General features: G+C 36.9%; 2 protein-coding genes, 1 long non-coding RNA gene and 1 pseudogene across 3 annotated transcripts; 2 read left to right on the forward strand and 2 right to left on the reverse strand.

The window, feature by feature from the left end:
• Positions 1 to 4869: 4869 nt before the first annotated feature.
• On the reverse strand, positions 4870 to 7023 carry LOC145819497 (PKS-NRPS hybrid synthetase cheA-like). Its single transcript, XM_082913492.1, has 3 exons — positions 5900 to 7023; positions 5415 to 5820; positions 4870 to 5022 (listed from the first exon to the last, which is right to left on the reverse strand). Exons 1-3 carry the CDS (start codon positions 7021 to 7023, stop codon positions 4870 to 4872), a joined length of 1683 nt encoding a protein of 560 aa, XP_082769618.1.
• An 11220-nt stretch (positions 7024 to 18243) lies between these two features.
• Positions 18244 to 28781, reverse strand: LOC145819515 (uncharacterized). Its single transcript, XM_082913503.1, has 4 exons — positions 28066 to 28781; positions 27885 to 27967; positions 27761 to 27787; positions 18244 to 18882 (listed from the first exon to the last, which is right to left on the reverse strand). Exons 1-4 carry the CDS (start codon positions 28709 to 28711, stop codon positions 18244 to 18246), a joined length of 1395 nt encoding a protein of 464 aa, XP_082769629.1. The 5' UTR covers positions 28712 to 28781.
• Positions 28782 to 32523: 3742 nt separating this feature from the next.
• On the forward strand, positions 32524 to 47417 carry LOC145797106 (uncharacterized). Its single transcript, XR_014338188.1, has 4 exons — positions 32524 to 32750; positions 32950 to 33120; positions 34232 to 35305; positions 47132 to 47417. It is a non-coding gene; the product is annotated as an uncharacterized LOC145797106 (long non-coding RNA).
• A 2739-nt stretch (positions 47418 to 50156) lies between these two features.
• LOC114297264 (zinc finger A20 and AN1 domain-containing stress-associated protein 5 pseudogene) lies at positions 50157 to 50498 on the forward strand (annotated as a pseudogene).
• Positions 50499 to 72089: the final 21591 nt, after the last annotated feature.

Raw genomic sequence — 72089 nt, forward strand, 5'->3', positions numbered from 1 at the left:
CTGTACTGTACATATAATATAAAATTGTCCCTTTTCTGTTGTTGTAAGGCATTGCCATTGCCATTGGTTTTCCCTCTGTTTTGAAGTACTTTCATTTCATAATTTTTTTTATTTTTTTTTATTTTTTTTGTGTTACTTTTATTACTTAAATATTAACTAGTAGTGAGGTTAGGTTAGTTTTTGTTATACATTGTTTGTTGTAAATGACAAATCTGAAATTGTCAACAAAGAAAATGGCACTTGACTTTGTAATATTGTACTCTATTTGAGCCAAAAAAGTTATGGTCATTTTTATGTAATATTGTACCCTATAAATTCCAAGTTTATATTTGTTTGGTGGGTAAGAAGTAAGAAAATGAAAATTTAGACTTCTATTACATCTGAATTTTAATTCAAGGCAGCAACCAGCCAAATTATTTAATTCACATTTTTAGCTTTTTTTTCCATGTATTTTCATGCATCAACTTATAGCCACATAATCACACAACACTTGTACTAGTTGCCTTCCACATAAACTAACTCTAATTAGCACAATACACATCATAAACCTAACAAGAGGTAGGTGGGCTGTTTGAAAACAATGCTAATTTTGGCACATTATATCAACTTGGAGATGCATGTGATTATATTGCAACTATAGGCTTTGGGCCAATATTGAATTTTCTTTAAGTACTAATAATCAATCAGAAATGTCCTACGAAGCAAAACACACAGCTTTTGTTGTGTACTAAGCCTTTTGTGTTTTAATACCAAATTCCATTGTTTTGGGTCTCAAATTTTTGCACTTTTTTTGGAAAGCTTTGTTCTTGTCTATAATTTTATTTAGGATTTTTTTGTTTTTGATGGCCTTGCTCTTGGCATTCTTCTAATGCATTACAATTCTCAAATTTTGGTCTAACTCAAATATCTTATTTTTAGTGGTTTCTTTTTATCATTTATTCATTTTGTGTTTGGTAAGAAACTATCTTAGTTTGTTGTTTCCTATTTGAATTGGTCATGACACACCTATTTAAGATGATATTCAGTAACACATCTAATTGTACTTGGTGGACAGCTATGGTGGAAACTGCTCAAGATTGCCCAACAGCATCTAGGAGACGTAATGTTGTACTTTCTCAAAAAGTAGTTAAGAGACCTCGATGCACTCATAAGACTAAGGATCAAGGTAGTGGAGTTAATGAACATGACATGAATGACATAGGTGCTGCTCTAGCAAAAACGGTTGAGGTTGAAAACGATAGGGGCAATCAATTGAATGTGAGTGACATGGGTGATGATTTGGGTGATGAACAAATAGATATGGGTGATGAACCAACACACATAGGTGATGATCCGGGTGATGAACCAACAGACATGGGTGACTATGAAGACCAACCAGCAAATACAACTAAAAAAGTTAATGAAGATCTTACTGGACCTTTTCCTGGAGGGCCATATGATCCTTCAATTTGAAGAGTTTTCATTGTCACGTAGCAGCCAAAATTTGGCATAATGATGTAAGTCATTGTCTTACATTAATTTAATGTTTTAAATTTTGTTTCAACTTTACTAATTCTTTTTTTTTCTTTTTTCTTTTTTTTATTCTATGTTGCAGGAATGTGGAATACTCAAATGCTTAAATCATGGTTTTAAAGTTGGAGAATGATCATTCAACTTGGAAGATAATGAACAGTCCAAATTTTATGGTTTAATTATGGATTCGGTGTTGATTTCTTTAATGAGTTGCTCCTATAAATTTGTAAACAAAGTTGTAGTTTTGGCCTTTGTAGAAAGATGACAGCCAGAGATAAACACGTTTCATCTACCATTTGGTGAGATGTCACCAACCATAGATTTTGTTTGTGTAATTCTAGGGATTCCAGTGATTGGTTAATCAATCTCTTGCAAGAAGTTATCAGATGTTGATGCTGCAAATCTGCTAGTTGAGGCTTTGGGAGTAACAATAGATGAGGCAAATGCAGCATTGAAGGTAGCACGGGGCTACTCTATCAAGGTAGAATGGTTGAGACAACGGTTTGGGTCAGTGTTTGATGCGAACAATGATAATACCATTAAGTGTGTAACTAGGGCATATTTGTTATATTTGTTAGGTTGTACCTTATTTGCAGACAAAACAGGCACACGTGTTCCGGTAGTGTATTTGTCTATTCTTATGGATTTGTAATCAGTTGCTTCTTACGCTTGGGGTGCAGCCGCATTGGCTTTTTTATACCGGCAATTGGGTACTGCCACAAGGTATGCCGTAAAACAAATGGCGGGATACATGACATTGCTGGAAGCTTGGATTTACGAGCATTTTGTTGGTGCTAGACCCCGTCCCAATTTGGACTATAAAGAAGATCAGCCTCGTGTCTTTCATTGGATTTCTCGCACCCAATCTAGTTCGTCAACGTCTATTTTACAAAGGTTACGAGAGGACCTCGACGGATTAGAGGCCCATGACGTAAGTGTCAATCTTATGTCAATGTATGTACATATTACTTGCTATTATTCAATCTAATTCATAACTTAGATATAAAATTTTTACTATTGTAGGTTATTTGGGATCCATACCATGATAAGCGTATTGAGCATCCTTTTTCTGATGTTGCTTACTATAGTGGATGCTTAAAATGTATGCACATTGTTGAACCATACCATCCAAATAGGGTACTGAGACAGTTTGGTAGGGTGCAAATTATTCCCTCACCTCCGCGTGCTCCAGTTCGAGCCTCTAGAGGATCCACTGCAAAAAAGTACATCATTGCCTACAAATACTTGGATACAATTTGGGAGAGTTGGGAAAATCACTTGTTGTCTGAGATAGCTCGTAGTGTTCTAGTCTTGCATCTATGGGATTGTGTGCCAGGTTACTTGGACTGGTTTACTTCAATTTCACACATGCAAGTTCAAAACCCGACACATCGTTCTAAGTATAACCCACGCACTGAGACATCAGCTGATTATCGTCAACTTCAATTCGTATGTCAATTTTTACCATTTTCATTTTCATATATATTTTGTTTAAGGCAATTGTTAAGTTTTATTTTATTGTTTGCAACGCATTGACAGTGCCTTAAGCATTTCACGTTCAATGCTCAAAATTGGATACAATGAAGCAGCTCCCACTCGAGATATGTTACGCAATGCTATGAAGAAGATAACACAAGTCTTGGAGGGCCAACAGTACACTGAAGAACATACACCATTAGAGAACTTGGTGTACACTCGTCGCAGAAAGCATGGAGCAACGTCTTAGACTTTAGTATTTGTTAGGTTCAAATGTTTTAAATGTGTATTTTGAAATCTTAGTCTCAAACATATGTTAGACTTTTTGATGGTGTTAGACACAAGTATAACAAAGGTCAGATAACACTTTAGTATATGTTAGTTTGTCTGAGAAAAAATTTTGGCATATATTTTGATGGTGGTTTGTGTATGACACAAGTATGAGCTAGGCTTGTATATGACTTTACCATACCTTTTTGGGCACTCAATGAATTATTTTGATGGTTTAGAATTGGTCTGATGTTTTGAATTGGTTTGATGGTTTGGAATTAGTTTGATGGTTTAGAATTGGTTTGATGGTTTGGAATTAGTTTGATGGTTTGAATTGGTTTGATAGTCTGTTTGTTTGAAATATTGGTAAGTTTATTGCTTTATGGTCATCACTGAATAAGGACTAATGAATAAACATGAATTTTCTGTTCATCACTGATTAACCAAACAAATCCTTCTCATTCAGCAATGTAAAACCAAATCAAACTGACTCACTCAGCACTGTAATGTTGAACAGGTAGTCTTCGTTTAACACTGTAATGCCGAACATCTATGGTTTTTTTAGTGTTGTAGTGCCGAACATAAATGCTTGCTAGCCCTTTCACAGTTGCTGGCCTACTCATTTCAGCATTATTGAACTGAATAAAAACAATTTGTTCACCACTGTGTAGCTGAAAAAATGTATTTTGTTCAGAACTGTTTTGTTGAACAATAATGATCCTGTCAGCACTGTATGTCCGAACAAAATTTGTTTATCACTGTGTAACTTGAATCCATTCCAATTCACTGTTTTCATCAACTTCAATTCAGTATAACACAAAAAATAACATTCATTTCAATTCACTATTTACCATTCCAATTCATTAGAACAAAGAAAATAACATGAATTAAATCCATTCAAAATACATAACTTAAATCCATTCCAATTCACTCTTTTCCATTCTAAGTTAGTTTAACAAAGAAAATTACATAACTGAAATCCATTGTAATTATATTTCCTAGCTCACTCGTATGAAATTAGTCTTCATCCAGGTCTACTGTTTCGATTGTGGCTACGTCTAGACTGATGAGTGATTTGAAATGTTGCACTCTGGAATTGTATGCAACCTCCCAGCCTACTGCACAAGGGTCATGGTACCTCCACCAGTTAGTTGCTATGGGTGGAATAGGATAACCAGGCTCCAAAAATGAGCTACAATATATATATATATATTAGAATGTACAAAAATGTTGTCGTTATTAAGAAATTTGTCGTTTTAATGTACAAGAATGTACAAAAATATTAGAAACCAATACTTGAACAAAATGGTTCTTGTTGACAAGGCCAATACATATCTCCTTGCGAGAGGCAACAAACGTCGGTATTAACCTAAGATGGAGGAATGTCAAATATTGTTGCATAGACAAGTGGACCAAAATGACTTGGTAGAAAGACGATATAAGATGACTCATGTCAGGCATCGTCATCCACCGGTCCAACCCAGGGTTTGGCTCAAAATATGCCAAGATGTTGGTAAGGTCATCGATTCTCTCTTGTGACCCAAATAATTTCCTGTAGTGGTCACTATGAGCATGTAACTCTTTAAGTAAATATTTTCTCACTTGTAACCATCATTCTTCTCCAAAACCAATCAAACCAGCAATAGCTCGGAACCCACAATTGCCATCTGCTGCAACATCCTTAACGTATTTAATATATCGTCTCAATTCAGAAGGGAATGCCTCTAAAAAGCAATTTGGATTCAATGATCGAAGCCGGTGAACCTATCACAGGCCAATGCTAATGTTAGACAATAAAGTAGACAACATGACACAATTACATACCTCACTAGTAAACCATGTATCTTTTCTTTCTTCTTTGTTTTCACCTTTTTTGTTGTTACACACGCCTTGGCAATGACTCCGGGTGAATAACTATCTTGTGCTGAAGCAACTATTTCAAATGCAGATGGCTCACGACGAGTGGAGGTCTTAATCTTCAATTTTGGCCGACCCCGTGGATTAGACTTCACTTCCGGCTCAATCAAAAATGTACAATCAGGTTTGGTTGACTCCCTCAATTTTTGTAACAAAAACCTCTTCACATCTGGATCTACCTCCTCGAATCGTTTGGCAAACAATTCTAACTCAGGTGCGCAAGTCTATTCTTCACTTACAGTGTATGGGGTACTCAACATATCAAGCTTAGTCCAATATGAATAAACCGAAGTGAGGGGAATTGGCCGATTTTCCCTCATGTAATTTGCTATCTCATGTGCACATGGCAAACCATGAATACATCGAACAACACATCCACATGCAGTAATATCAATACCAACAGAAGATGCTCGTTTAGACTCTGCCAATATGATATCTAATGCAGTAATTGAGACATTTCCACGAAGCTCCTTAAATTGCGCAGGTTTGAAATCATGTTGTACAACTATCTTGCTTTTCTCAAATGATGATTTTATTTCACTATGTTGCAACTCAAGTAAATTGTGTATCCTTGTCCAATTCGACTCAAAATTTCCTTGACCTGATCCATGATATCTTTTAAGTTTTGCATATAAACTCTCAATCCTATACATGAAAATAAACTGTTATAAAAATAATGTTATCAAAAACCAAACAACTAATAAATTTAAATGTTCGTATTTACCTAGTTGTTGTACAATTTCCAAAGTACATAAATGTGTTAGTCCAAGCAGCCACAAATTTTGACTTGTATGTATCCAACCAAGATGAGGTAACATAATGAAGTGCATCTTGATGAGTATTGAACTCACTATATAACAAAGACAATCGTTGCATGTATACTTCTTCAGACGATGACATAACCAACATATTCCAACTCATTATAAACATTTCCCATTTATCCTTTGTCTCAAACATCTTTTTGTAATTAGCAAGCACATTTTTTCCAATATGCCATCTACACAACAAATTTGTAGTTGCAGGAAACACCGTACGTATGACATTCATAAGGGCCAATTCTCTATCTGTGACAATAACAGAAGGAAGAGTATTTTCATCTATGACACTACACAAAAGTGCCCATGTATAGTTATCCTCCTTCTCATACTGGAGGTATGCAAATGCAACTGAAAAGGTCATGTCTGTCGATGTCACACCTACAATCTCCAGAAGGGGTAACCGATATCGATTAGTCCTATAAGTACAATCCATCAACAATACTTTCGGAAATGCACGTAACAAATTCAAAGTAGTAGAATGTGCAAAGAACAAATCAGTCACTGTCCCAATATCTGCACAGCTCCGATGCCACTCAATGTACTTGTTCATCGCTAATTGACCTAATAGTTGTTGCATTTGAGATCTCCCAGCTTTCTTAGCAACTTTATACCTATGACGTGCGTTGTAAATTGTCTTCATTGTGGAAGCATTTGCATCATCACGTTGTTTCAATGTAACTAATATCTCACTCGGTCGTACCATACTCTTCGACATGTCTACCAAGAAAGAGGTTTCCTCATGTGACAACCTTCCAGCATAAGAATGACCCTTAAGATATTCTGCAGCAGGATGATTATGCACACCACAAACAACTATCAAGATCCAGTCGTCATTTGTGGCTAATCTTTTGCCCTTCAATAAAAAAGGGCATTCACATTTTTTTGTACCAGTCAATCTTGCTTTTATAGTCTTAGGCCTGCTGTTTTTTCGGGTGTTTCTATAAGATTCACTCCTCTCACAAGCTAAGTCTTGGCTTCTTACCTCGAATACCACCCCTATCTGATTTCTGCACAACAGTAACGAATCCATTTTTTCTTCCAACTTAACGTGCCCATCGAATTAACTCATCTCGACTCTTGAATATCTGAAATAAATAAATTAAACTAACTAATTATTTCACATAAAAAAGATACATTATCTGTAAAACAATCAAAGACTCATCTCATGAGTAACAAATTCATTACTATAATCCATTACAAGTTCTGAATCAACCTTACTGCCTCTAGTTGAAGCATCACCCTAAAAACACGTGTGAATGTAATTTCAAAATTGAAAAAATGATGTTCATTTTAACAGTACCTAAACTACTTGTTTTGTTTAGTTCAACAATGACGAAAATAAAGATGATATTCGGTTCAACAGTACTGACTATCTGCATTAATGTTCGGAACCTATGTATTGAACGAAAGGATTATGTTCAGTACTGTATTATCGAACATAATTCTAACAATCAGCAAACCAATACCGAATAGCTCGAACGAAACAAGAATGACCGAAAACGACTGAGAATGTTAATACAAGACAGATAAACTTACCAATGGAACGCCGATCTCACTAGAATTGTTGTCATCGTCCTCCATTGCTCTACACAGTGAAATAAGTGATAAAGTATACGTTATACTTGAAGCAAAACTTTCAAGTTCAATAGCGTTGATGATGGTGATGAACATGACACATTCAGGATTTAAGATAATTATGAAAAATAATAGATTTAGGGTTTATGTTGGTTGGTTATGAAAAGTAATATGTTTAGGGTTAACAAACATGGAATTCGTATAATTGGAGTTGGAGGTGAGGGTGGGGGTGGGGGTGGGTGTCCAATATTATAGAGTATTGGTTCTTATTGATAGGTGGATGTTCCATTTAATAATGTCATTTAATGTAATTTTACTTTAGGGTATAATTGTAATAAAAAATAATAATAAAATGGGGGGTCCAAAAAATTTTGACAGGTGCTAATAGCAGCACTCTTAATAAATGAGAAGGGTTAAGTATTACAATTTTTAGTTTGAATGGATGATGTGATATGAGACAATAGTTTAGAAGGACAAAATGTAATTTACACTAAATTTAAATACTAGAATCCAAAGAAACTTGTCAAAATAAACCGCATTTGAGTTGAAAGCTCCTAAACAACGTCATAACCAAATTAAAGCTCTTCAAAAAGTGTAAAAATGACAATTCTATGCCGAAAATAATAAAATTTGCCAACAATCGACTCAAATCAGTGCAAAGCCATTAGAAACTCACCCAACAAAATGATGTTTTTAACAACCCCCCCCCCCCCCTCTCTCACTACAAAAGCATGACTTCTATTCATCCTATGAAAAAAAAATTAAAACCCATAAAAGTTTTTCTAATTTACTCGCAATGACATGTCAAGTTTTGTATTCAATTGTAATTTGTTACAAACTTAATCATTTAGATGAATTTTGAATTTTAAATTATAATTTTTCTCTTATTAAATCATTTGAACTGCTCGTAAAAATCTATAAAAGTTTGTTCTACATATCACCAGATGCCCATCATACGTGCATTAGCTTCTCCATAAGCCTAGAAAACCCAATCAGTTAGTGAAGTTGTGGTAAAAGGGTTTCTGGTCGCAAGTAAATAATAATAGTAATTCAACTTTTGCAGTTTAGTTAGATTTTAAACATCAATGCACTGTTGTGTGTGCAATTAAAACGATGAGAAAAAAGGTTTGATTGAATGATTACTAAAGGAGGTAGGAAGAGGAAGATTGGTTGATTGCTTTAGGGCCCTCTAATTAGGTTTGTTTGTGATTGAGATGAGGAGGGCGGGAATGTTCTACTTCTCAGATTCAGGATTTTCAAGACCTGATTTCAGATTGTAACCTGATTGATTTGGGCTTTACGGGGCATGCTTTTACTTGGACTAACCAGCAGGGGGGTGAGGCCAATGTTAGAGAACGTTTGGATAGAGCCTTAGCCTCGGTTGACTGGCAGGAGCTTTTTCCGAATGCCCAAGTGCTTCATGAAATTTGTTTTGGTTCGGACCATTGTCCTTTGGTTATTAATTGTTGTGTTCCGCTAGCCCGGGTCCCCCGCCAATTCAAATTTGAGTCGCTTTGGACTACTAGCCCGGGTTGTGCGGAAATTATTCAATCAGAATGGGTCAGGAATCATGGCGGGTCTCACATGTTCCAACTTGTTCAAAAATTGAAGCATAGTAAAAGGCGTTTATGGGAATGGAGCTCCAAGGAATTCGGGAATGGCAAGCGGCATATGGCCTCCCTTCGGGGGCAAATCGCTCAGTTACAGAGTCAACCTTACTCTTCGGGCAACGAAGCGCATTATAAGCAGTTAGCCCATGCACTAGACGTGGCCATGCAGCGGGAGGAAATGTATCTACATCAGCGATCTCGGGTTCGTTGGCTCAATTATGGAGATCGAAATTCTGCTTTTTTTCATGCTACAATTAAGCAACGCCGCCAACGGAATCAGATTCTGCAACTGAAAAGTGAAGATGGTACCCTTCTTACTTCCGAATCCGATATTAACTCCCACTTGTTCTCCTATTTTTCGAACCTCTTTTCTGGTGGTGGACAGGGGGATATGACCATAGCTCTCGATGTGGTTTCTAATGTTATCACCCCCGAAATGAATGAGCGGCTCCTTATAGAAGTCATGGATGAGGAGGTTAAAATGGCGACCTTTCAACTTGGTTCACTGAAAGCTCCTGGACCGGATGGCTATCCAGGATTCTTTTACCATCAACATTGGGATATTGTGGGCCCATCGCTTTGTGCGGCGGTTAAAAATTTTTTTCGGGGGGGTTTTTTGCTGAAAGAGATGAATCATACTAATTTGGTTCTCATCCCTAAAGTGCCGGCGCCGGAATCATTATCCCAGTTTAGGCCAATCAGTCTTTGCAATTTTAACATCAAAGTGATCACCAAAATCCTTGCCAACCGGTTGAAAGGGGTTCTCAATGAAGTGGTCTCGCCCAATCAGTCGGCGTTTGTGGCAGGGCGAATGATTCAGGACAATATTCTTGTAGCTCATGAGGCCTTCCATGCTTTGAAAATTCGTAAGGGGAAGGTAGAGGATGCGGCGATTAAAGTGGATTTCCATAAAGCTTATGACCGAGTCGATTGGAATTTTCTTCGGGCCTTGCTTTGCAAGATGGGTTTTCACCCTCAATGGATTCAATGGGTGATGGAATGTGTCACCACCGTCTCTTTTTCGGTGATTGTAAATGGGGCCAATCGGACTAGTTTTACACCTATGCGGGGTCTTCGCCAAGGGGATCCTCTATCCCCATATTTGTTTATTCTCGTTATGGATGTTCTCTCGAAATTGATTGATCGTAGTGTTGCTGTTGGGCGTTTGTCCGGATTGAGAATTAAACGGGGCTGTCCTAAGTTGTCTCATTTGTTCTTTGCCGACGATGCGGTGCTCTTCGTCAAGGCCAAGCGCAGGGAGTGCTTAGAAATCTGTAATCTGTTACATATCTATGGCCAAGCAACGGGGCAGTCGGTTAATTTTGATAAATCGGGTGTGCTTTTCTCGGGTAATGTCTCTTGCTTGCGTCGGAGGGAGGTGTGTGGCTTTCTTGGTATCCCGCCGATGCAAGCCAATGCTAGATACTTGGGCCTCCCGTCGTGTTGGGGTCGTTCCAAAGCTGACGCCTACAGTTTCTTGTGTGAGAGGATGCTGTCCAAATTGCAAGGTTGGAAGGCCAAACTTCTCTCCCCCGCTGGCAGAGAAGTCCTCATTAAATCGGTTGCCCAAGCCCTACCCACATATGCCATGGCCTGCTTCCTGTTTCCCAACAAATTGTGTGATAAGTTGAGTTCCTACATTCGAAACTTCTGGTGGAAAGGTGATCCGGAGGGGCGCGGTATTCATTGGGCTAGCTGGAATAAACTCTGTTTGTCAAAACGTAATGGAGGCTTGGGCTTTCGGGATTTCCGGGCCTTTAACCGCGCTCTTCTGGCTCGTCAAGGCTGGCGATTAATCAAATACCCGACCTCCCTGTGTGCAAAAATTATTAAAGGAATTTACTATCCTAATTCTGACTTCAGTCATGCTACACGTGGGGTCCGCCCTTCTTGGGCTTGGCTCAGTTTACTTCAGGGGCGAAAAATTCTCAATGGTGGACTGCGGTGGCAAGTTCTGAATGGTAAGTCGATCAATTTCTGGGATGACCAGTGGATTCCCTCTACACCGGGCTTTCGCGTTCAATCTGCTAAGCCTCGAGGGGTGTTGGTACAACAAGTGCATGATGTCATGGATTCTTCCAGCAAGTCGTGGAATGAAAGGCAGCTTAGAAGCATAGTTTCTGAGGCTGATTGTGAAGCTATCCTCTCTATTCCTGTTTCTGTTACAGATAAAGATGATACCCTTCTTTGGCATTATGATTCCAAGGGTTGTTATACTGTGAAGTCAGGGTACCGCGAGGCCGTGAACCAAGCGCAATTGGCTTCCACTATTCCTTCAACTTCCATTGCGTGGTCTGAAAAAGATTGGTTGATTGTTTGGAATCTGAATTTACCTCCAAAACTAAAGCATTTCCTCTGGAAAATTTATCACAATGCGTTGGCTACTCATCAGAACCTTTCTTCCCGCCGGTGCGCCGTTTCGGCTTGCTGCCCAGTGTGCTTCTCAGCTTCGGAATCTATTGAGCATCTCTTATTTGACTGCGCCTGGTCTAGACGTGTTTGGTTTGGGTGCGATCTTGGCCTTAGATGTGATCAGCGGGAAAGCTTTACGGCTCGAGAATGGTTTGGGAATTGCATTGAGACTCTGGGTACGTCTGCATGGGGCAAGTCGGTGTTATGTTCTATGGTGTGGGTTGCTTGGACAATTTGGAAAGGAAGAAATGATCATTTGTTTAACCATCATCAGGTTGATCCACTAGGGGTGATTGCGAAAGCAAAGCGGGATGAGGCGGAATTTCTGGCCTCCTGTCTGGCGGCCACCCCTTCGCAGATTGGAGCATCAGCGATGACTAGCGGCTGCTCCTCCTGGTTTCCTCCTCCCCGCGGCTTATGGAAGTTTAACTGTGATGCTGCTGTGGACCTGAAGCATGGTAAGGGCACAATTGCTGTCCTTCTTCGCGACCATACTGGCCATCTGGTGGATGGCATGGTGAGGACGACCCGTTTGCAGTCTGTTGCCCAGGGGGAACTCTTAGCAATTCGGCAAGCTTGTCTCATGGCAGATGTCCTTGGTCTCACTGCAGCGGAAATCGAAAGTGATTGTAAATCCGTTATTCAGCTGTGTGTGTCTGAAGGGGTCCCTCCCTGGGAGCTACTTGCCTTAATTTGTGATGTGCAGTCGTTGGCCTTGCATAGGTCACTTGTATTTAGCTGGTGCCCTCGGCAAGCCAATAGGGCAGCCCACTGGGTCGCTTCGGCGTGTTTCCGAAACTCTTTACCCCTGCATTGGGTTACCCAACCACCTATGGGTCTTGTTAGGTGCTTATTTCCCACTTCTATCTAGTTTGGTGATGATTTTCACGATCAAAAAAAAAAAAAATCAAATTGCATGTGGGTGTAGACATGGCTTAACTTAAACATCACTCAAAGTGTAGCATGCAAACAAAAATGTCCTCATAATTATGTCTCTATTGAAATGATATGTCTAGTTTTCAAAGCCCCCCTTAACAATAATAAAGTTGGAACTCCCAATCTTGTTTCCCACGCGCATTCCACGTGTTAAATACATAAACCACTAATCTATTTATATTATTAAAGCATTAATAGTTAATATCTATGTGTTTGTGCAACTTTATTATTGTTGTTAATATAAGAAATAAAGGTTGCAATGCACACTTATCACTGTTACCTGAACATTCCAGCCCAGGGTTTTAACACAACCCCTACACACTCTTGATAATTTTCTTTTTTTCTTTTTTTTTTTTCTTGTTTTTTTGCTTTATATTTTAAAAAATGTTTGAGATCGTAATAAAACTCACCCAATTTCATCATAATGATATAGAATAATTGATGTAAACTTTTGATTCGTCACATACTCAATTTCACTACATACTCTTGATAATTTTCTTCTTTTTCCATTTTTTTTTTTTTTTTTTTTTTTTGTATTTTGAAAAATGTTTGAGGTCCTAAGAAAACTCACACAATTGCATCACATTGATATGGAATGATAGGTGTAAAATTTTAATTTGTCACATACTCAGTTATGTGGGGGCTCCATTTCCTTATAACATTATTAGAGGTATATTAGGGAATTTCAAATATGAATTTCTAGTATTCTTCTTCTTCTTCTTTTTTTTTGGGGGGGGGTGGGCTAGAGATTAATTATTTTTTATTCTTTAAAATATATGATTTATGTTATTTTAATCTCCAATATTAAATATATATGAAAATATTATAAATTTATTGATTTTAATATAAAGTGCTTTAAATACAGTGACAAAGTGTATCTTTTTTTATTTTTATTTTTTAGTATTTAATCTTCTTCTTGTGTTCCAAGGGTTCTTGTTAGCAGCACTTATATTACACTGTATCAATTTAGTCTATATTCTATAAAAAATATTTGGATTTGGTCTTCCAATTTGACTCTATCCGTAGATACCGTCAAATTCAAGAGTATGTGTATATACAATTAAGAAAATTATAATTTTGGTTCTCAAATTATGCCATATGTGTTAGTTTGGTCCATAATGTTTAAAGGATTTGATTTCTTTTAAATTGTCATCTCAACTTGAGAGAACGTTTGGACTTCATAGACCTATTTCAAGACAAATTTTGATAATCCAAACATTTCATTTTTTAAGACTCATTAAGAAGAATATTCATGCAAAAACTCAAGATGATTGGATATCGGGAATTATATATTTGAATCACATTAAATGGACGACAAATATAATTTTAAGAATAGCCATCCATTTTTTATAATACAAATTCGATTCAAACATATAGTTATCAATTTTCGATCATATTAATTTTTTGTATGAATATTTTACTCAATGAATCCTAAAAGGTATGTGATTCATATGACTGAAATTAGTCTCAAAATAGGCTTACGAAATCCAAACACTCTCTTAAGTTGAGGTGACCAACTTGAAAGATGACAAATTCAAGTTTAAATTATGCCAATTTAATTCTCATTATATAAAACTGTTCAATTTGATCCCCCAACATTATGTCTCTCTTTGTGTCTAAACTAGGTGTAAAGCATGGAAACCATAACAGGAGAATTTATCGTAATTATGCTAAAAATTTAAGAATTATTGAATTTTCTCTAATCCACACAGAAAGTCAGTGTAATTTAACTCCAAACGAAAAAAGGAAAAAAAGGTAGTAAAAACAAAGACTGTGCGATGATCTAAATAAGTATATTTTTTATCTTTTTACGAAAAGATGTGCAAAAAAATAGAGATATGATGTGATGAAAAAAAGATAAAAAGATAAGAAGATAAAAAGATAAATTATTTTTGAGTTGCCAAACAAAAAATAGTGTTTAGTTCATTATAATAGAATAGTTATTCTATTAAAATATTCATTCTTATATTTGGTTGATAAAAAATAAAATAAAAAATATGTTATATATACAGTTATCATACACCATTATAAAGAAATAATCATTCCGTAATAAAATTTAAAAAATTATCATTGCATTTGATTCTATCTCATTCCATGAAATCAAATAGAGCATAAATACGTAAAGCTTTGGTTCAAAGTTATATATCTAGTTGTCTAGAAGGGTCCCCTCTTGGTGGTTGCTTGCAGTAAAACAACTTGTACGAAATCAGAACCTAGTGGGTCTATTATTATTAAGATTATTGGTGGGATTTAGTAACAAGAATAACCCATCACTTAAAGGAAGTCTGAATTCACTCTCATTTTTATAGCTGATGGAAAAATGTGAAACTCATTTTCTCTTTTTCCACGTACGGTTTCACCTTTACTGATATTATATTTATATATAATTTTATTAATGTGTGCATTTATGACATATATTAAGAATTTTAAAAAGCATCTTTATCAAATTAGTTATTTTCATATTTTAGGCAAAATAGTGAGTAAATAACTAAATTTACCTCTATCAAACTAGTTGTCATGGTAGTGATTTTGATTTTGGTAGTTTTGTCTCAACAAGTGTAGCTAGTGGTTTCACCTAATCAAACATTCAAAAAATATTACTTTTAATATTTTGAAATTAATTGTGTTGAGTTTATAAAAAAAATTCTAAATTAATGAATAAGTAAATAATAAAAAAAAAACCTTCTAAGTCAAATTATAACAAAATTTTAATTAGTTTGATAAAGATACTCCTATACATCTTGAATGGAAGTCAGTGCTATAAAAGCGTACGATATTTTAAATTTGTTTAACATGACCTTTAGAGCACGATTAAGGTACTAAGGCCAAGTTTGAGAACTTGTAAAAAAGTTAAAAAGTCAAAAAGTTACTCAAAAAGTTAAAACGTTAACACTATTCACCAAAAGTCAACAATTACGGCTGCACAACTCTCAATTCAAATTTTTCTCTACAAATCAATTTTTACAATTTTTTATTACACATTTTTTCATAAAAAAGTCAAAAAATTAACCCAAACATCCATATTTTCAACTTCAATTTTTTAGTCTAAAAAGATAAAAAAGTACACTTATTTAAGACACCCCAAACAACCCCTAAATATATTGTTTGTGATGAAAGTTATGAATGATGAAATTATGACGTATACCTAAAAATATGTATAACTAAAGTTATACCTTTTGTAAAGTTTTATGTTTTTTGTGAAAAAAAAAAGCTTATATTTTTTGTAATAAAAATTATGCATTTTATGATAAAAAATTTGTTTTTTGCATAGGGTGCACGTAATAGCCTTTTCCTAAGAGTATCTATTTATACCTCTTTTGGATAGGGTTAAAAAAGCCAATTTATTAGTTTATTGACTTATTTAACTCACATCACCTCTCTACTTTTTGCTAAGGGTGTAACTTGGATGGGCTCAACACCAGCAACTCGAGGCCAGACTGAAACTTTTAGGGGAAATTACCAGGAAGTCTTGTTTGAAAAGCGTGTAGTCTATTTAGTCTCATAACTTTTTATTTATACCCAAAAGTCCTATAACGTTATTATTATTCTTCTTTGCCTCTCTTCTTCTTTGTCTCTTTTGCTATTTGCGTTTTCCAGCAATCGTTGACGGGTAACCATATCTTGCTTTTTCTCTTTCTCTTTCCGATAGATAGTCACCGGCGACCGACGACTACCATCGATTGGGATTCACTAGCAACCACCGACCGCCGACTACTTACTTCACGCTCACCAGCAATAAAGAAGATATGTTTCCGACGAAGAAGATGAGTAGATTTACATCAGATCTAATGTAGATCTACATTAGATCCGGCTAGATCTAAACAAAAAATGGTTGCCGGAGTACAATCCTCTCTCTATATTCACCTCTCTCATTCGATCTCTTATTTTTTCTACATTTTCTCTGTTATATACTTCTCTTTTTTCTGTTCTAATGGAGAAAATTTTTAAATTTTGAACAAGTTATTTTCGAGTTTTATTTACAGGCGGTGAAAACTGTAAAATTTTGTAATTTCAAATTTTTTTGGTGCTGTGTAGATATACATCAGATCTGAGTAGATCTACATCAGATCCGGCTAGATCTAAACAAAAAATAGTTGCTGGAGTACAATCCTCTCTCTATATTCACCTCTCTCATTCGATCTTTTTTTTTTTTTTTTTTTTTACATTTTCTTTGTTATACACTTCTCTTTTTTTGTTCTAATGGAGAAAATTTTTAAGTTCTGAACAAGTTATTTTTGAGTTTTAGTTACAGGCAGTGAAAACTGTAAAATTTTGCAGTTTCAAATTTTTTTGATGCTGAAATGAATCATGGTATAAAACTTTAAAATTTTACAGTTTCATAACATGTTTTTCAGTTTGATTAATAAGAATAAATACTTAATAGATTTTTGCTTTGAAACTGTAATATTTTACACACAGACGATAAACCGATTAATAGATTTGGAATAATAAAAATTAGTAATTAAAATACTTTTAATTTCAAATACAAAAATTAACTTACAATTACAATCGTTGCAAATGCAAGGATCTTTAACAGGTTACAAACAGAAGGGTTGATTCTCACTCAGAACTCTCAAGGTTGTTTGAAAACGAAGAATGCTTGAATGAATACATTTGATTACAATATATAGAAAATAAAACTAACTATGCAGCGTGCGAATTGGTTGGTTGGTGAAAGCAGCTGGCAGCATTGGAGACTGAGCAGGCTGTCGGTTGCTTTCGGCTGATTGATTGAACAGTTGAGCAGCTTTAACAAAAGTGATTAAGTGATCAGTAAAAGTGAACAGTAACTTTTACTATTCATTGCTTTCGGTGGAACATGTGATTAAAGGAATCAATATAAATACAAATTGGCAACTTTTCTCAAAAGAGTATTGATTGAAGCTAATTTGTATCTATATGGAATTCAATGTTGATTAAAATGCATATGGATCCTGAGTATCTTGGAACTCTGGTCCATATGGGTCTTGATTAGTTGATTCTTGTGAACTGTCTGAACTGTCTTCTGAACAGGTCTTTTGGGCTGGTGCAGGCGGATCATCATCAGACGGTTCATCTTTTAATTGGGCTTGTGCCTGATCCATGAGGAGACGGGCCATTTGCAACAGTTGATCACTGGCTGATCTAGGTTTAACCTTGGGCTTGGATGAAGCAGCCTTTGATTTGTCTGATTTGGGCTTTGATTGAGCCTTGGGCTGAGTCGGAATTGCAAGAGCTTGGACTTAGCCTTGGACTTTGATTTATCAGTTGAGGATGCAATCTTGGACTTGGATGATTTAGGTTTGGAACCACTAGATAAGGGGCTTCCAAGGTTGATTGGAGGAAGGCTGGGACTTCCTTGAGAAATGGCAGCGGTTGGGATCTGCTGGGCTTTAATCATTGCAGGAGTATGAGCACATTGATTAATTAGGAATTCAGCTTGGACAATTTCAACAATGCGGTGAGGAGTGAACTTATCCCACCATAACAGAATGTTGACGGATAATTATATCATCAGAAATTCTATAATGCCATTTGAATATCCATGGAATTTTGTATTTTGATATGAAAATGAGCAAGAGTGGAAATTTCCTTTGATGAGGGATAAATGGGAAAACAGTAGCAAAATAGTTAATTTGTTCGATTAGAATATCAGGAAAGATATCTGGAATGGCGCCATAATGAGTCCACCATCTCAGAAACCAAGAAGGTAATTCTGATTTGAACTTTTGATCAAATTAAATGAACCAGGAGTGACTGAAGGTTTTATTTTGGTACAAGAAGATCTTGAACCAAGCATCAATGTAATCATGGTAACTGTATGAAATAGAGTGACCAGGTAATTCTCGAAGCTGATAAGGAGGACCCCATTCAGCTAAGGAAACAATGTTGTGAATATAAATAGAATGATACAAAACTTTGCTACCAAAGGTTCGATCATAAATGGGTTTGATCAAAACGGATTGGTGATTAATAAGGATATCTTTATAGTAGGTGATTGATTTTTCTGGATGCATGGGAACAAAATGCCATCCAGGGCCAAAGAATGATTTAGCAAGATCAGAAACAGTGTGACTCTTGGGGTGACTAGACTCTTTGAAAAAGAGATTGGTGGTAGTTGATTTAACATAATCAGATCGAGCAGACCTGATTGGATTAGCAGGAAATGGAGTAATTGAAACTGCTTGGCTAGAAGAAGCAAAAGGATCAGTAACCAAAGCAGAAGAGTAATTAGGTCTAGGAATGTTACCAAGGACTTGGTAACGGTTAATCATTTCAATGGGATGATATGGGGTTACTAGCTCCAAAGAAGGAATGAAATGAGGTTTATCAGAAGATGGGACCAAAGCCTTAGAAGGAGGCCTTGGGTGAGAATCCTGTTTAATCAAGAAACAAGGATTAGCAATAAAGATTAACAACCACTAAGAATATCAAGATATTGTTGATGATAATCTAAGCAGTTATAATAATTGGCAAGTAAATTGCGATGAGCTTGAATTTGGTAGTAATTGATGTATTGAGCACGTTTAGTAGTTTTTCTGGCTGATTTGAGGCGAGCAATACGATAGGCTAATTGGGTAATCAGGGTTTGATAATGGGTAATTTGGGATTTATGGTAGGCAATAAAGGGTGTAGCATTCATTATCCCTAACCCCCCTGTAAAAATTCTCGGGTAAGAAAATCAGGAAGGGAATTTTGACAACCAGGTAAATATTCAATATCAAAATAAAAAATACTTAAAATAGATTGCCAACGAGCAAAAATTTGCTTACTAGCAAGATTTTTAACATCTTTTTCTAAAACATATTTAGCAGATTTGCAATCAACATGAAGTAAAAAATTTTGATTTAAAATATCATCTTGAAATTTACTAATACATAAAACAGTAGATAAAATTTCTTTTTTAATAGTACTATAGTTTAATTGTGCTTTATTCCAGACACCAGAGTGATAACAGACAATTTGTTCAGATGATTGAGAAGTGACTTTCTGAAGAAGAATGCCACCATAACCAATATCAGAAGCATCAGTTTGAATAATTTTGAAGGAATTTTCAGTAGGAATACCAAGACAAGGAAGAGACTTAACATATTGTTTGACTTGTTTAACAATAGCAGTATGAACAGAAGACCAAGGAGGAGGATTGTCCTTTAACCTATCAAACAAAGGTTGACAAGTTTTCCGAAGGTCCTTATAAAACTCAGCGATGTAATTAAGGGAACCTAAAAACCTTTGTAATTGGGTTTTATCAAGAATTTCATCAGGAAACTTAGACGCAAACTCAATAGAGCGACTAATGGGCAAAATGGTATTGTGGTGAATATCATAACCTAAAAATCTAACTTTAGTTTGAAACAATTTAATTTTAGGGGCAAAGATAACTAGACCATGACTTTTAATAGTGTAAAAGAATGCATTTAAATGTTTCCAATGTTCCTGAATTGAATTGGAGAAAATAAGTATGTCATCTATGGCTCCTAGTTTGAAATTCACTAGGAGCATTTTTTAATCCAAATGGCATTACATTCCATTCATAGTGACCAAACGGTGTAGTGAAAGCAGTTTTATATCTATCATTAGGATAGATTTGAATTTGCCAAAAATCACTTTTTAAATCAAATTTACTAAAAATAACAACTTGACTAAGTCTTTTAATCAAATCTTTTTTATTAGGAATAGGATATCGAATCCATTCAAGAACAGCATTTAATGGTTTATAATTGATGACTAATCGAGGAACACCTCGTTCTAATTCAGCATTTTTATTAACATAAAAAGCAGGACGACTAAGTCTTTTAATCAAATGTTTTTTATTAGGAATGGGATATCGAATCCATTCAAGAACAGCATTTAATGGTTTATAATTGATGACTAATCGAGGAACACCTCGTTCTAATTCAGTATTTTTATTAACATAAAAAGCAGGACAAGACCATGGTGATTTACTTGGACTAATGATTCTATCTTTTAATAGTTCATTAATTTCTTTTTTATACATTTCAAGTAATGCATTCATTTGAATAGGTCTGGATTTGGTAGGAATTTGTCTTTCATGAAAAATTTTAATATAAGGTAAAGTAACTACATGCTTTTTCCTATGCCAGAATGCAGTAGGTAAAGTAGAACAAACAGTTGATTCTAATTTTAATTTGAATTCATTAATTTGAGAAATAATAACTGGATCAGTTAATTGTTGATCAATTCTTTTATAATTGATTTCTTCTTTAAGAAAATTTAAATGTCTAGTTAATCTATTGATTGTGTGAGAAATTGAATAATCTTTTAATTGATTTAATTCTAACATTTCAGGAGGAGACAAAAATTTATATGTAACAGGTTGACCTAAAACATGAGTAGTTATCCCTTCACTAGATGTAGTAAATGGATATAGTAAATAAATAAACGGTGTACCTAAAATGATTTTATCAGTCATATTTTTAACTAAAACAAACGAGGTTCTGAAACAAATATTATTTTGACAAATATGAACTTTAGGTAATTTATATTTAATATGCATTTTACTACTATTAGCAGAGGTTAATTTCTCATGACATTTTTCATAATATTTAGTAGGGAGTAAACCTTCTTGAATACAATTTAAATAAGTACCAGTATCAATTAAAGCAATTAATTCAAACTCAAAATTATTGACAATTATTTTAATTTTGGAATACCATTTTTTAACATAAATTTTATTAATTAGGTTTAATCTTTTTTCTTCAAGATTGTGGGATTGGGGTGACCTATTATCAAATAATATTTTCTCAGGATTTGTGTGATGAGAATCATGTTCAGAATTATGGTCAGATTCATTAGGAGATTCATTAACATTTTCATGGAAATTATCTAGACTTTTATTAATTTTTAAGGTAATAATTTCATCTTCTAATGCTCTATCTTTATTCTGTAAATCTTTAATAGTTTGTTTAATCTGATTGATTTCATGTTCTAAATCTTGGAGAGTAATTTCTTTGTGTTTATTTTAAAATCTTTCTAAGGTTTTGGATAGACTAATGATTGGTTTATCAAACTTAGGTTTGAGATCACGATTGGTTAATAAGGATTTCAATTTTTCAGTATATTTCTTTTTTTAATGTTGAATCGTCTAATTGACTAATTAATTCAATAAGAGCAGATTCTTCTTGATTTTGTTTAGTACGAACATTGATTTGTTTAACTGGTTTACAACAAACATCATCACAGCCTAATTCAATATTAGTATCAGATTCCTTACTAGGTGAATGGTAATCAGAAGAAGTAGGATGATTATCAGAAGAGGAATTACTCATAGATTGGTTTAATTAAAAGATATCAAATAATTGGATTTTTGATTCATCATCAATTTAAAGTTGATTAACTTTATCTTTTAATTTTTGTTTTTTTTTTCAAGTATTAGAATAATAACCTTTTTGACTACAGTTATAACAAGTAATATCTTTATTAGATTTAGATTTTGGATGTGATTTAGATTTATAATATTTCTTTTTTGGTTTAGTGTAGAATTTATCATTTGATTTGGAAGGTGAATAATTCTTTTTGTATTTATTAGAATATTTAGAATGTGATTTATGTTTATGTTTGGAGTATTTATGTGATTTCCTACGGGAAGGTGTTATAGGAGGTAGACCATATTGTTCACAGAAATTTTCTAATTCATATTTAGCTCTATGTTTATCATTATTAGCTTTTTGACTAAGTTTAAGATCAATACACATTTTTAATCATTCTTTTTGAATAGTGCTAATTATATCACCATAAATTAAATTATCATATTCAATAACACCAGTAAGTTGACTAAGAACATCTCTAATTTTGTGAGCAAATAAACTAGGTAATCCATTAATGAATTTTTCTTTCCAAAAAGATTTAGTACAGTCTTCTCTTAGCATAACTCTAGAGGTAAATACATCTTTATACCATCTAAAATCACTTAAGGTTGGACATGTAAGATTATTAAGTTGATCATGTATACGAGAATAAATATTAGTAGGGGTTCCTATGAATTGTCTGACTATGGTATAGATTAAAGTATTAATACCATCAGGTTTGTAATAACCAATTGTTTCATCAAAGATTGGTAGATCATTTTCATCTTTTTGATTAGCATATAAAATGGATTCACGTTGATCTTCGGTAAGGTATTTTTCCCACCAAGATTTGAGCATACCAGTAAAACCAGAAGTAATTAGCAAAACAATTTCAGCTTGAGTATATTCAAGATAATTACTAAGATAACTATTGGTAACCATAGATAAATGATTTAATTTTTGAAGGATTTGATCTTCACTAAGACCATCAATATTCCATTCGTATAATTTTTTAGCAGAAACAGAAAATTGATTAGAAAGATTAGTTTCTGCATATTGGAGGTCAGGAGGAGTAGGTCGGGAATACTAATTTTTAGTAGTTTGAGGATTAACTTTAGGATAATGAATTTTATTAAGAGTAGAGGATTGGAATTACTGAGTTAATTGATTTATTTCATTGTCAGTAGTATCAGTTCCAGATTAAGTAGATATAATATCACTAGGTGGCTGATTTAATACAGTAAGACCTTTTTCATTAGAGGGTGAACCTTTTGCAGATGGATGTAGTTTAGTAAGTAATTGTTCGATAGCTTGGACAGTAGAATTATCATTGATAACTAAACTAGTTCTTTTGGATCTATTACTAGGAAGGTTAAGCAAAGGTTGATCTAAAGATTTTGTAGTAAGTGTAATATTAGAGGATCTAATTGAGTTTCAATTTTGTCTAATTGTGTACCAATTGTTTTTAAACATTGATTAGTGTAATTATTTTGTTCAATAACCTTTTTAATTTCAGGGTCAGTACCAGGCAACTTAAAAGGAGAGGCTGGGACATCAGTTCCTTGATGATCAATAATAATATTTACTAAAGGAGGATGACTAGAACTAACAGTAGTGTTAGAAAAAGTTTTCCATTTATGTTTTGTAATTGTATTAATCTTTTTGTAATAATTTTTATAGTATTCAAAGAAAGGTAATTCCATACTATATTCAATCATAAAATCATACCATTTTCTAGTTATTCGAGATTGTTGAGCAGAATCATATTTAGCACGATAAGCATGTCTTTGAGTTCTATTTTCTTTAGATCTAAATTCAATAAGAAGTTTATCAAGATCAGGAGTAAAAGATTTCTTGATTGTCATTAATTGAGGATTGATTGGAGGTATAACTTTGAAATCAGTTTGAGTAGGTGAATTTTGAGATTCATCATCATCTTTAGGTAAATGTACAGGATGTGAATAAACAGGTTTACTAAACTGGGAAGTTGTAGAATTTTCAATTCCTTTAAGTTTATTAGTGGAGGTTTGGCCAAGATTGAGTTGATTATTTTTTCGAAATAAAGGAGTATTAAATATTTCATCTTCATTTTCAACATCAGTGGGGACACTAGAGGTACTATGTCTAGATGATTGACTACGATTAAATTTAATACGAGCGGAACCATCAGTAAATTGGTGAATATCTTAGATATCTTGAATTGAAGATTGTTGTTGATTATGGTTGTAATTTTCATTAACAGTAATCCAATGATCAGGGAGATTAATGTGTTTCCATTCAATCATTTGAGGAGTATTAATATGAGAATCAGTACTACTACTTTGAATTAACAGAGTTTTATCTTTTGGACTTTTATGTAAAGCTTGAACATTTAAATTGGTTTTCATGCATTCGTAATGAACACGATAAATTAAAGCAATCTTATAAACTTTGTCTTTCATATTAGTAAATGAATCACTTAATTGAATATTCAGGGTTAATGCATCTAATATTTGTGGATCACGTAAACTAAATGTAAAATCAGGAAAACAATTAAAATGTACGGGACCTTTATGAAGACCAGTTTCCATCATACCCATCAAACTATCATTGTAATCTAGAAATCGAGCATCGCGTAAACATAATAAAACAGAAGTATTTTTACCTTGCATAGTTAATGGTTTGATTCCAACTTGTATTAAGCTGAGATGAATAAAATTGTGACCAGTTTTTAAATGTCTTTTAATGAGATTAGCATCAAATAATTGGCAGGTTTGCCTAGGTTTTTCTAGAGCATAAACTTGTTCTAAAGTTTTAACATGCAGATTAACATGAAATGTATTATGTATAAAAGTAGTTTTATAAATTTCTTTAACTGATAATTTTGGTATATTCCAACTTAAATCAATTTTATCAATCTGTATTTCTACATCTTCTTCATTGATTACTAATCCTTGATTAGATAAAGAAGGCAAAGTTATTGATGACCTAGAACTGACTGATGAGTTACTTCTAAATAATCGATTTATTTTTCTTTGTAATTAAACTGTTTTACAGGAATCTTAATACATTGTCTAAATTTATCATGTTTTCACATACTAAGCTTTCACACATACCCATTTTGGAAGACCCCTAAAATCCAGCACTGCCTAACCAAAGGACTTACCAAGGACAGGGACGAAGAGTGCGTGGCTAGTTACTAAGTGGAAAACACAGATAGAGTTAAGACAGATTAAGATGACTGACAACAGATTAATCAGAAAGAAAATAGAATTGATGAGAAGCAGCAAAGCAGTAATATTTTACAGTTTCAAAACTTACTTTCCAGTTTGATCAACATTGGAGATTATTTGCTTAAACCTTACAAAAATTGAAAAATAGCATATGTTTTTCCCATTGTTGCTTTTTTTTTTCGTTCCATTTTTTTTTCTTTTAGTTTATCAATATTTAGCACATTTTGCTATATTTTTTCACTCTAATTTCTCCATTTATTTTTTTTTTCCCGGCTATATTCTGGATATTCCAGTAAATCTCCAATGATGTTCTTAACGTTTTGAACATTCCGGCGACTTCCATTAACGTTCTTAACACTCCGGTGAACTTCCGGCGATACTCCGGCGACTTTCCGATGATGTTGAATATTCCGACGAGTCTCCGGTGACCGTTTGACGGAAGTTTGACGGTAGTAGAATGTAAAGGACTAATTGGTGTAAGTGTTTTGGTAACAATTAAAAAAATAAAAATATATAGGACTAATTGGTGTAAGTGTTTTGTTTGGAGATTAGATAGATCTTGAACTTTGTATATGGGACTTATTGGTAAGTTCTCCAACTTTTTAGAGTTTGGACAAGATATTTTTAAATTTAGTATGTGCTTAAGTAAAAATTCAGAAACTCGAATTAAATTTACTTGGGCTTTGGTAAAGATATCAAAGAACCCGAGCAACCCGAAACTCGAATTATACATATATAGATATATAAATATTAAGTATACATATAAAATATTAGCCATTACATGATTTAATATAATTTAGATTATTAACTCATATTAAATATATATTATATACACAAGTAACACAAAATTTTTTATTTTTTATTCTAACTCATTAATTGTAAAGACTACTATTGCGGCATCTCTCTTACATTATATAAATTATTTATTTTGATATTATTAATGATTTTCTTTAAAAAGTGTAAATAAAGTCTAATTTTAATATTTTAATAATTGCGTTGTAAAAAATAAATAAATAAATAAAAGTGAAATTCATTTACAATTCGAGCAATTCGGGTTTAACTCAGATCGGGCTTAGGCAGACAAGTTTGGGTTACAATTCGAGCTTGGGCAGACCTGAACAAGTCTCAACACAACTTAGACTGGGCTTGGACAACCTCCCAACCAGACCGAACCTGTCCGAATTGCACCCCTACTTTTTGCACGTCTTTTTGTTATAAGCAAAAAAGTCAATTTATTTAGCACTTCCTAAATAGTGGGATTCAATATATACAACACTGTTACACTACAACAATTTGCACTTTTGGCGACCAAATTTGCCAAATAAAATAAATTTAGTCACCAAAAGTATGCCCTTTGGCAACTAAAATTTGTATTGGTCGGCAATGGTTCATATTTTAGTTACTAAATTTTTTTAGTAGTTGTATATTACTTATTGGCGACTAAAAACACAATTAGTCGCTACAAAGTGACCCAATAGGTGACAAAAAAATAGTTAGTTGCTAAAAAGCACCCAATAGGCGACTAAAATATAGTTAGTCGCTAAAAAGTTGCCCAATAGGCGACAAAAAAACCAGTTGCTAAAAAATGATCCAATAGGCAACTAAAAGACACATTAGTTATTTTTTTGCCACAAAGATTTATTTAGTCGTTGTATACTACTTTTTGCCTACTAAAATAAATTTAGTCGGCAAACATCTCGCATAATATTTGCTATTAATCTTTGGAGACCAAAATTTAGTCAGTAAATATTTATTTTTGGTGACCAAAAAGTGTTTTAGTCGTGGAATTATAATTTTTGGCTACTAAAACAGTTTATTCACCAAGTAATTAGCATTGTTTTACTTTTATTTTTAGCTATAAAAAATTAAGCTCAGCAAAGGTTATTTTCAATTAGGAATGACAACGGGGCGGGGCGGGGCGGGGCCGGGGACCACACTCCCCGTCCTCGATCCCCGAAAGTGAGATATTCCCAGTCCCCGCCCCCGATCCCCGACGGGGACCCATAGCCCGCCCCCGTCCCCGCCCCCGATCGGGGATCGATCCCCGATCCCGAAAAATCCCCGGTGGTATTTTTTTTTTTTTTGATCTGTAAACAATCCTATTGAAATATATTTTCAAACATATTTGTAACTCCGTCCATCATATTTTCTGTAAACATATTTGAAACTCTGTCCAGCATATTTTCATATTTGTAAATCTGAAATATATTTTCAAACATATTTGTAACTCTTTAAACAATCCTATTCAAACATATTTGTGACATTTTCAAATTAAAAAAATCTATAAACATCTAATTCAAACTTATTTCAAATATGATATTTGTCAACATATTTTGTATCTGTAAAGAACAAAATAACATCTATGAATAACTCTGTCTAGAAAAATAGTCCTATTCAAATCAATATATACAAATCAATAAATCTGTCCAGCAGTTCTCAAAAAAAAAAAAAGAATCTGTCCAGCAGCATTCTAAACAAAGAATCTGTCCAGCAGCATTTAGCATAGCAGAGAGAAAAGCATCCTATTCAACAAAATAACACAAACAACAAAACAAATGTCTAGCAGCCCCACACAAGAAAATTCAACAAGTTGCAAAGAGAATAATTAGTCCCAAGCACAACCCGCAAGGGATAGGTTACCCAAAAATTGAAATTTAAAAAAAAAAAAATTCCCATTACAACATAAAAAATCAAATGAATTGTTTCTCCAATTCTCATACAAACCACACAACTACCTTCATCATCTCCTTCAACTTGAATTCCTGTTAAATAACAAAAGGAAAGAAACAAATAATTAATACTAATAATAAAATGTAAAAAAATGTTAACAATTTAAACAAAAAAGATGACAACTAACACAAAAGTGGCACATGACTCTTCCGAGACAATCTCATCATCATCATATATAGTTGCATAGCCCACCGATTCCAATGTTGAATTTCCTAAAAAGTAAAGAATATAAATTCAGTATTGAAATTATTCCATGGTAATATAAATAATAAAAGTGAAATAATAATATGTAGATTAGATGAAATAATACCTTTCATCTCCGCACCCCACAACCAACTTTGTGCACACATTAATGCTTCTAATGTGTTTGGATGAAGTCTACTACGATGTGGACTCACCAACCTTCCACTAGTACTAAATGCTGACTCAGAAGCAACAGTGGATACAGGAATAGCTAAAATGTCCCTAGCTATTGCCTGTAAGGTCGGATACTTTGGTCCATTAGCTTTCCACCAATTCAAAACATCAAAACCTGAAGTTCTTGGCAAAACATCATCTTCTAGATAATGGTCCAACTCTGATCTTACGTTCTTCATTTTTTTACTTTTCTTTCTACTAATAAACAAATCAAATTCTGAAAGGGTCTCTGTAACAATTTCTGGATGAGTAGAAGAGTCACCAACAACATCGGTCTCCATACCAATTCGGTGCTGATACTCTTGCAACAAATCATAACAAATCTGACGAACCCTATCAACTTCATCTTCAGCTTTGTCTCCATAAAGTTTTTCAAAATAAAACTCCAATACACTCATCTTATACATAGGATCAAGTACAACTGCAACTCCAATAACACCATGTATCACTAACCAATATTTATCAAATTTTTCCACCATTTTTGATGCCATTGTTCTAATCACTTCAATTTCACAAGAGAGCCATTGAGACAATGTCATCCTAATCTCACATAAAGCTGGGAAACAAACATTGGCTGTGGGATACTTTGTACCAGAAAACAACTCTGTGATAGAAAAAAAAATCTTAAACCTCCCACTAATCTTTCTAGCAAACTCCCACTCTTGCTCAGTTGGCACAATCTTATATTGGGGCTCTCTAATTTTCAACCTAGAAAAGACATCCTTATACAACAAGGCCGTCTGAAGCATCAAGTAGGTTGAATTCCACCTAGTAGCACAATCAAGTCCTAATTTTTTAGTATGTGGAATACGCAATTGGTTGACTGTTTCTTCAAATTTTTCTAGTCTTTTTGGTGTTGCTGTCCAATAAGCTACACTCTCTCGAATTTTCTCCACACCCACTCGTATGACATCCAATCCATCTTTCACTATCAAATTCAAAATATGCGCACAACAACGCATATGAAACAAAGTACCACCCAACAAAAGTGATGTATTACTTAACTTATCCATCGACATGGTAATCATGGCATCATTTGTGGAGCAATTATCAACAGTCACAGTAGAGATTTTTCTATCAATATTCCAGTCCATCATACACTCAAGCAAAGTGTCACAAAGAACTTCTTTTGTGTGTGGACATGGAACATAAATAAACCTAAAATATGATATTCATAAATAAGTATTAATAACATGCAAATTGAACTGAATAAGATAGAATTTTTAAATGATTTGTAAATTTACGAAAATATACCTCAAAATCCGACTTTGCAATGTCCATGAATCATCAATAAAGTGTGCGGTGACAGCCATAAATCCTTTCTTTTGATTGCTAGCAGTCCACATATCAGTTGTGATTGCCACCCTACTTTTATTATGCTCCACCAAACTCAATGTCTTCACCCTCTCATAATCATAAATCTTTAAAATATCACTCTTTATCGTATTTCGAGAAGGCACTTTAAACAATGGTTGAAGTGCTGCTGAATATCGTTTAACACCAACATGGTCTACGATAGAGAGTGGATATTCATGTAAGATTATGGCATGTGACAACTCTTTCCTAGCAAAATCTTGACCAAAAATATAAGAATTCATTTTTGGACTGTCTCTACTAAAATTGTTCGTTAACACTTTTTGCCTCATGTCCATCACTTTTTTCCTAGTACAACTCTTATGGTGATCATGCAAATGCCTAGTTCCATTTTTTGAATCACCTCCAAGATGCTTATTACAATAATTACATATTGCCTTCCATACCCCATTGACTTGTTGTTTTTTAAAATGTTCCCACACAACACTAGGTTTTCTTTTAGTTCCTCCACAAGTAGTATTAGACTCTTCTTCTAAATCAATAACATTTTGATTAGAGAGGGGAGACGGTGAGTTTGTAGCTGGCGATGAATGTCGTGACGCGTCACTCTCAAATGGTACTTGAGAGTTAACGGGAACTTGAGAATTAACGGGTACTTCAGAGTTAACTGGTGCTTGAGAGTTAACATCTGACATTTTTAACCTTTATAAAAATAATATGGATTGAATTAATGGAACTGAGAAACAAATTAACCAAACATCAATTTTCTTTATTAACTATACTGGAACTGTGATTCTAACTCCTATATACCAATGTATTTGGCAATTGAGATTTGAGATACTTACTCTCCATTCATACTTCTTTTTAGAACTTTAAATACATAATGCATTTTATTCCCAAGTTTTTCTCACTACAAGTTACAAATTTTCCTAAATTGCGTTGCCCTAGGCAGTATAGCATAACAAAGATAGCTATGCTATGTAATCTAGCCAAGGCAAAAAATGAAAGAGTTTCAAACTTCTAACAGTGAAATAACAAATTTAGAAAAGTAGAAATATCAAAGAAAACTCATACATAACAATATGAAAGAAAACTCATTACACCATCAGTCTAGTTTAAACTATTTTTCTGAAAATTGAATTTTTTATTTTATTTTAGTGATTTTTTTTTTAAATATTCAAACTCTACTTTAGCATTCAACTCAAAGAAATAAAAAAAAATTGACCAAATACAAAAGGTGTAAAGTGTAATGGTTGTCTTGATGTAAAGTGTAATGGCTGTCTTGATTTACACCCAATATTGAACATATTAATGTTTGCTTCCATTTTCAATCATGGCTGTCTTGATGTAGTGCTTCACAAAAAATTATTAAATATTCTTAAAACAAATGTGATAATAATATGAAATCATAACATATTTGAGAGAGTCATTTTTTATTATTATTATCTTTAATTAGTTAATAAAAGTGAGTTAATATGAAACGAAGTATAATTATGAACCAAAGTCAACCAACTTGATTCATTGGCAAATTAATATCACTCAAATAATTTTAAAACTGGCCTTCCTTTCATCTTAAAAATTGGTAAGATTATGTTAATGACTGCAGTGTGTGCTAAGGACATTTAATTACAAACTTTGTAATTTGTTATAAGAATTTGTACTATAAAATTATAATTATGTTTAACTCAATTATCTAATGTCATTAAAATTCTCACTAACAAAATACAAATTTGTGTTAAAAAATCAATTGTTAACTAAACAAATTAACTAAACATCAATCAACATCATCAACTTCACATAATTTTAACTACAAACAGATATCTGCACACAAATTACCAAATTAACAATTCAACTACAAACAGATATCTTCACACAGAATAACATCAATAAAGAGAACATAACATCATCAACATCATCATCTGCAATAATATATCATCAATAAAGAGAAAATAACATCAATCAATAAAGAGAAAATACCTGGATGAGCAAACCAAATGTCAGTAGTGAGCAAACCAACTGAACCTAATTTCTACACACAGAATAACATCATCATCTTCAATAATATATAAAATAAACAGATCTAAAATAAATACATTTTTTTATAAACAGATCTAAAAATAAACAGATCTAAAATAAAAATATATAAACAGATATATATATATATATAATAAATAAATTTAGAGAAAAAAAAAACAGAGTTTGAAGAAAACCCTAGATCGAAACCCTAGATCGAAATATATATATACACTCAGATCAAAACCCTTAATCGAAACCCTATATACACTCAGATGTATATATATATATATATATATAATATAGACATATATATAAACCCTAGATCGAAATCCCTAGAAAGAGAGAGAGAGAGATACCTAAACAGAGAGAGCACTGAGCAGCGACAGAGGAGAGGAGCGGCGATGACGAAGGATCCGCGGTGAGGGAGAGAGCAATAGCCCCGTCGTCGTGTGTGTGTGTGTGTGTGTGTGTGTGAGAGAGAGAGAGAGAGAGAGAGAGAGAGAGAGAGAGAGACGGGGAGGTAAAACGGTAAACGGCAGAGGTGAGGCGGTAAGGGAGGCTCGGTGGTGACGGAGGATCGCCATCAGCGAGGAGGAAGGCGCGGCGGTGACAGATGAAATGAAAGAGAGAGGGAGAGACCAGCGGCGAGTGTGAGAGAGAGGGAGGAGCGCCGTATGTGGGAGGTTGAATGTGTGTGTCTGTGTCAAACCTAAACAAAAACCAAGCATATATATATCCAGGGACAAAATCGTAATTTCAGCTCGGGGACTAAGCGGGGCGGGGCGGGGCGGGGCCGGGGCCGGGTCGGGTCCGGGTCTGAAACACCTATCCCCGTTCCCGGCCCGGATATCATCGGGGATGAATTTTTGAATACCATCCCCAGCCCGTAGGGGATATTTTTCGGTGAATAACCACTGAATTCGAGGTCGGGGGGTCGGGTCACCGTCGGGCCGATTTCAGATTGCCATCCCTATTTTCAATGATCAAAATGATTTAGTCAGCAATAAAACTAATTTTTTTTGGTGGGAACATTCCATTTTTCCGCCTCATTTTCGTTTATGTTTAATTTTTATTTATTTTTTATTTCTCAGTATGTATCGATACATACACCAAACGAAAAACCAATCAACACGTTAAAGTTTGCTCTCACTCTGGTTGAACTACCCATCGCTCTCTGTCAGTACACCGTCTCATCGCCACCGTCACTCACCGTCGCTCACCATCTCAAGCCCATTGATTTTGATTTAGGTCTCTCTCTCTCTCTCTCCCTTCCTCTATTTTTCCATTTCATTGTAACTCTAGGGGTTTTTTTTTGTTTTTTTGTTTTTGATGTTGTAGGAGTTTCATTTATGGAAAACGAGTAATTGGTTATGATTTTTGTTCTAAATTTAGGATTTTTTTTTTCTTTTTGTTTTGTTTTGTTTTTTTTTTTTTTTTGTTGATATAGAGGCTTGATCTCTCTTGCTAAATAATGAATATATGCATGGAGATTTGAAGTATTTTACCTTCAACTTAGAAACATAGTTCATCCCACAAACAACATTCAACCGATTGGTCTGTTCCCGAAACAACATTCAACTTGTAAATTGCTATCAATCTGGTTCAAGAAACAGACAAGGTATGCCCTTCTTCAACTTCCATACGCCATTAGTTGTGCAATCCAATTCCTAATTTCATTATCCTATGGTTGCTTGATTGAAAACTCTCTTGGCTCTTTGTGTTTGTGTTTCATTTGTCCTCATATTGAATTGGATTTGTGGTTGTTGATTTGTACTTTTCATACATTTGTTCTTTCCCATGAATTTGTTCTTCTTGTTAGATTTTTCGCCCTCCAACTGTTTGATGCAATGCCCGAATCAAAAATTTATCTGTCTCTGCTCATCTTCTTCTTCTACTTCTTATGTTGTATTCTGAAGTCACATATTGGTTTGGGTTTTAATATTTAATAAATTTATTTGTTATTCCTTTAGACCCAAGAAAAAATATCATGAAACAAGAGAAGAAAATTAAGAATCCAAAAACTGCTGACTTTTTAAGTTTTAAAGGTATTCCCTGAATGGTTCAGCCCAATCACTGTCTATTTTAAAAAATTGGGGTCAACAGTGGGTAGTTTCCTAAACGAGGTCAAAGTGGCCATGCCAGCAATGACTTTTAACCTCTCTCCATGTATGTGTATGTTGCATTTCCGAGAAAGTTATATTCAAAGGTGAACATGAGATGTTGTGAGGGCCAACTTATGTCACCATGATCATTTATATATACATGAATGCATGTATGTATAGTTGTAAGGAAAATTTATATGTCACGTGCACCCTCTTTCAAAGAAATAGTTTTGAAATATCAAAATATCATTTTTAATATTGTTGATATAGTGATTTAAACTAATCACCAAACAAATACATTTTTTGATGCGATATTGTTGATTTATGTTTGTTAAGTTGTTGAAAGACAGAATAATTCTTGTATGCTGTGATCTCTCATTTATTAAATGTTAATGCATTTAGCATTTCAAATAATTTTTCTTTATCAGTGTAAAAAATGTGTGACATTAATATTTTGATGCTTGACCTTAATAACAATACATGTTTGGGAAATGAAAGGTTAGTGTATATTCAATGAATAAAATTGTATGGGAAAATTACCACAGTGCTACATTCGAAAAATAATTACAAGTACATGAAAAAAATTATGATTTTAATAATTATTAATATTAACGGATTCTGGTGTAGGGAAAAGCTGCATTGTTCTTCACTTTGTTCGTGGTTAGTTTGATCCAACATAATGTAAGGATGCTTCATTGCATTGTTTGGTGACATCTCGTATTAGAAATCTGAATTGTTCTAAGTGCATATTTATCTATGTTCCTTTAACGCTTTCTATTCATTTCAAGAATGCTTTTTATCCTTTCTTAATTTACTTTATTTTTCTAAAGAATGTTTCACAAATCGTATATTCAGATATTTTGTGATTAACTATTGTTAGTGTCTTTGGAATTCAATTGATATCTATGGATTGTGTAATTAACTATTGTTAGTGTCTTTATTTTTCTATCATTTGGTTTGCTGCTATGGGTTCCCTTTTTCCTCATCTCCCTTGAGTTTCTTCATTTTCCTCCAATGGAAGACAAAAGTTTAAGCTCATATATACCCATACTCATCATTCCCCCTTGCTCCCTTATTAATTGTTTGATGTTTGAGGATCAAAGCAAAGGTTAAAAGCCCCCTCAAAACAGCCTTTGCTACTGCAAAATTCTGAGTTTAGGATCGTATTTTCGAAATACAAAAAGCAATATGTGGAAAATTTTCATTCTAGATTTTGCATTTATGTGGACACGAAACTTTTGTCTATACGTGAAAATTTTGAGTTTAGGAACATTTTCCCAAAACGCATGCCTTATTTAACGCTAGACTTGCGTCATTATTTTTTTCGTGAATTTCATTTTGCCAGAAGGAAAAACACGAGAAAGATATGATTAGATACAAGTCTTTGTTTAACTTTGTAAAAATCCTTTTCCATACTTGCATTTTATAGGTTCATCTTCTAAACAGGACAATTAGCCAACTTACAGGAATGGTTTGATTTTCTTTTATATACTCTTCTTATGTGCTTGATTTGGATCTTCTAACATGTTTTGTAATTATGTGGTTCATGGAAACTGAGTTGATGTTGAAGAGATCACTCCGCAATAATATAGAGACGTTTGAATTCCAGGCTGAGGTGTCTCGGTTTATGGACATCATTACCAACTCACTTTACAACAATAAAGATATCTTCTTTAGGGAGTTATCTCCAATGCTTCTGATGTAAGTATATTTTTGCTTGGAAATTTCCTTGGTTATTAAGTTTCTTGTGATTAGATGTTGTATTGGATTTAATTGTTATTCTATTCCAATTCAGGCACTGGATAAAAGTTGAGGTCTTGAAACCTACGAACACACACATAGAGACACAAGATAGTACTCTTATCTAAAAACAAGATTTAAAATATATATATAATTATATTCATAAAAACTTATTTTCCAAGTACAAGCATTTCATATGTTGTTTATCAAATTTAAGCACTTTTAAACTTAGTTTTCCTAACCTAGGTAGTTTTTAGAGTTTGTGTCAAAAGCACTGTATGGATGTGACAAGCAGCTTCCTCATGACAAATACGACCCGTGGCCACAGATGACATGTAATTAGCATGCTTAGTTTGAGAGTTAGAGCCAAAAATGTCTTAAACTTAGTGGAAAAAGAGCTTTCAGGGGACGAAAATGAAAAACAGCCCTGAAGCACTATATGGATGTCACGAGCAGCATCCCCGTCACAAATAGGACTTGTGGTCACAAACGACATGCACTTAGTACGCATAGCTTCAGAGTTAGAATCAAAAACGCCTTAAACTTAGTTGGAAAAGGGCTTTCAGGGGACGAAAATGCAAAACAACCCCCGAAGCATTGTATGGTTGTCACAGGAAGCATCCCCGCCAAAAGTAAGACCCGTGGCCATAGACATCATGGAATTTAGCACGCGTAGTTTGAGAGTTAGAGTCGAAAATGCCTTAAACTTAATTGAAAAAGGACTTTCAGGGGGCGAAAATGCAAACTAGCCCCTGAAGCACTGTATGGATGTAATAGGCAGCATCCTCATCACAAATAGGACTTGTGGCCATAGACAGCATGCACTTAGCATGCATAGTTTGAGAGTTAGAGCCGAAAACGGCTTAAACTTAGTCAAACAAGGGTTTTCGGGGGGCAAAAATGTACAACAGTCCCGAAGCACTATATGGATGTCACAGGCAGTATCCTCATCACAAATAGGACTTGTGGCCACAGACGACATTTAATTAGCACGCGTAGTTTGAGGGTTAGAGCTAAAATCGCCTTAAACATAGTCGAAAAAGGGCTTTTAGGGGTAAAATGCAAAACAACCCCTGAAGCACTGTATCGATGTCGCGGGCAACATCCTCATCACAAATACAACCTGGGGCCATAGACAGCATGTATTTAGCATGCATAGTTTAAGAGTTAGAGTCGAAAACGCCATAAACTTTGTCAAAAAAGGGCTTTCGAGGGGCAAAAATGCAAAACAGCGCCCCAAACCACTGTATGGATGTCATGATCAACATCCTCGTCACAAATACGACTTGTGGCCATAGATGGCATGTATTTAGCATGCATAATTTGAGAGTTAGAGCTGTAAACGCCATAAACTTAGTCAAAAAAGGGCTTTCGGGGGGGCGAAATTGCAAAACAGCCCCCAAAGCACTGTATGGATGTCATGGGCCGCATCCTCATCACAAATAGGACATGTGGCCACAAACGACATGTAATTAGCACTCTTAGTATAGCGATCCCGGGTTTACCCTTGTTATACCGTGATCCGGACATGTGTCCGTGGATGTTGGTAGTTGTTTATTATTTTGTTTACATCCTTTTACTTCGTATTTGAGTTATAGGATGTGTTGGGCGGATTTGTTTCAGGTTGGTTGAGTTTAGAAACCAAAACTAGTTGCCCAGATTTTTGGCCTGTACGCTCGAGCGGAGGTGTTGGCGCTCGAGCGGAGATTACACCCATTCAGTATTTTCCTGTGCAGCGTTGTACGCTCGAGCGTGGTATTGGCCGCTCGAGCGGGGTTGTCTGAGTGCCGCTCGAGCGTAGGGTTGGGAGCTCGAGCGGAGGTCTGGTTCTGCAAAAGTGCTGGGCGAGTGCATTCTGCGCTCGAGCGGGAGGTTGGCCGCTCGAGCGGAAGTCTGTGAGTGGCCGCTCGAGCGGGGTGTTTTACGCTCGAGCGGAGACCTGGGTTAAAGTCCCGAAATTGTGACTTTTCAAATCACTTTTTCACTTTCTCTTCTCTCTCTTACTTTTCCAAAATCACCATTGTTGAGCCTCTCACTCTAGACTCTACCTTCTCTCTAGGTATTGATCTAATAGGAGTGATTTACTCACCTTTGGCCTTTACAAAAAAGTTGTTGATCGTCGAGGGCTTCATTTTAATTTGAAAATCTCGGGTTTTGGAGCACGTTGGGTTTTGTCGTCTTCTCCTTTGGGACTCCGAATTTGAGGTAGGGATAACCTACTCCTCTCTATGGGTTTTGTCTTTAAATTTTGGTATTTTGAGATGTTGGGCTTGGTTTGGTAATTTTGTGAAAGTTTGGGGCTTTTGTGTAATTTTACAAAAGTTAGGGTTTTATTCATAATAAACCTAGATGCATGTTTGGCATAGAAAAATGGAATGATTGTTGAATCATTGATGAAAATGGGACCTAAGGGTTGAAATAGTAATTATGGAAAATGGCCTAATTACATTGTTTAATTAATTGGGATAATTAATTGGTGAGAAATGAGGAAATAGAATGTTGATTGAATATCCATTTGTGCATTTATTTTCTGTTTTAGAAATAACTGCTTTGGGCTATCGGTGGAGGATAGTCGAGATTGTTGTAGACAATGCATGATGATTAGGTAAACGGAAACTAATCAATGGAATGTGTCATGGAACTTGACGGTTGATAGAATACATTAATTGTGTGTATTGTGTGATTGTATATAGAACCAATGTGTTTATATACGTTATGTGTAGAGGAGGAGATAGGGGATGTACTCCGCGGTTTAGGGGAAGATAGGGGATGTACCTCTAAACCGGATAGGTATTGGGAGGAGATAGGGGATGAACTCCGTAGACACAGCTCATATGCTTGTCTAGAGAAGTGAAGATAGAGCTCATATGCTTATCTTTGTGAAGTGTGGATACAGCTTGTATGCTTATCTGAGGATATTGTTGTTATACATATCTGTTGTAGAGTGTGGATACAGCTTATATGCTTATCTGAGGATATTGTTGTTATACATATCTGTTGAGAATGTGGATATAGTTTTTATACATATCTGTGGAAATGATGATAGAGCTAGTATGCTTATCTGTTGTTAAAGGGAAAATGAAAAGTAATTGGGACTTGTAAGTCGTTGACATAAATATGTTATTTATGTGATTGTATCAGTGTTGACCAACTATCAATTGCTAATGTTTTAGTCAATGTCCATGGTTGGTTTAGTGCATTTCTACTGGGCTGTGGCTCACCCTATATGGGAATATCATTTTCAGGTACAGGAAGCATGCCACCTCCAAGGACATAGTTTGGGAGGCTAGAGGCGGACATAGTGTAGTTGTTTTACTTTTGATGTATTACATGTAACTTCAAGCCAAGGGCTTAATGTGTAACGAGTTAGTACTCTTTGTTGTAACCAAGTGTTAACTTGGAAAGTTGTAAGCCCGTAGGGCATTTTGTTTTGATGTTAACATGTAATACTTACGTAATGGAACTCAATAAAATAAAGGAATGTGGTTAGTTTATATGTAAATGCATGTCTTATCTGATGGGTTTAATGTTATTATTTTGAGGGCGTTACAACTTGGTATCAGAGCGTACCGGGTTCGAATACTTTGGGTACGTGGGAAGTGATTAGGATCACAATGGGTTTGTCTCGCTTGATAGAGACTTAGATGTAGTATCATATGCTATGTGCTTAAATGCTAACATGCTTATGTGACTATGTGGGTATGGGATTTAATTTCTAGGATGTTGATTGGATCCTTGAGTTTCTGGGAGTCTTGTTGGAAAGGTACTTGATCAATGCTGTTTCTAACCGGAACTCTAGTAACGTCTCGGGACTATCATTATCCGGAAATGAAATTCGTAAGTGCTTATGTGTTTATGTACTTACGTGGAGTGAATTACAGTTGTCCATGCATTAGGACGTGAGTGTTTAGTTTCGGCACACTTATGAATGTGCTAACGTTCTGTGTTGCCTTTATTAGGATGTCAGGACGAGGAAGAGGTGCTAGGCGTGGTAGACCTGCGAGGCAGGAAGCGCCGTTACCGGGTGAGATTCCGGCAGTGCAGAAGGGAGTTGGGCAGGCCAATGTGGCCGAGCCAGTAGGTCAGCAGGCTATGGGTGCCTTGGCCAGAGAGATAGCAGGAGCTTTGGGTATTCTTAGAGCTGGGAATCAGGCAGCTGAGACAGGGCCTTCCTTCTTGAAAAGGGAGTTCTTCCGGTGTAATCCGGACGAGTTTATCGGGGATCCTAAAGAGCCGCTTAAGGCAGATGAATGGCTCGAACAGACAACGAAGACGTTTGAGATGCTTGGCATCGAGGACGGAGCACTGAAAGTGACCTTGGCATCCTTCCAACTGAAGGGAGATGCGGGTCAATGGTGGAAGTACGAGAAGGTTAGTGTGGGCAGTACTTGGGAGGCGTTTATAAATGCTTTTCAGGAGAGGTTTTTGTCTGCAGCAGCTAGGGAGAAGCTGAGGGATCAGTTTAGCCGGCTTAATCAGCAGGGCTTGTCAGTGGCCGAGTTTAAGGCTACTTTTACCAGTCTGTCCAGGTTTGCACCTGAACTGGTGGCGTCTGAGGAACGCCGTTGCTATGAGTTTGAGCGGAAGTTGAGGCGGGGCCTCAAGTTGAGAATTGGTGGGTCTTATATTCGAGAGTATAGACACCTAGTGGATGCTGCAGCTCATATGGAGCTTATGATGCAGGAGGAGGATGAGGGTCAGAGAGGCTCCAAGAGGAGTCAGGATAGTCAGAGTGATGGCAGGAGACAGAAGGGTTATAACCCTCAGCAGTCTCAGGGTGCAGTCTCTAGATCGACCTTTCCAGTGCCGAGGGGAGGCTCGGGGAGAGGCAGTCAGGGGGAATTCACTTGTTACAAGTGTGGCCAGCTGGGTCACAAGGTTTCTGTTTGCCCGCAGAAGGGTGGGGGTCAGAAAGCTGCTTCTTCTTCAGCTAGACCGCAGAGTCAGAGTTTGGGCAGGGGGCAGCTCTTGACTTGTTATCAGTGTGGACAACCTGGGCACATGAAGAGGTTTTGCCCACAGTTGAGTGCCACTTCGGGAGCGTCTGGTTCTAGGCAGACGCAGGGTTTTCAGCCAGCTCAGTCTGTGCAGGCCTCGAGGGCCAATCCGGGAGTTTCGTCATCCCAGTCTGTGCAGCAGTCTTTTGCTCCGAGAGGTGAGCAGGTAGACCAGGGGCCTACGGGGCGCGTGTATGCTGTTACCGCGCAGGATTTAGTACCAGCTCCATCAGTAGTGAGAGGTACTTTTCTGTTTTGCAACTCAGTTGCTAATGTGTTGATAGACACGGGTGCATCTCATTCTTTTGTATCTGCTGCATTTGCATCTATTTTGGAATTGGAGTTAGCACAGTTAGCATCTCCTATTTGTGTGGTATCGCCTTTGGGTGGTGAGTTGATCCTGAAACAGGGTATTAGAGGATGTGATATAGAGGTCGCCGATTATAGGCTTCCTTTTCCGTTTGTTGTCATGCCCATGAAGGGTTTTGATGTTATTTTGGGTATGGACTGGTTATCGTCATACCGGGCTGTTATTGATTGCTACCGCCAGAGGGTCACGTTATGTACCTTGAGCGGGGAGTGGTTCCATTTCTTGGGAGACCGGGTTGGTAGTGTTTTGCCACCGGGGTATGATTCGCGAGGGCGAAGTGAGCTTAGTAGTCTACTTGCCAGCTTTGAGAGTGGTGAGTGTGGTGAGACCCAGGTTGTATTGCCAAGGGTGGTTTGTGAGTATTCGGATGTCTTTCCCGAAGATCTTGTTAGTTTGCCACCTCACCGAGAGATAGAGTTCTCTATTGATTTAATGCCTGGTACGGCGCCGATTTCTATGGCACCTTACCATTTTGCTCCAGCAGAGTTGGTTGAGTTGAAAGTTCAGCTCCAGGAATTGCTCGATAAGGGCTTTGTTCGCCCTAGTGTTTCACCGTGGGGAGCACCGGCACTCTTTGTTAAAAAGAAAGATGGTGCCTTGAGATTGTGTATAGACTACCGGAAGTTGAATCGGGCTACGGTTAAAAATAAGTACCCTATGCCCCGTATAGATGATTTGTTTGACCAGTTGAAGGGTTCCCGTTGTTTCTCTAAGATAGACTTGAGATCGGGTTACCATCAGTTGAGGGTCAGGGAGGAAGATATTCCTAAGACGGCATTCCGTACGCGGTATGGCCATTACGAGTTTCTGGTGATGCCATTCGGGCTTACCAATGCACCGGCAGTCTTTATGGACTTGATGAACCGGATTTTCCGGGAGTTCTTAGACCGATTTGTGGTTGTCTTTGTGGACGACATCCTTATCTATTCGTCTTCTGAGGAGGAGCACGAGGCACACTTGAGAGTGGTGCTTGAGTTACTTAGAGCCCATAGGCTGTATGCCAAGTTTGGGAAGTGTGAGTTCTGGCTGAGGGAAGTCAAATTCTTAGGCCACGTGGTATCCGGGGAAGGGGTGTCTGTTGATACCTCCAAGGTTGAGGCAGTGCAAGATTGGGCACAGCCTAAGAGTGTGTTTGAGATCCGCAGTTTTCTGGGATTGGCTGGGTACTACCGTCGGTTGTGAAAGATTTCTCCAGGTTAGCGTCACCGTTGACTAGACTGACTCGGAAAGGAGTCAAGTTTGTGTGGAGTGAGACTTGTGAAAAGTCGTTCCAAGAGTTGAAAGTTAGATTGACCACCGCTCCAGTGTTGATTATTCCGGAGAGAGGGTTGGGTTATGCGGTTTATTGTGATGCCTCACGAGAGGGTTTGGGTTGTGTGTTGATGCAAGAGGGGAAAGTGGTAGCTTATGGCTCACGTCAGTTGAAAATACACGAGAAGAATTACCCCACACACGACCTAGAGTTAGCAGCTGTGATCTTTGCCTTGAAAATCTGGAGGCACTACCTTTATGGTGAGAGGTTCGAGGTATTCTCGGATCATAAGAGTTTGAAGTATCTGTTTACACAGAGAGACTTGAATTTGAGGCAGAGGAGATGGATGGAGTTCATCGAGGATTATGATTTTGAGTTGCATTATCATCCGGGAAAGGCCAATGTTGTGGCCGATGCCCTTAGTAGGAAAACCATTAGTGATGTAGCTTGTATAGCCATCCGGGAATGGGAGATATTGGGAGCACTTGGCGAGTTTGATTTGCTACTGGGCGAATCTGTCGAGGCTGCGGCCTTGTTTTCTGTTGTTGCGCAGCCTACACTTGTGATTAGAGTGTTAGAGGCACAGAGAGGTGACCTTGAGGTAGAATCCCTCCGAGAGAAGATCTCCAGTGGGAAAGTTGAGAAGGGTTTGACGGTGTATCCCGACCTGAGTGTGAGATACCGAGACCGTTTGTTTGTACCGGAGTCTTGCCGAGAGGAAGTACTCCGAGAGTTTCATCATTCGCGCCTTGCGGTGCATCCGGGAGGTACTAAGATGTATCAAGATTTGGGTCGCCAGTTTTGGTGGCGGGGTATGAAGAGAGATGTGGCTGTTTTCGTATCGAAGTGCCTTACTTGTCAGCAAGTGAAGGCCGAGCATCAGAGGCCAGCGGGTTTGTTGCAACCCTTGCCTATTGCCGAGTGGAAGTGGGAGCATGTCACTATGGACTTCGTTGTAGGTCTTCCGAGGACTCAGCGGGGTAGTGATGCTATTTGGGTGGTTGTAGACCGGTTGACTAAGTCGGCGCACTTTATTCCTATGCGCGTGAAAGATTCGGTAGATCATCTTGCCGACTTGTATATTCGGGACATAGTGAGATTGCACGGGGTCCCAGTAACGATCGTCTCAGATAGAGATCCTCGTTTTACTGCTAGGTTGTGGCAGAGTTTGCAGAGTGCACTGGGCACTAAGTTGACCTTTAGTACGGCTTATCATCCTCAGACTGACGGGCAGTCCGAGCGTACTATTCAGATCCTCGAGGATATGCTTCGGGGTTGTGTCCTGGATTTCAGTGGGACGTGGGAGAGGCACTTGCCATTGGTAGAGTTTGCCTACAACAACAGTTTTCAGTCTAGCATCGGTATGGCACCGTTTGAGGCCTTGTATGGCCGACCGTGTAGGTCTCCAGTGTGTTGGGCCGAGGTGGGTGATGCACCTTTGTTGGGTCCAGAGTTAGTTGGGGAGACGACGGAGAAAGTTGAGCTTATCCGTAGGAGGCTTGTTACAGCCCAGAGTCGACAAAAGAGTTATGCCGACCGTAGGAGGAGGCCTTTGGCGTTTGAGGTAGGTGATCATGTCTTTCTGAAAATATCACCTAGACGAGGCCTGATGAGGTTTGGGAAGAGTGGGAAGTTATCCCCTCGGTTTATTGGTCCTTTTGAGATCCTTCAGAGGATTGGTGAGGTTGCTTATCGATTAGCCTTACCACCGCAGTTGTCCGGAGTGCATGACGTGTTTCATGTGAGTATGCTTCGGAAGTATGAGCCAGATCCATCACATGTGCTGGATTGGAGCGATTTAGAGGTAGATGAGGATGCCTCGTATGAGGAGAGACCGGTTCGGGTCTTGGATAGGCGGGATCAGGTCCTGCGTGGCAAGACCATTCCTTTGGTGAAAGTCTTGTGGAAACATCACGGAGTGGAGGAAGCCACTTGGGAACGTGAGTCGGGAGTCCGTGAGAAATATCTGGACTTATTTGTTGATATGTAATCTTGTATTTAAATTTTACTTTTTGTTGAACTTAAGAGCTTTTAGATATGTCTTAAGTTGTGAAACATTGAAAATGTTTTGATTATTGGAAGTATGTTTGGAACTTGCCTCATATGGAAGTTGAATGTGACACTATATGTGTTGAATATATTGTTGAAATTGGAAAGATAGTGCATAATGTTAATGCATGTTGAAAATACATATGTTGTTTACATATTGTGATATGTCTCTTGTTAAAGGGATGGGATGACCGGTAATGGGTCGAATTGTTGAATGTTAAATTGTAACATTGTCTAAAATGAAGGAAAACTTGTTTTGAAAACTTGTGCTTAATTTCGGGGGCGAAATTCTTTAAGGGGGGGAGGTTATAGCGATCCCGGGTTTACCCTTGTTATACCGTGATCCGGACATGTGTCCGTGGATGTTGGTAGTTGTTTATTATTTTGTTTACATCCTTTTACTTCGTATTTGAGTTATAGGATGTGTTGGGCGGATTTGTTTCAGGTTGGTTGAGTTTAGAAACCAAAACTAGTTGCCCAGATTTTTGGCCTGTACGCTCGAGCGGAGGTGTTGGCGCTCGAGCGGAGATTACACCCATTCAGTATTTTCCTGTGCAGCGTTGTACGCTCGAGCATGGTATTGGCCGCTCGAGCGGGGTTGTCTGAGTGCCGCTCGAGCGTAGGGTTGGGAGCTCGAGCGGAGGTCTGGTTCTGCAAAAGTGCTGGGCGAGTGCATTCTGCGCTCGAGCGGGAGGTTGGCCGCTCGAGCGGAAGTCTGTGAGTGGCCGCTCGAGCGGGGTGTTTTACGCTCGAGCGGAGACCTGGGTTAAAGTCCCGAAATTGTGACTTTTCAAATCACTTTTTCACTTTCTCTTCTCTCTCTTACTTTTCCAAAATCACCATTGTTGAGCCTCTCACTCTAGACTCTACCTTCTCTCTAGGTATTGATCTAGTAGGAGTGATTTACTCACCTTTGGCCTTTACAAAAAAGTTGTTGATCGTCGAGGGCTTCATTTTAATCTGAAAATCTCGGGTTTTGGAGCACGTTGGGTTTTGTCGTCTTCTCCTTTGGGACTCCGAATTTGAGGTAGGGATAACCTACTCCTCTCTATGGGTTTTGTCTTTAAATTTTGGTATTTTGAGATGTTGGGCTTGGTTTGGTAATTTTGTGAAAGTTTGGGGCTTTTGTGTAATTTTACAAAAGTTAGGGTTTTATTCATAATAAACCTAGATGCATGTTTGGCATAGAAAAATGGAATGATTGTTGAATCATTGATGAAAATGGGACCTAAGGGTTGAAATAGTAATTATGGAAAATGGCCTAATTACATTGTTTAATTAATTGGGATAATTAATTGGTGAGAAATGAGGAAATAGAATGTTGATTGAATATCCATTTGTGCATTTATTTTCTGTTTTAGAAATAACTGCTTTGGGCTATCGGTGGAGGATAGTCGAGATTGTTGTAGACAATGCATGATGATTAGGTAAACGGAAACTAATCAATGGAATGTGTCATGGAACTTGACGGTTGATAGAATACATTAATTGTGTGTATTGTGTGATTGTATATAGAACCAATGTGTTTATATACGTTATGTGTAGAGGAGGAGATAGGGGATGTACTCCGCGGTTTAGGGGAAGATAGGGGATGTACCTCTAAACCGGATAGGTATTGGGAGGAGATAGGGGATGAACTCCGTAGACACAGCTCATATGCTTGTCTAGAGAAGTGAAGATAGAGCTCATATGCTTATCTTTGTGAAGTGTGGATACAGCTTGTATGCTTATCTGAGGATATTGTTGTTATACATATCTGTTGTAGAGTGTGGATACAGCTTATATGCTTATCTGAGGATATTGTTGTTATACATATCTGTTGAGAATGTGGATATAGTTTTTATACATATCTGTGGAAATGATGATAGAGCTAGTATGCTTATCTGTTGTTAAAGGGAAAATGAAAAGTAATTGGGACTTGTAAGTCGTTGACATAAATATGTTATTTATGTGATTGTATCAGTGTTGACCAACTATCAATTGCTAATGTTTTAGTCAATGTCCATGGTTGGTTTAGTGCATTTCTACTGGGCTGTGGCTCACCCTATATGGGAATATCATTTTCAGGTACAGGAAGCATGCCACCTCCAAGGACATAGTTTGGGAGGCTAGAGGCGGACATAGTGTAGTTGTTTTACTTTTGATGTATTACATGTAACTTCAAGCCAAGGGCTTAATGTGTAACGAGTTAGTACTCTTTGTTGTAACCAAGTGTTAACTTGGAAAGCTGTAAGCCCATAGGGCATTTTGTTTTGATGTTAACATGTAATACTTACGTAATGGAACTCAATAAAATAAAGGAATGTGGTTAGTTTATATGTAAATGCATGTCTTATCTGATGGGTTTAATGTTATTATTTTGAGGGCGTTACACTTAGTTTGAGATTTAAAGCCGAAAATGCCTTAAACTTAGTCGAAAAAGGACTTTCGGGATGCGAAAATACAAAACAACTCCCGAAGCACTGTATGGATGTCAAGGGTAGCATTCTCATGACAAATACAACCTATGGCCACATATGGCATGTATTTAGCATGCGTAGTTTGAGAGCTAGAGCCAAAAATGCCTTAAACTTAGTTGAAAAAGGCCATACGGGGGGGCGTAAATGCAAAACAACGAACCCTTTTGTTCTTGAATTTTACACACGTCCCCTGGTTAATGTCTATCTACATAATGAAACTACATAAATCTTAATAGACGAAATTGAATTGTGACCACTCTTTTGCTATAACAAACATTCATGTAATGTAATACCAAATTTGAAGAATAACAGCAATGATATCCACTCCATACACACACTAAGACAAAGGTGATTGAATAATTGTAGAATGATGAACTAAGACTATTATAATGCATGCATATACATATGCATGATTGATAATTTTCCTTATCTGCTGCATGATCTAATTTCCATTTCCATTAATTGAAAAAAAAATTAAATAAAAAACTTTACAAGGGATAGATCATAGTCACCACCAAAAGGCTATCATTAATGCATTAGTATTAGTTTTTTTTAAAAAAACATGAATAGATAGCTACATTGAAGCATGTATTTATAGATACTAATGTGTGCAATTTTATTTTATTTTATTACTTATTTATTTATTTATTTATTTTGTAGATGGCTTTTGGTGTGGACTTGTGGATAATCCATTTTTGTGTATGGAGGACAATTTAGACTTTTGTATAATCTTGCTAATTGTGTTGTCCTCTGGTTTTGTGTGGATTAGTATTATTTGTACAGATAATTTTTGGCATCGACTTGATAATTGCAAGCGTGGTGTATAGATTACCTTTTGTCATGGTACAAATAATTACAAGCATGGTACATAGATTACCTTTTGTCATGGTACAAATTACGATGGTAATTTGTACCACGACAAATGGGCATTTCGCTTAGTACTACATATATTTTTTGTATACAGAGGGCTTGATTTTTTTAACTTGTTATGTTTTGCATGGAATTATTATTTTAGTTTGGACTATATAAGCCCTGTTTGGTACAGCTTTTTTTCAGCTTATTTCAGCTTTTAGCTTAATTTAAGCTATTTTGATGTGTTTGGTTTAGCTTAACAATGCAGCTTATAGCTTTTTGTAAGTCAGAAATCAGCTTATTATTTGAGTGGGGCAGGAGAAGCTTAATTTATAAGTCAGAAATCAGCTTATGCTCATAATTATAAGCTATAAGCTGTTAAGGCATAAGTTATAAGCACTTTCTCACAGCTCTACCAAACAGGGCCATAGTACATGTTGGACTATGGTTTGTATGGAATTTTACATTTAAAATTATTCATTTTTTGATGGTTGGAAGTGAAATGGATGCAGATCTATTGTGGAATGATTGATAATATATGTATTATTTTGTTCATATATAGTATAGGTTGCACGAAATACATATAGGCTGTGGACAAATTATAATTTGGAGAAAAAACATAAAATCATGTTTATGGTGACTAAACAATTCATAGGCAAAAAGGAAGTATATATTTTAGCAACTAAATAGTTAGTAGCTAAAAACAAAATTAAAAAAATTTAAAAAAAAATAAAAAAAATTGGCAACTAAAAGTTTAGTAGCCAAAAAACAATCAGACTTTAAGCGACTAAAATATTTAGTAGTTAAAAAATTGCAAAAAAAAACAACAAAAATATTTTGGCAACTAAAGATTTAGTAGGCAAAAACAAGTCAGACTTTAGACTACTAAAAGTTTAGTAGTTGAAAAAAATCAAACATTAGGTGACTAAAATATTTAGTAGTTAACAAAAAATTAGATGAACAACAAAATATTTTTGGTGACTAAAGATTTTGTAGACAAAAATAAATCAGACTTTAGGCGACTAAAAGTTTAGTAGCCAAAAAAAAAAATCAAACTTTAGGCGACTAAAATATTTCTTTGCTAAAAAAAAAGTTTTAGTCAATAAAAATAATTCAAGTTTTCACGACAACAAGTTTTAGTCGTTGAAAATGTTATATTTAATTTTAATTTTAATTTAATGCTTTTGGCGACCAAAGAAATGGTCAGCGATTGAATACTTTTGGCGACTAATTAGTCGCCAATAGCCTTTCTCGACAATTGTCCACCAACTAACTTGGCGACCAAAACTTTTAGTTGCTAAAAAATTTTGCCGATTAAAACTTGACGTTTGACGACTAAAAATTTAGTCGCCAAAAGTGCTATTTGTTGTAGTGTATATACATTGATTTTTTTTAATACAAATATACAAAGAATAAAAATCACATTACGGAAAGTGAAATTGAATATGTAGATATATATGTTGAGCTAGTGGGTGACTCGTGCGATGCATAAGAATTTATTTTTAAAATAAAAAATTAATTTTGAGTTTTAATGTTTTGCGTAGAAAATTTAACAATTGAAAGCTAAATATAAACAAATTTGTTAATAGCTGATGGAAATTCTTGTCACTATGTGTGATCCTATATAAAATAAGCTCATAAAAAAATAATGTGTATTCTCAACTTGAAATCAACTCCTTATTTGTATTAATCAAATTTACCAAAAATCATGGATTCTACTCGTATCAAAATATTTTTTTCAAAAAAAATAAAATTAAAAATAACAGAACATTCAATAATATACAAATTATAACTTGGTTATAACTCATGATGTATTATTTTAATTAGTAATCAAAAAGGTCTTTTGCTAATTTCTTAATTTTTTTATTATGTCTAAAGTGGTGCATTGGGTCTTTAATTATAATCCAAGTGGTGTTTGATAACAGTATAATATTTTTATATGACAAATATTTAAATATTTTATTATACGAAAAAGTGCTTAAAATGAGTTGACTCAAATGTAGAATTTATGCTTATATCAATAAGATCATAAGAGTTATTCACATTGATGTATAAAAAATATAAAACCAAACCATAAACAGTATTCTCAAAGAGAATCAAGCACGAAATCTATATAACCTTAATAATTTCAACTCTCAAAGGGATTTTGATTAATTATGTGACACATCATAATAATCGCAAAATTTTTATTCCAATCAAATTATTTTTTCATATCTTTTCTGGCAGAGCTCATGAAGGTGCATTATCAATAATACTATAAATTCAAAATTTTTATTTAACAATTATTCAAGAAACATCAATAGGTGCCTTAAATATATAAATCATTTTTTTTTAGGAATCATTATTTTTTAAAATAATACTCCACACTATTTATCATTTGACATTTTTCAATTTATTTTCTAAAAGCTTAACAAAAAAAAAAAAAAATATTGAGTTCCATTATTTTAATCAGTCAATATCAAATTAGATGCTATATGTGTATGCAAATCACTTCTAGAAATATGATATCTGACATAAAATTACAATGGAGTTAATTTTAATTAATGTAATGATACTTTATATCATGATACGTGTTACAAAAGAATAATATTAATTTTAATTCAAAATACATTTTTAATTTAAATTATTTATTTTAGGGGCATTTACATACAAGTCCCATTTTGTGAACTTATACTCTATTAAGTCCTAAATAAAATTATTTGCTCCTTCAAGTCTCATTAATTTTTAATAGCCTAATTTATCCTTCCAAGACCTCCTCATAGCTGCCAAATATCATTGTTGTCTTCATTCTCTCTCTCTTCACAGTTGCAATTTGAAATTCTACGCAATTACAATGAGTGAATCGTGTTTCGTGAGATCGCCTGAGAGATCATCAGATCTGACTTCTCCACCACCTCCTCCTCATCATCTTCATCGTGCTCGGCTTCAACAGCCGCTTGTGGCGGCGGCGGCGACGGCGACGGCGACGGAGGTGAAGAGACGGGAGGACCGGTGCTCCAGTTGTAAAAGAAAGGTCGGGCTGACCAGTTTCCGATGTCGATGCGGAGATCTGTTTTGTTCGGAGCATCGGTACTCGGATCGTCCTGATTGTAGCTTCGATTACAAGGCTGCTGGAAGAGAAGCGATTGCGCGAGAAAATTCGGTGGTTAGGGCAGCGAAAATTCTCAAGGTTTGAAGAAATGAAAGATTGAGAGAGGAGGAGATCAAAGATCGAATTCTCAATCCCAACCGAGAGAGAGAGAGAGATGCGTCTGGTTCTGGTTGAAATTGAGAACATTCTCAGTTTATAATATTCTCAATTTTAATCACGAAAAAAATTGAAAAATTTCTCAAAATTGATAATTATAAATTTCTTAGTTTTGATAATATTATTAGTTCATACTAGAAAAAATTGAGAAATTTCTTAGTTTTGATAATTATAAATTGAGAACGTTCTCAGTTTTAAAATTTGAGAACATTCTCAGTTTTGGGATTAAAGGGCAAAACGTCTTTTTACCTATAAATGGAACTTAATGGTTCAAAAACTTCTTGACAGGACCTAAGCTACCACCAAATATGTAGATAGGACTTTTTGATAATTAATCCTTTATTTTAATAACCTTAGCATTATCGTTCTATAAAAAGGTTACTTCAATACTTATATAATAACAAATTTAGTTAAATTATTTGTTTATTTTGATAATTTTAGTTCTATTGTGATATAAAAGTGTTATTATCATATAATTTTATATGACATATATTAAATTATAAGATAATAAAATAAACACTCATTTTCATATTAAAAATAATAGTTAAATTAGAAATAGAATTAGTAATATAAAACTATAAATGATTCTTATTATTCAATTTTATTTTTATACTTATTCGGAAAATAAAAATATGCAAAAATAGAGTTAAACAAAATTTATTTTAAAAATTAAATATAAATATGTTGTGATTGGATTAAAAAGAAAATACATAAATTAATTATGTAGAGTATTTATTTTTCCCTTAATTTTCTTTTTGAATTATTCATACATATTTATATAGATATTATAGCGATTCTGGTTTTTGACCTGATCCATTTGATATTCGAGACTCGAATTTTATGATTTCTGAATGTTCATGTTTTTTCCCCTTATTCTTACTTGAATTTGGCTATTGGGTTGTATCGAGTATGTTTGGAACATGTTGGTTGCTTGGTTTTCAAACTTTTGTTGCCTATGATTTTACTCCTTCGCTCGAGTAGCACTTCTTTCGCTCGAGCGGGCTTTGTAAACCCTCAATACTTTTGCAGGTCTGCAAAACTACTCAGCACTTTTGAGCTCGAGCAGTGTTTCCTACCCTTGAGCGGCCATTCTTGCGCTCGAACGATGGTCTGTTCTCTGCAAAACTACTGGGAGTGTGTATTTTGTGCTCGAGCGTCACTTCTTGCGCTCGAGCGGACTGTGCGTGTATCAGTTTGCAATAGCTCTTTTCTACATCACTTTTTCATCTCTTTTTCTCTCTAAAACAGTTCAAAATCCTAGATCTTGAGCTTCTCTCTCTAAAACTCACATTTTCTCTACTTTTTCATCTACATCTATTGGGTTCTCTACCTAGGTGCTTTTGTCAAAAATGTAAAGCGTCTCCTGAGCTCCGTTTTGGTTCGACAAGATTTTGTTTTGGTGTCTTTGAAGTTCCTCCATTGTTGCATTGGTCCTCTAAGCTTGAGGTAGGGACTTTCTACACTCTTCTATGAGTTTTAACTTAGTTATTTGTTATTGTGTAAGAAATATTGAAACTTGGAATGATGTTGAGCACTCCTAGGGATTGGGTTGTAAAATCAAATGAGGGGTTTTGTAATGTAAACGCAAAAAGGATGATTATGGGAACAGAGATGAGGTGTGTTGTGAGAATTTTAGTGGTTTTGGTACTTGGGAGGAATTTTGGACAAAAATGGGGTTTGGCCCTAAAACTTTTTAAATAATTATTTTGCATAAATAATGAAATTGGTATCGAAAACACGAAATTAGATGAATGTTTATATAAATGGTGTTCTTGGATATGTATTACCTCTCACCTATGGAAATTTGGATAATTTATCTATTTTAAAGATTGTATATCTGTTTAGAAATATCTGTTTTGGGCTATCGGTGGGGGATAGCCATGATTGTTGTAGAAATTGCATAAGGATTAGGTAAATTGAAACTAATCTCTTATTGATTGTCATTGAATATGACTATGTTTTAATACATTGTATATGTATGACGTTTGGGAGGAGAAAAGAGATGTACTCTATGTTTGGGAGAAGAAAAAGGATGTACTCCATTGAATTAAGTTGGCCGGTGCATCTAGGGTAAAAGTCCCGAAAACATTGTGTATACATGGGTGCTGATTCCCACAGACGAAATTTCCTTAAAATGGCAAGTGCAAGTGTTTGTGTGATGGCTATATTGATTTGAGAACGTTTGAGTTGTATCCACAGTATGGTTGTTTGTAATGAATGGAAATAACTCATGAATTGAGATAAAATAAATTAAGATGAAAAGGGGATTAAGATAACATGAATTATGCTACAAGACTTGGCATGGCATGGGTCCCAAAAGAATTGTAAATTATTTAGTGACAGGCATTGTATATACACATCACATTTATATCTTTGTTAAGATTTATATATTGTGTTAGATTGTTTCTACTAGGTTTTGGCTCACCCTATTGGGAAAAACCATTTTCAAGTGCTGGTGATATGCTTCCACTAAGGACTTAGCTTGGGAGGACTGTGGAGTTGAAGCTCACTTTTGTTCATTTTGTATTTATTTTCTTTTCAAGCCGAGGGCTTTATGTGTATTGAGCTTCTGACTCACTTGTTGTAACCGAGCATGGTCTTGGAAAGATGTAAGCCTGTAGGGCATTTATTTTGTTGATCATTAAGTTGGTATCACATGTTATAGATTCAGGGTAAAGCTTATGAATGTATATCGCATGTGTCACTTTTGTAAATTAACTTTGATTAATGAAAGTCTATTATTTTGTTTGTGTCATCTTGTATTAGTCATTTGCAGATGAATTATTGTAATTATTTTAGGGGCATTACAACTTGGTATTAGAGTGTACCGGGTTCAAATACTTTGGGTACGTGGGAAGTGGTTAGTACCACAATGGGTTTGTCTCGCTTGATAGATATATTTTTATGTTTGCAATGTTATGTGATAATATGTTTATGTAATTATATAGGTATGGGATTTAATTTTTAGGATGTTGGTCGAGTCCACGGGTTTCTAGGAGTTCTATTAGAAAGTCACATGATCACCATTGTTTCTAATTAGAACTCTGGCAACGCCGCGGGACGGTCATTATCCGAGAATGAAATTCGTATGTGTTTATGTGGAGTGAATTACTGTTGTTCACCTCATTAGGACGGAGGTGAGTTAGCTTCGGTACATTTGTAAATGTGCTAATCTTTTCTGTTGCCTTCATTAGGACGTCAGGATATAGATATGGTGGCCGTATGCGTGGTAAGCCTAGAAGGAAGAAGGGGTTGGTCAGGCCAATGTGGCCGAACTGGTTGGTCAACAAGTCATGGGTGCCTTAGCCCGTGAAATGGCCGGAGCATTGAAGGAATCCATGGACATTCTCAGGGTTGAGAATCAAGTTCAAGCCCAAGTAGCTAAGGCAGGGCCATCTTTTCTGAAGCGGGAGCTTTTCTGGTCAAATCCGAAGGAGTTTGTGGGTGATCTCAAGGAGACACTGAAGGCAAATGAGTGGCTAGAGCAGATAGTGAAAACGTTCGAGATACTTAGCATCGAGGACGACCAGCTGAGAGTAGCCTTGGCATCTTTCCAGCTGAAGGGAGATGTGTGTCAGTGGTAGAAGTATACGCGTAGGCGCATTAGGGTGACTTGGGAAGCTTTTGTCAGCGCCTTCCAAGATAAGTTTTTGCCTCCCACAGTTAGGAAAAAGTTAAGGAATCGTTTTCTCATCTCAAACAGTTGAACACACTAGTGGCCGAGTTTGAGGCAACCTTCACTAGCCTCTCTAGGCTTGTACCAGAGTTAGTCGCAATAGAGGAGTGCCGTTTTATGGAGTTTGAGAAGAGGTTGAGGACTGGGCTCATGTTTAAAGTCTCCGGGTCAATGATTAGAGATTATGGACGCCTTGTGGAGGCGGCGGCTCATCTAGAGAATGTGATGCAGATAGAGGAGGAGAGGATGAGGGGCTCCAGGAGGAGTCAGGATGTTCAGGAGGACAACAAGAGGCAGAGGGGTCCTACCCCACAACAGTCCCAAGGAGCTCAGTCGAGGTCCACTTTTCTAGTTCCGAGTTCAAGTTCTAGGAGAGGTCGTCAGGGAGATTTTACTTGTTACAAGTGTGGCCAGTTGGGCCACAACTCTCCACCTTTCCCGCAGAGATGAGGAGGGCAATGGTCTGCATCATCTTTGGCTCGTTCTTAGAGCCAGAGTCACAAGAGAGAGTAGCCGCTCACTTGTTATCAGTGTGGGCAGGTGGGGTATATGAATAGATTTTGCCCTCAGCTAGGTGGCACACCCGGTGCGTCTAGTTCGAGACAGATACAGAACCACTAGCCTGTACAGTCGGCATAGGCCTCGAAGGCCAATAAGGGAGCCTCTTCGGCTCAGTCAGTGCATTAGGCTTATTCTCCAAGAGGTGAGTAGGTTGAGTAAAGACCTACAGGGCGTATGTATACTACTACCGCGCCAGATCTAGTACCAGCGCCTTCGGTAGTGAGAGGTACCTTGTTGTTTTGTAATTCAGTTGTTAATGTGTTGATTGATACGAGTGCAGCCAATTCATTTATCTTGTCTGTATTTGCATCGATTTTGGGGTTAGAGTTGGCTCGATTAGAATCTCCTATCTGTGTAGAGTCACCTATCGGTGGTGAGATGGTTTTGAAGCAGGGGTGTCGGGGTTGTGACATAGAGATGGCTGGTCACCGACTTCCTTTTGCATTTGTGTTGATTGATATATCTAACTTTGATGTTATTTTTGGTATGGACTGGCTGTGATCCTATCTGGCTGTTATAAACTACTACCGTCAGAGGGTTATTGTATGTACCATGAGCAGTGATTGCTTTTATTTCTTGAGGGATCGGGTTGGTAGAGTCTTATCATCAGTGTATGATCCGCGTGGGTAGAGTGAACTTAGATACCCTCTCGCTAACTTCTTGAGTACTGAGTGTGATGAAGTCTGAATTGAGTTGCCAAGGGTAGTTTGTGAATACTCGAACATTTTTCTGGATGATCTTACCAGTTTTCCACCTCATCGAGAGATCGAGTTCGCTATTGATTTAGTGCTTGGCACGACGCCGATTTCTATGGCACCGTATAGATTTGCACCTGCCGAGTTGAGTGAGTTAAAGATTCAACTCCATAAATTGTTAGATAAGGGTTTCATTCACCCTAGTACTTCACCTTAGGGTGCACCTGCTCTTTTTGCCAAAAAGAAAGATGGTGCGTTGTGACTTTGTATATATTACTGGAAGTTAAATCGAGTAACTGTTAAGAACAAGTACCCAATGTCTTGTATAGATGATTTGTTTGATCAATTGAAGGGGTCTTGTTTCTTTTCTAAGATAGACTTGAGATCGGGTTATCACCAGTTGAGAGTGAGGAGGAGGATATCCCGAATACAGCATTCCATACGAGGTATGGCCATTATGAGTTTCTAGTGATGCCCTTTCGGCTAACCAATGCACCAGCTGTGTTTATGGATTTGATGAACCGGATCTTCCGTGAGTTCCTAGACCGTTTCGTGGTCGTCTTTGTGGATGACATCTTGATTTACTCATCCTCTGAGGAGGAGCACGATGAACACTTTTAGTGCTTGAGTCCACAAACTGTATGCTAAGTTTGGGAAATGTGAATTTGGCTGAGAGAAGTTAAGTTCTTAGGCCATGTGGTATCCGGGGAAGGTAGATTCATCCAAAATAGAGGCAATGCAAGATTGGAAGCCACCTAAGAATGTTTTCGAGATCCGTAGTTTCTTAGGATTGGCTGGGAAGGGAGTTAAGTTTGTGTGGGATGAGACTTGTGAGAAGTCGTTCGAAGAGCTTAAGGTTAGACTTACCACTACTCCAGTATTGATTATTCCGGATAGGGGTTTGGGCTAGTCGGTATATTGTGATGCCTCACGAGAAGGTTTGGGTTGCGTTCTGATACAAGAGGGAAAGGTAGTAGCCTATGGCTCGCGGTAGTTAAAAACACATGAGAGGAACTACCCTACTCATGACCTAGAGTTAGCGATGGTGCTCTTTGCTCCAAAGATTTGGAGGGATTATCTATATGGCGAAATGTTTGAAGTGTTTTCTGATCAGAAGAATAAAAAATATCTATTTACACAGAAAGACTTGAATTTGAGACAGATGAGGTGGATGGAGTTCATAGAAGATTATGATTTTGAGTTACATCACCATCCGACGAAGGCCAATGTTGTGGACGATGCCTTGAGTATGAAGTCTATTAGTAGTGTGGCTTGTATCGCCATTCAAGAATGGGAGATGCTGGGTACTGTTGGGGAGTTCAACTTGCATCTTGGTGAGTCCGTTGAATCTTCAGCCTTGATTTCAGTAGTTGCACAACCAACACTTGTGAACTGAGTAATAGAAGCATAGCGGGCTAATCTTGAGGTAGAAACCCTCCGAGAGAAGATCTCCAATAGGAAGGTAGAGAAAGGCTTAAATGTGTATCCCGATTCGAGTATTAGATATCGTGATCATCTTTTCATGCCAGAGCCTTGCCAAGAGGAAGTACTCCGAGAGTTTTACCATTCATGCCTTACGGTGTATCCGGGAGGCACAAAAATGTATCACGACCTCAGTCGCAAGTTTTGGTGGAGGGGTATAAAGAAGGATGTAGCTGTGTTTGTATCAAGGTGCCTTACTTGTCAACTAGTGAAGGCCAAGCATCAGAGGCCAGCAAGTTTGTTACAACCCTTGCTATACCCGAGTGGAAGTGGGAGCATGTCACGATGGATTTTGTTGTAGGCTTTCCAAGGACTCAATGAGGTAATGATGCAATTTGGGTAGTAGTAGACCGATTGACTAAGTCAGTGCACTTTATACATATGTGCGTAAGTGACTCGGTAGATTATCTTGCCGACCTTTACATTAGGGACATAGTGAGGTTATACAAGGTCCCAGAGACGATTGTTTCAGATGGAGATCCAAGTTTCACGGCTCGGCTGTGGCAGAGCCTATAGAGTGCCTTGGGCATGAGATTGACCTTTAGCATTGTGTATCATCCTTACTCTGACGGGTGGTCAGAGCACACCATCCAGATCTTAGAGGATATGCTTCGAGGTTGTGTCCTTGACTTTAAGGGTTTATGGGAGAGGCACATGCCCTTAGTGGAGTTTGCCTATAACAATAGTTTCTAGTCGAGTATTGGCATGGCATCATTTGAGGCCTTGTACGGTTGACCGTGTAGATCCCCTATGTGTTGAGCCGATGTAGGTGATGCATCTATATTGGGTCCAGAGTTAGTCCAGGAGACAACGAAGAAAGTTGCACTTATCCGTAAGAGGTTGGTTACGGCCTAGAGTCGTTAGAAGAATTATACTGACCGTAGCAAGACACCCTTGTCTTTTGAGGTAGGAGATTATGTCTTTTTGAAGATATCACCTAAGAGGGGTTTGATGAGGTTTGGAAAGAGTGGGAAGTTGTCCCCTCTCTTCATTGGGCCTTTTGAGATTCTTGAGCGGATTGGAGAGGTAGTTTATCATTTGGCCTTGCCGCCACAGCTTTCCCGGGTTCATGATGTATTCCATATTAGTATGCTTTAGAAGTATGATCTGGATCCGTCGCACATGTTAAATTGGACCGACTTAGACGTAGATGAGGATACTTTTTATGATGAGAGACCGGTGAGAGTCTTGGATACTCAGGACCAAGTCTTGCGAGGCAAGACAATTTCCTTAGTTAAAGTATTGTGGAAACATCACGGGGTTGAAGAAGCAACTTGAGAATGTGAGTTGGAAGTCCGTGAGAAATATCCAGACCTATTTGATTGATGTTTGAGCATGTAATAAAATTTTGTTATGTCAATGAAATATGAAAACATTGTATATGTTGTGTATATTTTGGAAACATGGATTTAATGTAAACATTATAAATGTTTTGGGAAAATTTGAATTGTACTTTCAACGTTGGGACCTGTGTATCGAGTTGATGAGAATGGATGACCGACGGATGAGTCATGGTATTGAAATTGATGTACAATCATTATGGAAATTGGTTAAAACTTGGTTTTCGAAACAAAATTTGTAATTTTGGGGATGAAATTCTTTAAGAGGGGGGGGGGGAGATTATAGCGATTCCGATTTTTGACCAGACCCATTTGATATTCTAGACTTAGGTTTTATGATTTCTAAATGTTGTTCATGTCTTTATCCCCTTATTCTTACTTGAGTTTGGCTATTGGGTTGTATCGAGCATGTTTGGAACAGGTTGGTTGCTTCGTTTTCAAACTTTTGTTGCCCAGGATTTTACTCCTTTGCTTGAGTGGCCCTTCTTGCGCTCAAACGGGCTTTGTGAACCCTCAGTACTTTTGCAGGTCTGCAAAACTACTGAGAGGATGTATTCTACACTCAAGCGGTGTTTCCTATACTCGAGCGGCCATTCTTGGGTTCGGGCGATGGTCTGTTCTCTGCAAAACTACTGGAAGTGTGTATTCTATGCTCGAGTTTCACTTCTTACGCTCGAACGGAACAACTTATTGTGTCTGACGCTAGAGCGAGCGGACTGTGCATATATCAGCTCGCAGCAGCTCTTTTCTACATCACTTTTTCATCTCTTTCTCTCTCTAAAACATTTCAAAACCCTAGATCTTGAGCTTCTCTCTCTAGAACTCACCTTTTCTCTACTTTTTTGTAACGCCCTCAAAATAATACATATAAACCCACATTCTTGACATGCATAGACATACGAGAATAAAGCATATTTTCATTTATCAGAGTATTCATTACAAAAGTATTACATATTGACAACAAAAGTAAATGCCCTACGGGCTTGCAACTTTCCAAGCCAACACCTGGTTACAAAAAGAGAGTACTAAATCAAATACACTTTAAGCCCTTGGCTTGAATTTACATGTAATACCAAAAGAGAACAACAAAAAGATCTATCAGCCTCAAAGCCTCCCAAGTTATGTCCTTGGAGGTGGCATATCACCTGAACCTGAAAATGATATCCTATATAGGGTGAGCCAAAGCCCAATAGAGATATACTAAACCAAATATGAGCAATAACTAAAACATTAGCATTCGATAAATGATTAACACTTGTAAATCAACCTACAACACATTCCAGTTCCATGACAATTACATCTGTGTTTCATTCCACTTTCCTTTACTTATCCAATTTACATTCATAAACCTGACTCAATATCTAGCCAAACAATTAAATGAGACTACAACTCATATTAAGACACTTTCATTTTTCACAATTCACATGAGACTACAACTCATATTAAAACACTTCCATACTTCAACTATCTACGTTATGCAAACGTAATCAAGATTTCGAGACTTTCACCCTAGACACTCCGGCCAACATAGTTATCAATGGAGTCCATCCCCTATCTCCTCCCAAACTGGTTTGAGAGTACATCCCCTATCTCTTCCCAAACCATGGAGTACATCCTCTATCTCCTCCCAAACAATATACATATACAATGTATTTGAACACTTATCATATACAATGATCAATCAATACACATGTTCGATATATTATTCCAACCGTCATATTTAATGACATATTCCAGGTGATTAGTTTCAGTTTTCCCTAATCAACATACAGTGTCTACAACAATCAAGACTATCTTCCATCGATAGCCCAAAGCAGTTATTTCTAAACAGATAATAATTTTATCGAACAGATAAATAATCAACAATTTCATAAGTGGGTGGTAAATTAATCCAACCACACCATTTTACCACAATTCTATCCAATTTCATGATTCTCAACCCAATTTCATATTTCCATATTTCCCAAATTAATTATACAAATTAATTACTTAATTTCAATTAGGGCTTTAATCCCTCTATTCTCAAATGTTGCCCCTAAGGCCAAATTTCACTCATATAACATAAACAACCCCAATTTCAAGTCTCTTATACAAATTTGACCCAAACATGGAAATACCCCTCTTTTATAAATTACAAATCAACCCTAACCTTCCCAAAATTACCATAAGTCACCATCAAATCCAAATGACTAAAATTTATGTCAAAACCCATAAGAAGGGTTAGGGTATCCCTACCTCAAAAGAAAAGACCCAATGAAGAAGATGAAGAAAGCTCGAGATGCTCCAAACCCAATGATTTTCGAATCAAAATGAAGGCCACGCCAAGCTCCACACTTTTTACAAAGGAACTAGGGTAGGAGACCACTAGAACTAGATGGATTTGTAGAGAGAAGATATGTAGAGAGAGAGAACAGCCATTCTAGGGTTTGAATAAAAGAGATAAAGAAAAGTGAAGAAGAAGCTGCTGCTGCGAATTGATATATTCAAGGCTCGCTCGCGGGAAGGAGTGGTTGCTCGAGCGACCAGACACAAAAAAACCTTGCTTGAGCGCAGAAAGCCTCGCTCAAGCTAACAACACGAAGCTTCAGGTCTGCAACCCAGAAGCACGCTCAAGCGAAGAAAAGCTCGCTCGAGCAAAGAAACCCAAATCATAGTCCTCGCTCGCTCGAGCGAAGGAAAGCTCGCTCAAGCCAAGAAACACAACCTTCAGGTCTAAAACTAGACGTAGACGCAAGCTCGAGCGCAAGACTTCTCGCTCAAGCCAAAAGACACACCACTCAACTCTTGCTCGAGCGAAGGAATCCTGGCTCGAGCGAAGGAACTAAGACACAGAGCTCGCTCGAGCGAAGACACCAAAAACTGGGCAGCAACCATTTGTTTCAAAACACACCCAACCTGTTACAAACCTGCCCAACACATCCTAAAACTCAAATACAAAGAATTAAAGGACGAAAATGAAACATATGCAACAACCGACATCCACGGAACCGAGTCTGGAATACAACAACCAAAGAAGAGAAAACCGGGATCGCTATAACCTTCCCCCCTTAAAGAATTTCGTCCCCGAAATTAGATATAAGTTTCAAAAACATGATTTCTCAATTCTCAACAATATTGCCGTTCAATGTTCAACATCCTGACCCACTATCAGTCATCCAATCTCTTTTCAAGAGGCAATTCACAATATAATTCAATATGCATTAACAACATGTTTTTCTTTGAAATTCAACAATTTCCAATACCATATTCCATCATTCCATAATATACTCAATATAAATGACATATTTGCATTTCTACAATACATTTAACATATACAATGTCAAATTAAACTTCCATTTTCAAGGTATATTCAATAATACTTCCATAATCCGAAACATATACAACGTTTTATAACTTAAGACATATTCAATGTTCTTAAAGTTTATCAATATAACAAAATATCCAACATATGCTCAAACATCCACAAATAGATCCGGATACTTCTCTCGGACCTCCAATTCACATTCCCAAGTGGCTTCCTCCACCCCGTGATGTTTCCACAAAACTTTTACCAAGGGAATGGTCTTGCCTCGCAAGACTTGATCCCGCCTATACAAGGCCCGCACCGGTCTCTCCTTATATAAGGCATCCTCATCTACCTCTAAGTTGGTCTAATCCAATACATGCGATGGATCCGGCTCATATTTCCAAAGCATACTAACATGAAACACGTCATGCACTCCGGACAACTGCGGCAGCAACGTTAAACAGTAGGCAACCTCTCCAATCCTCTCAAGGATCTCAAAGGGACCAATAAATCGAGGGGACAACTTCCCACTCTTCCCAAACCTCATCAAACCCCGTCTAGGTGATATTTTCAGAAAGACGTGATCACCCGCCTCAAATGCCAAAGGCCTCCTCCGACGGTCGGCATAACTCTTTTGGTGACTCTAGGCTGTAACAAGCCTCTTACGGATAAGCTCAACTTTCTCCGTCGTTTCCCGAACCAACTCAGGGCCCAACAGAGGTGCATCACCCACCTCGGCCCAACACACTGGAGACCTACACGGTCCGCCATACAAGGCCTCAAACGGTGTCATGCTGATACTCAATTGGAAACTGTTGTTGTAGGCAAACTCTACTAAGGGCAAGTGCCTCTCCCACGACCCACAAAGTCAAGGACACAGCCTCGAAGCATATCCTCAAGGATCTGAATAGTACGCTCGGACTGGCCGTCAGCCTGAGGAAGATAAGTCGTGCTAAAGGTCAATCTAGTGCCCAAGGCACTCCGTAAACTCTGCCACAGCCTAGCAGTGAAACGCGGATCTCTATCTGAGACGATCAACACTGGGACCTCGTACAACCTCACTATGTCCCAAATATACAAGTCGGCAAGATGATTTATCGAATCTCTCACGCGCATAGGGATAAAGTGCACCGACTTAGTCAACCGGTCTACAACCACCCAAATAGCATCACTACCCCATTGAGTCCTCGGAAGACCTACAATGAAGTCCATCGTGACATGCTCCCACTTCCACTCGGCAATAGGCAAGGGTTGTAACAAACCCGCTGGCCTCTGATGTTCGGCCTTCACTTGCTGACAAGTAAGGCACTTAGACACAAAAACTGCCACATCTTTCTTCATACCCTGCCACCAAAATTGGTGACCCAAATCACGATACATCTTAGTGCCTCTCGGATGCACCGCAAGGCGTGAATGGTGAAACTCTCGGAGTACCTCCTCTAGGCAAGACTCCGGCACAAACAGACGGTCTCGGTATCTCACACTCCGGTCATGATACAAAGTCAAACCTTTCTCAACCTTCCCACTCTCTGTACCTTAAGGTCACTTCTCTGTACCTTAAGGTCAGAGGGATTCTACCTTAAGGTCACTTCTCTGTACCTCTAACACCCGATTCACAAGTGTAGGCTGCGTAACTATAGAAAACAAGGCCGCAAACTCAACAGATTCGCCCAGAAGCAAATCAAACTCACCAAGTGCACCCAACATTTTCCACTCTCGGATGGCTATACAAGCTACATCACTAATAGATTTCCTACTAAGAGCATCAGCCACAACATTGGCCTTCCTCGGATGATAATGCAACTTGAAGTCGTAATCCTCAATGAACTTCATACACCTTCTCTGCCTCAAGTTCAAGTCTTTCTGTGTAAACAGATATTTTAGACTATTATGATCCAAGAACGCCTCTCACCTCTCACCTCTCACCTCTCACCATATAGGTAGTGCCTCCAAATCTTCAAGGCAAAAATCACAGTTGCTAACTCTAGGTCATGTGTATGGTAGTTCCTCTTATGTGTTTTCAACTACAGTGAGCCATAGGCTACTACTTTCCCCTCTTGCATCAACACACAACCCAAACCCTCTCGTGAAGCATCACAATACACTGCATACCACAAACCCCTCTTCGGAATAATCAACATTGGAGCGATGGTGAGTCTAACCTTAAGTTCTTGGAACGACTTTTCAAAAGTCTCACTCCATACAAATTTGACCCCTTCCGGCGTCAATCTAGTCAAAGGTGAAGCCAACCTGGAGAAATCTTTCACAAACCGACGGTAATAACCAGCCAATCCTAGAAAACTGCAGATCTCAAAAACACTCTTAGGTTGTGCCCAATCTTGCACTGCCTCTATCTTGGATGTATCAACAGACACCCCTTCCCTGGAGACTACATGGCCTAAGAATTTTACCTCTCCTAGCCAGAACTCACACTTCCCAAACTTAGCATACAGCTTATAGGCTCCAAGCAACTCAAGCACCACTCTCAAGTGTTCCTCGTGCTCCTCCTCTGAAGGTGAATAAATCAAAATGTCGTCCACGAAGACGACCACAAAGCGATCTAAGAATTTTCGGAAGATCTGGTTCATCAAATCCATAAACACTGCCAGTGCATTGGTGAGCCCAAAAGGCATCACCAGAAACTCATAATGGCCATACCGCGTACGGAATGCCGTTTTCGAGATATCTTCCTCCCTGACCCTCAACTGATGGTAACTCGATCTCAAGTCTATCTTGGAGAAACAATGGGACCCTTTCAACTGGTCAAACAGATCATTTATACGAGGCATAGGGTATTTGTTCTTAACTGTAGCCCGATTCAATTTTCAGTAATCAATACAAAGTCTCAAGGCACCATCTTTCTTTTTAGCAAAGAGGGCCGGTGCTCCCCACGGCGAAGTACTAGGGTGGATAAAGCCCTTATCTAGTAACTCCTGGAGTTGAATCTTCAACTCACTCAACTCGGCTGGGGCAAAACGGTACGGTGCCATAGGAATCGGTGCCCTGCCAGGCACTAAATCAATAAAGAACTCGATCTCTCGATGAGGTGGCAAACTAACGAGATCCTCGGGAAAGATGTCCGAGTACTTACAAACCACTCTCAGCAATACAATCTGGGTCTCAACACACTCACTACTCATACAGCTAGCGAGAAGACAACTAAGCTCACTCCGTCCTCGTGGATCATATACCGATGGCAAAATACTACCAACTCGATCCCCCAAGAAATGAAAACAATCCCCGCTCAAGGTACATACAGTAACCCTCTGGCGGTAGCAATTAATAACAGCCCGGTATGACGATAACCAGTCCATACCCAAAATCACATCAAAACCCGACATAGCCATAACTACAAAAGAAAATAGAAGCCGGCGGTCGGTGACCTCAATATCACCACCTTTACATCCTTGTTTCAAAATCAACTCACCCCCAACAGGTGATACAACACAAATACGAGATGCCAACTACGCCAACTCCAACCCCAAAATAGATGCAAATGTAGCAGGTATAAAGGAATGGGATGCATCCGTATAAATCAACACATTAGCAACCGAGTTGCAAAACAAAATGGTACCTCTCACAACAGATGGAGCCGGTACAAGATCCTGCGCGGTAACAGCATTTACACGCCCAGAAGGTCTCTAATGTACCTGCTCACCTCTCGGAGCATAAGACTGCTGCACAGACTGAGACGATGAGGCTCCCTGATTAGCCCTCGAGGCCTGAACTGACTGAGCTGGCTGATGGCTCTGAGTCTGCCTCGAACCAGATGCACCAGATGTGCCACTCAACTGCGAGCAAAACCTCTTTAGGTGCCCCGCCTGACCACACTGGTAACAAGAGAGCGGCTGACCTCTGCCTTGACTCTGGCTCTAAGGACGAGTCGAAGATGAAGCTGCTCTTTGCCCTCCTCCCATCTACGGGCAAGCTGGAGACTTGTGGTCCAGCTGACCACATTTGTAACAAGTAAAGTCTCCCTGACTGCCTCTCCCAGAGCCTGAACTCGGCATTGGAAAGGTAGATTTCGCAAAAGCACCCTGGGATTGCTGAGGGTTAGAACCCCTCTACCTCCTACCATCCCTCTGGCCATCCTGACTCCTCTTGGAACCCCTCATTCTCTCCTCCTCCTCATGCATAATAATCTCAAGATGGGCCGCAACATCCACAAGACGCCCATACTCCCAAGTCATGGACTCAGCAACCCTAAGCTTAAGCCCGATCCTCAACTTCTTTTCGAACTCAAGACAACGGTGTTCCTCAAATGCCACAAGCTCAGGTGCAAACCTAGATAAACTGGTAAATGTGGCCTCAAACTCGGCCACTGGTGCATTCAGCTGCTTGAGCTGACAAAACTGATCCCTCAATTTCTCCCTAACAACAGGAGGCAAAACTTCTACTGGAAGGCACCAACGAAAGCCTTCCAAGTCCCACCAATACAGCCTTGAACAAACTTCCACCACTGACCCACGTGTCCCTTCAGCTGGAAGGACGCCAAGGTCACCCGCATCCCTCTGTCTTCGATGCCAAGCATCTCAAACGTTTTCGTCATCTGCTTAAGCCACTTATCAGCCTTAAGTGGCTCTTTTGGATCACCCACAAACTCATCCGGATTCGACCGGAAGAACTCCCTCTTTAGAAAGGACGGCCCTGCCTCAGTTACATGGGCATGGACTTGATTCTCAGCCCTGAGAATGTCCATGGATTCCCTCAATGCTCCTGCCATCTCGCTGGCTAAGGCGCCCATGGCTTGCTGACCTACTGGCTCGGCCACATTGGCCTGACCAACACCCTCCTGCTGCTCCGAAATCTCATCCGGTATAGGCATCTCCTGCTTCCTAGGACTATCTTGCCTATCACCACGTCCTCGTCCTGATATCCTAATAAAGGTAACAAAGACATTAGCACATTCACAAATGTGCCGAAGCTATTTCACTCGTGTCCTAATGCATTGGACAACAGTAATTCATTCCACGTAAGCACATAATTACATAAGCAGTTACGAATTACGTTTCTGGATAATGACAGTCCCGAGGCGTTGCTAGAGTTCCGGTTAGAAACAACATTGATCAAGTGCTTTTCCAACAGGACTCCCAGAAACCCAAAGATCCAATCAACATCCTAGAAACTAAATCACATACCTATATAGTCACATAAACATGTTATCACATAAGTACATAACATTACATCTAAGTATCTAACAAGTGAGACAAACCCATTGTGGTACTAACCACTTCCCACGTATCCAAATTATTCAAACCCAGTACGCTCTGATACCAAGTTGTAACGCCCTCAAAATAATACATATAAATCCACATTCTTGACATGCATAGACATAAGAGAATAAAGCATATTTTCATTTATCAGAGTATTCATTACAAAAGTATTACATGTTGACAACAAAAGTAAATACCCTACGGGCTTGCAACTTTCCAAGCCAACACCTGGTTACAAAACGAGAGTACTAAATCAAATACACTTTAAGTCCTTGGCTTGAATTTACATGTAATACCAAAAGAGAACAACAAAAAGATCTATTAGTCTCAAAGCCTCCCAAGCTACGTCCTTGAAGGTGGCATATCACCTGAACCTGAAAATGATGTCCCATATAGGGTGAGCCAAAGCCCAATAGATATATACTAAACCAAATATGAGCAATAACTAAAACATTAGCATTCGATAAATGATTAACACTTGTAAATTAACCTATAACATATTCCAGTTCCATGACAATTACATTTGTGTTTCATTCCACTTTCCTTTACTTATCCAATTTACATTTATAAACCTGGCTCAATATCTAGCCAAACAATTAAATGAGACTACAACTCATATTAAGACACTTTCATTTTTCACAATTCATATGAGACTACAACTCACATTAAAACAATTCCATACTTCAATTATCTACGTTATGCAAACGTAATCAAGATTTCGGGACTTTCATCCTAGACACTCCGGCCAACATAGTTATCAATGGAGTCCATCCCCTATCTCCTCCCAAACTGGTTTGAGAGTACATCCCCTATCTCCTCCCAAACCATGGAGTACATCCAATATCTCCTCCCAAACAATATACATATATAATGTATTTAAACACTTATCATATACAATGATCAATCAATACACATATTCTATGTATTATTCCAACCGTCATATTCAATGACATATTCCAGGTGATTAGTTTCAGTTTTCCCTAATCAACATACAGTGTCTACAACAATCAAGACTATTTTCCATCGATAGCCTAAAGCAGTTATTTCTAAACAGATAATAATTTTATCGAACAGATAAATAATCAACAATTTCATAAGTGGGTGATAAATTAATCCAACCGCACCATTCTACCACAATTCCATCCAATTTCATGATTCTCAACCCAATTTCATATTTCTATATTTCCCAAATTAATTATACAAATTAATTGCTTAATTTCAATTAGGGCTTTAACACCTCTATTCTCAAATGTTGCCTTCAAGGCCAAATTTCACTCATACAACATAAACAACCCCAATTTCAAGTCTCTTATACAAATTTGACTCAAACATGGAAATACCCCTCTTTTATAAATTACAAATCAACCCTAACCTTCCCAAAATTACCAGAAGTCACCATCAAATCCAAATGACTAAAATTTATGTCAAAACCCATAAGAAGGAGTAGGGTATCCCTACCTCAAAACAAGAGACCCAATGGAGAAGATGAAGAAAACTCGAGATGCTCCAAACCCAATGATTTTCGGATCAAAACGAAGGCCACGCCAAGCTCCATATTTTTTACAAAGGAACTAGGGTAGGAGACCACTAGAACTAGATGGATTTGTAGAGAGAAGATATGTAGAGAGAGAGAGAGAGCAGTCATTCTAGGGTTTGAGTAAAAGAGATGAAGAAAAGTGAAGAAGAAGCTGCTGTTGCGAACTGATATATTCGAGGCTCACTCGAGCGAAGGAGTGGTCGCTCGAGCGACCAGACACAAAGAAACCTCGCTTGAGCACAGAAAGCCTCGCTTGAGCCAACAACACGAAGCTTCAGGTCTATAACCCAGAAGCACGCTCGAGCGAAGAAAAGCTCGCTCGAGCGAAGAAACCTAAAACATAGTCCTCGCTTGCTCGAGCAAAGGAAAGCTCGCTCGAGTCAAGAAACACAACCTTCATGCCCAAAACTAGACGCAGACGCAAGCTCGAGCGCAAGACTTCTTGCTCGAGCCAACAGACACACCACTCAACTCTCGCTTGAGCAAAGGAACCCTGGCTCGAGCGAAGAAACTAAAACACAGAACTCACGCGAGCGACAAAAGCCTTGCTCGAGGGAAGACACCAAAAACTGGGCAGCAACCATTTGTTTCAAAACACCCCCAACCTGTTACAAACCTACCCAACACATCCTAAAACTCAAATACAAAGAATTAAAGGACGGAAATGAAACATATGCAACAACATCCACGGAACTGAGTCTGGAATGCAACAACCAAAGAAGGGAAAATTGGGATCGCTATATTTTCATATAGATCCATTGGGTTCTCTACCCAGGTGATTTTGTTAAAAAGGTAAAGTGTCTCCAGAGCTCCGTTTTGGTTTAAACAAGATTTTGTTTCGGCGTTTTTAAAGTCCCTCCATTGTTGCATTGGTCCTCTAAGCTTGAGGTAGGGACTTTCTACACTCTTCTATGAGTTTTAACTTAGTTATTTGTTATTGTGTAAGAAATATTGAAACTTGGAATGATGTTGAGCACTCCTAGGGTTTTGGGTGTAAAATCAAATGAGGGGTTTTGTAATGTAAACGCAAAATGGATGATTATAGGAATAGAGATGAGGTGTGTTGTGAGAATTTTAGTGGTTTTGGTACTTGGGAGGAATTTTGGACAAAAATAGGGTTTTGTCCTAAAACTTCTTTAATAATTATTTTGCATAAATAATGAAATTGGTATCGAAAACACGAAATTAGATGAATGTTTATATAAAATGGTGCTCTTGGATATGTATTACCTCTCACCTATGGAAATTTAGATAATTTATCTATTTTAAAGATTGTATATCTATTTATAAATATATGTTTTAGGCTATCGGTGGAGGATAGCCATGATTGTTGTAGAAATTGCATAAGGATTAGGTAATTGAAACTAATCTCTTATTGATTGTCATTGAATATGACTGTGTTTTAATATATTGTATATGTATAATGTTTGGGAGGAGAAATGAGATGTACTCCATGTTTGAGAGAAGAAAGGAGATGTACTCCATTGAATTAAGTTGGCCTGTGCATCTAGGGTGAAAGTCCTGAAAACATTGTGTATACATGGGTGCTGATTCCCACAGACGAAATTTTCGTAAAATGGCAAATGCAAGTGTTTGTACGATGGCTATATTGATTTGAGAACCTTTGAGTTGTATCCGCAGTATGGTTGTTTGTAATGAATGGGAATAACTTATGAATTGAGATAAAATGAATTGAGATGAAAAGGGGATTAAGATGGCATGATTTATGATACAAGACTTGGCATGGCATGAGTCCCAAAAGAATTGTAAATTATTTAGTGACAGGGATTGTATATACACATCACATTTATATCTTTGTTAAGATTTATATATTGTGTTAGATTGTTTCTACTGGGTTTTGGCTCACCTTACTAGGAATAACCATTTTCAGGTGCTGGTGATATGCCTCTCACTAAGGACTTAGCTTAGGAGGATTGTGGAGCTCAAGCTCACTTTTGTTTATGTCGTATTTATTTTCTTTTCAAGCCGATGGCATTATGTGTATTGAGCTTCTGATTCACTTGTTGTAACCAAGCACGATCTTAGAAAAATGTAAGCTTGTAGGATATTTATTTTGTTGATCATTAAATTGGTATCACATGTTATAGATTTAGAGTAGAGCTTATGAATATATATCGCATGTGTCACTTTTGTAAATTAACTCTGATTAATGAAAGTCTATTATTTTGTTTTTATCATCTTGTATTAGTCATTTGCAGATGAATTATTTTAATTATTTTGAGTGCGTTACATATATAAAATTTAAATTAAATATAAATATTTTGTAATAAATAACTTTATGATAAATAAAAAAATTAAATATAAATTTATATTAAGACATCAATAAGATAGACAAAAAAAATAAAAAATATAAAAGAAAATTAATTTGATGTGTGCGATGTATATAATTAAGTATAGTCTTATTTATTTTTATAACGAGATAAATTCTTTTCAAATATCATAATAATTAAATTAAAATATCAATTATATAAAAGAAATTTGACAATGACAAAACTAAATATACGATGAAAAATATATAGAAAAAATAAATATTTCTCAACTAGAATCTATATAAAATTGCTTATTATAATTAAAATTGAATTTGTGTATAAGTTTATATGTAAATGAAAAAGACATGCTAATGTGATTTTTTAAGAAAAAAATAAGCCTTTAGAATGTGTCAGAAAAACACTACTTATATATATATACACACACTAAGATGATACCCGTGCTATGCATGAGCATAAATAAATAATCAAAAATTAAGGACTAACATAAAATTTGTTTAAAACATATAAGAAAAATAATTTTGAATTCGTTAAGTTTTATAATCCTTTTTAGAAATATTTTTAGGGGCATTTACACACAAGTCCTAATTTATGAACTTATATTTCATTAAGTCCTAACTAAGATATTTTGGACCTTCAAATCCCCTTAATTTTTTAATAGTCAGAATGCTCTTCAAACAATGATTGTTCATCATTTATGATTATCTATAAAATAACATAATGATTTGACATTTATTTTGATTTTCAAAATTTTAAAATATCGACTTTCAAATTGAAAAAACTAATATATATATATATATATATATGTGCCAAAAAAAAAACTAATTTTTTTATAAAAAAAAAACTGAATTATTTTTTTTGTGCAAAACTAAAAATTTTGTGTCTATAAAAGAGTAATGATAGAACATTAATGTGCAAAACTGAAAAAAAAAAAATGAAAATGAAAAAATTGATAATGTTCGCAGTTTTTAAATTGGAAAAAACTGATAATGTTCTCAGTTTTATTGGATAGTTGAATCAAATCAGTAAATAGAAGGATAAAAATGTTTAATCTCATGCTTTGTTTTTTTTATTAGTTAATGAAACAATTATCTGGAATACTACTATACAAAATTGATAATGTTCTTAGTTTTAAAGATTTGGAAAAACTGATAATATTCTCAGTTTTACTAAATAGGACTTGTTGGTTCAAAAATTTTTAAATAGGATCCGAGCTATCATAACATTTCTAAATAAGACTTTTAAGTAATTAACCTATATTTTTATAAATTTAATTGTGTAATTAGAGGGCTTAATAAAAAAAAATACATATTATAGTTTAATTGGTAATTTTTTTTTTCAAAAAAAGAAAAAAGAAAAAAGGAGAGAGTATAAATTACAAAAATTATAATTACGATAAAAAATTAAAACAATCCGTCTTATGAGTTTTGTATTTTAGTTC

Source organism: Camellia sinensis, chromosome 1 (assembly GCF_055761805.1).
Source record: "Camellia sinensis isolate YWXY chromosome 1, ASM5576180v1, whole genome shotgun sequence".
Lineage (NCBI taxonomy): Eukaryota > Viridiplantae > Streptophyta > Magnoliopsida > Ericales > Theaceae > Camellia > Camellia sinensis.

What these genes read in the sequence shown, in the direction of transcription:
- LOC145819515 (XM_082913503.1), bottom strand. Translation starts at nt 28,711, where the DNA reads ATGACATTGTCTCAATGGCTCTCTTGTGAAATTGAAGTGATTAGAACA. An exon ending in AAGAGTCATGTGCCACTTTT is followed by an intron (nt 27,788 to 27,884) that starts GTGTTAGTTGTC and finishes GTTATTTAACAG; the next exon opens with GAATTCAAGTTGAAGGAGAT. An exon ending in AGTTGAAGGAGATGATGAAG is followed by an intron (nt 18,883 to 27,760) that starts GTAGTTGTGTGG and finishes TTGATTAAACAG; the next exon opens with GATTCTCACCCAAGGCCTCC.
- LOC145819497 (XM_082913492.1), bottom strand. Translation starts at nt 7,023, where the DNA reads ATGGATTCGTTACTGTTGTGCAGAAATCAGATAGGGGTGGTATTCGAG. An exon ending in GGAAATTGTACAACAACTAG is followed by an intron (nt 5,821 to 5,899) that starts GTAAATACGAAC and finishes TTTCATGTATAG; the next exon opens with GATTGAGAGTTTATATGCAA. An exon ending in TGTTGAGTACCCCATACACT is followed by an intron (nt 5,023 to 5,414) that starts GTAAGTGAAGAA and finishes GGCCTGTGATAG; the next exon opens with GTTCACCGGCTTCGATCATT.